The sequence below is a fragment of the Oncorhynchus masou genome, chromosome 22 (genome assembly GCF_036934945.1).
Source record: "Oncorhynchus masou masou isolate Uvic2021 chromosome 22, UVic_Omas_1.1, whole genome shotgun sequence".
In the NCBI taxonomy this organism is placed as follows: domain Eukaryota; kingdom Metazoa; phylum Chordata; class Actinopteri; order Salmoniformes; family Salmonidae; genus Oncorhynchus; species Oncorhynchus masou.
This window is the reverse complement of record NC_088233.1, coordinates 13,240,893-13,312,981: the sequence shown is the minus strand read 5'-3', so window position 1 is coordinate 13,312,981 and position 72,089 is coordinate 13,240,893. Positions and strand designations below refer to the sequence as shown.

General features: G+C 43.5%; 1 long non-coding RNA gene across 1 annotated transcript; it reads left to right on the top strand.

Moving 5' to 3' along the window:
* The first annotated feature begins 33,584 nt into the window (after positions 1-33,584).
* On the top strand, positions 33,585-34,987 carry LOC135508645 (uncharacterized). The gene is made up of 3 exons (XR_010450827.1): positions 33,585-33,738; positions 33,827-33,887; positions 34,007-34,987. It is a non-coding gene; the product is annotated as an uncharacterized LOC135508645 (long non-coding RNA).
* Positions 34,988-72,089: the final 37,102 nt, after the last annotated feature.

The following is a 72,089-nucleotide window of genomic DNA, read 5'->3' as shown; positions in this document are numbered from 1 at the left end:
TTCCTTTATGGCATTACAAACACCTTCCTCTACAGCATTACAAACACCTTCCTCTACAGCATTACAAACACCTTCCTCAACAGCATTACAAACACCTTCCTCTACAGCATTACAAACACCTTCCTCTACGGCATTACAAACACCTTCCTCTACAGCATTACAAACACCTTCCTCAACGGCATTACAAACACCTTCCTCTACAGCATTACAAACACCTTCCTCAACGGCATTACAAACACCTTCCTCTACAGCATTACAAACACCTTCCTCTACAGCATTACAAACACCTTCCTCTACAGCATTTCAAACACCTTCCTCTACAGCATTACAAACACCTTCCTCTACGGCATTACAAACACCTTCCTCTACAGCATTACAAACACCTTCCTCTACAGCATTACAAACACCTTCCTCTACAGCATTACAAACACCTTCCTCTACAGCATTACAAACACCTTCCTCTACAGCATTTCAAACACCTTCCTCTACAGCATTACAAACACCTTCCTCTACAGCATTACAAACACCTTCCTCTACAGCATTACAAACACCTTCCTTTATGGCATTACAAGCACCTTCCTCTACAGCATTACAAACACCTTCCTCTACAGCATTACAAACACCTTCCTCTACAGCATTACAAACACCTTCCTCTACGGCATTACAAACACCTTCCTCTACAGCATTACAAACACCTTCCTCTACAGCATTACAAACACCTTCCTCTACAGCATTACAAACACCTTCCTTTATGGCATTACAAACACCTTCCTTTATGGCATTACAAGCACCTTACTCTACAGCATTACAATCACCTTCCTCTACAGCATTACAAACACCTTCCTCTACAGCATTACAAACACCTTCCTCTACGGCATTACAAACACCTTCCTCTACAGCATAATAAACACCTTCCTCTACAGCATTACAAACACCTTCCTCTACAGCATTACAAACACCTTCCTCTACGGTATTACAAACACCTTCCTCTACAGCATTACAAACACCTTCCTCTACAGCATTACAAACACCTTCCTCTACGGCATTATAAACACCTTCCTTTCCAATTTTCTTGAATGTTTACTTCAGAGCTCAGGTATTTTCTGTATACCAGGGAGCTAGTTTCTTATGAGAAATCTTTTTTGTTTTTAGGCGTGCAACTGAATCTAGGGTATTGCGCAAGGTTAAATTGAGTTCCTCAGTTAGGCGGTTAACTGATTTTTGTCCTCTGGTGTCCTTGGGTAGACAAAGGGTATCTGGAAGAACATCAGGGAATCTTTGTGTTGTTTGTGAATTTATAGCATGACTTTTGATGTTTCTTGGTTGGGGTCTGAGCAGATTATTTGTTGCAATTGCAAACGTAATAAAATGGTGGTCCGATAGTCCAGGATTATGAGGAAAAACATTAAGATCCACAACATTTATCCCATGGGACAAAACTAGGTCCAGAGTATGACTGTGACAGTGAGTAGGTCCGGAGACATTTTGGACAAAACCCACTGAGTCGATGATGGGTACGAAAGCCTTTTGGAGTGGGTCTGTGGACTTTTCCACGTGAATATTAAAGTCACCAAAGATTAGAATATTATCTGCTATGACTACAAGGTCCGATAGGAATTCAGGGAACTCAATGAGGAACGCTGTATATGGCCCAGGAGGCCTGTAAACAGTAGCTATAAAAAGTTATTGAGTAGGCTGCATAGATTCTAGAAGCTCAAAAGACGAAAACTTCATTTTTTTTGTAAATTGAAATTTGCTATCGTAAATGTTAGCAACACCTCCGCCTTTGCGGGATGCACGCGGGATATGGTCACTAGTGTAGCCAGGAGGTGAGGCCTCATTTAACACAGTAAATTCATCCGGCTTAAGTCATGTTTCAGTCAGGCCAATCACATCCAGATTATGATCAGTGATTAGTTCATTGTCCATAATTGCCTTTGAAGTAAGGGATCTGACATTAAGTAGCCCTATTTTGAGATGTGAGGTATCATGATCTCTTTCAATAATGACAGGAATGGAGGAGGTCTTTATCCTAGTGAGATTGCTAATGCGAACACAGCCATGTTTTGTTTTGACCAACCTAGGTCGAGGCACAGACACGGTCTCAATGGGGATAGCTGAGCTGACTACACTGACTGTGCTAGTGACAGACTCCACTATGCTGGCAGGCTGGCTAACAACCTACTGCCTGGCCTGCACCCTATTTCATTGTGGAGCTAGAGGAGTTAGAGCCCTGTCTATGTTGGTAGATAAGATGAGAGCACCCCTCCAACTAGGATGGAGTCCGTCACTCCTCAGTAGGTCAGGTTTGGTATCTGTTTGTGGGTGAGTCCCAGAAAGAGGTCCAATTATCTACAAATTCTATCTGTTGGGAGGGGCAGAAAACAGTTTTCAACCAGCGATTGAGTTGTGAGACTTTGCTGTAGAGCTCATCACTCCCCCTAGCTGAAGAGAGACAGAACACGACATCATCCACATAATCAGATTGGCATTTGTCACCTGTACTCTAATTAGATTTACGTTATCATGAAATGAATACCAAGTTGATATGCATGACTCTGTAAAGAAGTGTAGAATGTCACACAGGTCACGAGATGTGTGGAGAATGGATTTGTGTGGAAAATGGAATTTGTCTCATGCATATGCCCCCTGCCCCAATATGGTCTCTCCAAAGTCCCTGAGTTACGACTTCTTTACACAGACTGCATAAATTGCAATGTCCGTAATGAGAGACCCCTAAGACAGCACTTCAGGGAGACAAGACGGACAGCTGATCGCAGACCACTTGTAGGCCTGTTGTAAGGCAGGTCCTCACCAGACATCACCGGCAACAATGTCGCCTATGGGCACAAACCCACCGATGCTGAACCAGACAGGACTGGCAAAAAGTGCTCTTCACTGACGAGTCACGGTTTTGTCTTACAAGGGGTGATGGTCGTATTCGTGTTTATCATCGAAGGAATGAGCGTTACACCGAGGCCTGTACTCTGGAGCGGGATCAATTTGGAGGTGGAGGGTCCGTCATGGTCTGGGGCGGTGTGTCACAGGATCATCGGACTGAGCTTGTTGTCATTGCAGGCAATCTCAACAACACTGTGTGTTACAGGGAAGACATCCTCCTCCCTCATGTGGCACCCTTCCTGCAGGTTCATCCTGACATGACCCTCCAGCATGACAATGCCACCAGCCATACTGCTCGCTATGTGCGTGATTTCCTGAAAGACAGGAATGTCAGTGTCCTGCCATGGCCAGCGAAGAGCCCGGATCTCAATCCCATTGAGCAAGTCTGGGACCTGTTGGATCGGAGGGTGAGAGCTAGGGCCATTCCCTCCAGAAATGTCCGGGAACTTGCAGGTGCCTTGGTGGAAGAGTGGGGTAATATCTTACAGCAAGAACTGGCAAATCTGGTGCAGTTCATGAGGAGGAGATGCACTGTAGTACTTAATGCAGCTGGTGGCCAAACCGGAAACTGACTGTTACTTTTGATTTTGACCCCCCCCCTTTGTTCAGGGACACGTTATTCCATTTCACATGTCTGTGGAACTTCTCAGATGTTGAATCTTGTTATGTTCAAACAAATAATTACACTTGTTAAGTTTGCTGAAAATTAACACAGTTGACAGTGAGAGGACGTTTCTTTTTTTTTGCTGATGTATTCCCACTTTGTTCCTGGACTATTTCATTTCTTTATGGCCAGCTACACAGGGAGACCAACTGATGTATTCCCACTTTGTTCCTGGACTATTTCATTTCTTTATGGCCAGCTACACAGGGAGACCAACTGATGTATTCCCACTTTGTTCCTGGACTATTTCATTTCTTTATGGCCAGCTACACAGGGAGACCAACTGATGTATTCCCACTTTGTTCCTGGACTATTTCATTTCTTTATGGCCAGCTACACAGGGAGACCAACTGATGTATTCCCACTTTGTTCCTGGACTATTTCATTTCTTTATGGCCAGCTACACAGGGAGACCAACTGATGTATTCCCACTTTGTTCCTGGACTATTTCATTTCTTTATGGCCAGCTACACAGGGAGACCAACTGATGTATTCCCACTTTGTTCCTGGACTATTTCATTTCTTTATGGCCAGCTACACAGGGAGACCAACTGATGTATTCCCACTTTGTTCCTGGACTATTTCATTTCTTTATGGCCAGCTACACAGGGAGACCAACTGATGTATTCCCACTTTGTTCCTGGACTATTTCATTTCTTTATGGCCAGCTACACAGGGAGACCAACTGATGTATTCCCACTTTGTTCCTGGACTATTTCATTTCTTTATGGCCAGCTACACAGGGAGACCAACTGATGTATTCCCACTTTGTTCCTGGACTATTTCATTTCTTTATGGCCAGCTACACAGGGAGACCAACTGATGTATTCCCACTTTGTTCCTGGACTATTTCATTTCTTTATGGCCAGCTACACAGGGAGACCAACTGATGTATTCCCACTTTGTTCCTGGACTATTTCATTTCTTTATGGCCAGCTACACAGGGAGACCAACTGATGTATTCCCACTTTGTTCCTGGACTATATCATTTCTTTATGGCCAGCTACACAGGGAGACCAACTGATGTATTCCCACTTTGTTCCTGGACTATTTCATTTCTTTATGGCCAGCTACACAGGGAGACCAACTGAGGTATTCCCACTTTGTTCCTGGACTATTTCATTTCATTAATTAATTAATTGGAGGTGACTGCCCTTACATCTGCTGCCCCGGCAATTAATGGAATAGATTTCAAGAGCCACTGAGGCAGATCCCCTGATAGAGCCGTCCACTTTATCTTAGCCTACATGGAAACTTTGCAGCCCAGACAGTTATTTAGTGCCTGGGCTCTGTAGAAAGGTCACAGCTCTCTGTATCAGTCTGACTGTGCAGGAGGACTTGGTTCCATTCTAAACAAACATCCAACCCAAAATGCCTGGTTTATTATACTGTACATTTCTTTCTTATTTTGCTACATTACAAAATCCAGTTTCCTCACAGTATGCCTAGTTGTTCTACTACATCCAAGTACTAATGGACTAATGGTTTACATTCAAAGAAACCCCCTAATCTTCTCCACAGTTGGAGTAGTTGCTAGTGAAAGTCTACACACCCCTTGCACAGTCTTCACATTTTGCTGATTTAAAATTAAATCTAAAAAGGGATTACATACAATTGATTTCCTATTTATCTACACTCGACATTTTATATAATGTGAGAAAAAAAATGAGGAGGTATTGATTGCATCTGCAAAACATAAAACTCTTATTGTGGTGGCAGCATCTTGTTATGGGTATGCTTGTGATCAGCAGGGACTGGGTAGTTTGTCAGGATCAAAATAAATATTAAAGGAGCAAAGCCCAGGTAAAAGTTAAAGGAAAACTCTCCTCGGTCTTCTAAAAAACGTACCCTGGAATAGAGTTTTTTTTTTCAGCGTGGCAAAAAAAAAAAAAAAACATGTCGAAGACACCAGAATGTCTTTTATAGAGGTGCTGGGTGTTCCTTAATGGTCTAGTCTCTGACTTAAATGTGTTTGAGAATCAGAGACAAGGTTTGAATATCGCTCTCCATCAATGATTCCCAATCAAATGTACTAATCTTGAGCAATTTTGTCAAAAACAATTGACATAAGTTACCCTAAGAGTTGTACAAAGTTGGTAGAATATTATTCAAAGTGATTCACAGATTTAATTGCTACCAAAGGTTCTTCCACCAAATATTAACTCTGGGGTGTGAAGACTAATGCAATTAAGACATTTTTGTTTTCTTATAATTTATTAATTTGGAACATTTTATCTAACTTTCTTTCTCTATGAAAATGTAGAGTAGGTTGTATAGATCTGTAGGCAAAACAATCTAATGTATTCCTTTTTTAAGGCTGAAAAATGTGCAAGAGGTATGTAGACTTTCACTAGGCCCTGTACATGAACATGACAACTGATAGAGTTGGTATAATAGAGGGATGACCATACCTCTGAATACTGAAGGTAATTACTCTAGATTGCAGGTACGGAACCTTCTAGGTTCTACATTCGGCCCTGATTTAGTTGACTTTGACCTTTCTCTTTTACAGCATTTTTCTTTAATTTCCCTGTTTTGTTCCTTCTCTCATATAGGACCGATAACAGACAGGCCCTGACCCACACTGGGAACCCTCCTCACTAACGATCCCCCATTTCACAAGTGAACAAAAATATATCCAATTTCTGACTTGTAGTCGGATAACGAGGTCTCCACTCTCTCTACAGCCTCGGTGGAAGAAACCCTTCTGAAGCTGAAATGGCCAGATCTCCCACTGTTTCCCCTGGCCAGGGGGCTGGCCTCTGCACTCTGTGACACCGCTGGATCAGTGGCCTAGCAACTGCAGCCAAGGTCTACCATCCAATATCAGTGTTTTGCAGAAATCATTTAAATGTAAAAATCTATTTTGCTGCTTCAAAGCACGGGTACATACAGATGTAGGATCTTAATTTGACCTATATTGTCACAGCAAATTAATCCAAACGAGTGATCAAATTATGATCCTACATGTGTAGGTTATTTTTCACTGTGTGCACTTTTACTAGACTAAAAAATAATGATATAAAAAGAGCATGAGTGTGAGAGAGAGAAACAGAGAATGTTCGGAGGGATGTTAGCGGGTCTTTGAAAACTTCTGCTGCTTTACTTTTCATCCATAGGATATCAATCGATTGGCAGGCGGTGATGAGAGTGAGTACAGTTGGGGTTCAGATAATGGTGGAATTGTGTGGCACTGAATCGCCGTTTAAAGCCTTTTTGCAATTCTGTCGCAAGCTCAAGCAGAGAGTGCTATCAGCTCAAAGCAGACACATTCACATACGGCTTCACACCCACACGTATGCACACACCCACACGTATGCACACACACACACACACACACACACACACACACACACACACACACACACACACACACACACACACACACACACACACACACACACACACACACACACACACACACACACACACACACACACACACACACAGAAATACTGTACATATTCACACACTCACACTGTGGTTGACACTGTAAAAGTGGATATTCCTCAAAATAATTTGAAGACTAAAATCAGGCAAGTATTAGATCCAGTTAGATACTATATATATTTATTCCCTCCCAAATCCTGGTTGTTTTCACTGGTGTTGTATAGAACTTGGTCATCCATGAGAAATGTGTCCTTCAAAGCAGAAATGAAGTGAAACGATGTGAACAGCTTTATTTGCTCCCTCCCTGCTTCTCTTCAACCCAAATGGCACTTTTCCCCTACATAATGCACTACTTTTGACCAGAGTCCTGTGAGTCCTATGAGTCATATGAGCCCTATGAGTCAACTCTCTAGAGACAGCAGGAGCGGTAGAGATACTCTTAATGATCGGCTATGAAAAGCCAACTGACATTTACTCCTGAGGTGCTGACTTGCTGTACCCTTGACAACTACTGTGATTATTATTATTTGACCATGCTGGTCATTTATTAACATTTGAACATCTTGGCCATGTTCTGTTATTATCTCCACCCGGCACAGCCAGAAGAGGACTGGCCACCCCTCATAGCCTGGTTCCTCTCTAGGTTTCTTCCTGGGTTTTGGCCTTTTGAGGGAGTTTTTCCTAGCCACCGTGCTTCTACACCTGCATTGCTTGCTGTTTGGGGTTTTAGGCTGGGTTTCTGTACAGCACTTTGAGATATCAGATGATGTACGAATGGCTATATAAATAAATTTGATTTGATTTGATTTTGATTTGAGTCATATGAGCCCTGTCCCTGTGAGCCCTATGAGCCCTGTGAGTCCTATGAGCCCTGTGAGTCATATGAGCCCTGTCCCTGTGAGTCCTATGAGCCCTGTGAGTCCTATGAACCCTATGAGTCATATGAGCCATGTCCCTGTGAGTCCTATGAGCCCTGTGAGTCATATGAGCCCTGTCCCTGTGAGTCCTATGAGCCCTGTGAGTCCTATGAGCCCTATGAGTCATATGAGCCATGTCCCTGTGAGTCCTATGAGCCCTGTGAGTCATATGAGCCCTGTCCCCGTGAGTCCCATGAGCCCTGTGAGTCATATGAGCCCTGTCCCTGTGAGTCCTATGAGCCCTGTGAGTCATATGAGCCCTGTCCCTGTGAGTCCTATGAGCCCTGTGAGTCATATGAGCCCTGTCCCTGTGAGTCCTATGAACCCTGTGAGTCCTATGAGCCCTATGAGTCATATGAGCCCTGTCCCTGTGAGTCCTATGAGCCCTATGGGCCCTGTGGGTCCTAGTCAATAAAAGTGCAGTACATAGTAAATAGGGTTCCATTTGGAACACTGCCTCCATCTCTGTGGTCAGATCACCCCAGGTCGCAGTCTTGACTGATCCCATTGATCTTAAATCCCATGAAAGGCTCAGAATAAACGTCATCTCTCGCTCATTTAACAGGCGGTCGAATCGATAGAGGATGATCAGAGAGACAAATAAAAATAGAGTGGTCACTCAGAGGGCTGTGACTTTGATGATGACCTTCAAGGTCATCTCATTAAGTAGAGAAATGTCTGTTCATTTCCAGACAGATCTCAACCTTTTCTCCTTCAGCTTCTAAAGTAATACCACATATCTCCTGAACCTGTGTGACAGCTGCTATAGCTAGTTGTGTCTTTCATTACGCCAACATTATTAACAATGCTGTGTCGATTATTTGCCAGGGGTTTTTCCAAGTTATACGACCAGGAAAAACTCATGGGATGAAGCGATTCCAATATCTCATCACTGTGAATTACGAGGTAGCCAGCACCCCTGAATGAAACCTGAACTCCCCTAACCATTCTCCTTTTTGTTTAAAATGCAATTTTGTACTGCTACAGGGGAATAAAATAAAAACTAATTCAAAATTAAACGAACACCCCCAGCTCTGTCATGGATTAAACCATTTATTGGCAGGTCCACAGTGCACTATTTGGATGCTGGAATTATTTAGGAATGGATGGATGTGTGCAGGTAGCCTACGTTTTGAAACAATTTGTTTGACAATCAGATGAAAACACCCCAGCTTGCTCATTTGGTTCATTTGAAAGTTGTTTGATCATATGTTTTTGGTTTCTCAGTAACCAGAGAGAGGGGTCCTCAGTTTACAGATAGGCGTGAGTGGTGTGATGAGCGTGTGGGGAGCTCTATTTCCCCTCTCATTGTCACCAACAAGGCCTCTTTACCTTGTAAGGTTTGAAAGGATGTAGACTGAAAGTCAATGACAATACTGAATTATCACTTAGAGGCTAATGTCTTAGTTTGTCAAAGAGTCATCCACTGGTAGTATAACTACTGCATAGACTACATACTAAGAGCCTTATTAGGAAAATACTGTTGTATCAAAACAGTTAGGTTTAATGGAGGTCTAAATCTTAGCTAATCAAATCATATTTGTCCCATGCGCCCGAAAACAACAGTTCTCAACATCAACAGTGAAGAGGTGACTCCGGGATGCTGGCGTTCTAGGCAGAGTTGCAAAGAAAAAGCAATATCTCAGACTGGCCAATAAAAATAAAATATTAAGACGGGCAAAAGAACACAAGACACTGGACAGAGGAACTCCCAGCGTCCCTGAATCGCCTCTTCACTGTTGACGTTGAGACTGGTGTTTTGCGGGTACTATTTAATGAAGCTGTCAGTTGAGGACTTGTGAGGCGTCCCTTTCTCAAACTAGACACTCTAATGTACCTGTCCTATTGCTCAGTTGTGCACCAGGGCCTCCCACTCCTCTTTCTATTCTGGTTAGGGCCAGTTTGCTCTGTTCAGTGAAGGGAGTTGTAGACACCGTTGTACGAGATCTTCAGTTTCTTGGCAATTTCTCACATGGAAAAGCATTCATTTCTCAGAACAAGAATAAACTGACAACTTTCAGAAGAAAGTACTCTGTTTCTGGACATTTTGAGCTTGTAATCGAACCCACAAATGCTGATGCTCCAGATACTCAACTAGTCTAAAGAAGGCCAGTTTTATTGCTTATTTAATTAGAACAACAGTTTTCAGCTGTGCTGACATAATTGAAAAAGGGGTTTTTAATGATCATTTAGCCTTTTAAAATGATAAACTTGGATTAGCTAACACAACGTGCCATTGGAACACAGGAGTGATGGTTGCTGAAAATGGGCCTATGTTTGCCTATGTAGATATTCCATAAAAAATCTGCCATTTCCACCTACAATAGTCATTTACAACATTATAAATGTCTACACTGTATTTCAGATCAATTTGATGTTATTTTAATGGACAAAAGATGAGCTTTTCTTTCAAAATCAAGGACATTTCTAAGTGACCCCAAACTTTGGAACGGTAGTGTACACGTCAGTAGGGGTAAAGTGACAATGCACAGATGGTAAACAGTGAGTAGCAGCAGCGTAAAAAACATTGTATGTGTGTGTGTGTGGGGGGGTTAATGCAAATAGTCTGGGTAGCCATTTGATTAGCTGTTCAGCAGTCCTATGGCTTGGGGGTAGAAAGCGTTAAGAAACCTTTTGGACCTAGACTTGGCACTCCGGTGCTGCTTGCGATGCGTTTAGTAGAGAGGAAGATCCATGACTAGGTTGGCTGGAGTCTTTGGCAATTTTTAGTGCACCACCTGGTATAGATCTCCTGGAAGGCAGGAAGCTTGGCCCCAGTGATGTACTGAACTGTAAGCACTACCCTTTGTAGCGTCTTGCAGTCGGAGGCCGAGCAGTTGCCATACCAGGCCGTGATGCAACCAGTCAGGATGCTCTCGATGGTGCAGCTGTAGACCTTTTGGAGGAACTGAGGACCCATGCCAAATCTTTTCAGTCTCCTGAGGGGGAATAGGCATTGTCATGCCCTCTTCACGACTGTCTTGGTGTGTTTGGACCACGATAGTTTGTTAGTGATGTGGACACCAAGGAACTTGAGGCTCTCAACCTGCTCCACTAGAGACCTGTCGATGAGATTTGGGGCATGCTCGTGCCTGCTTTTCCTGTAGTCCACAATCATCTACTTTGTCTTGATCACGTTGAGCAAGAGGTCATTGTCCTGGCACCACAATGCCAGGTCTCTGACCTCCTCCCTATAGGCTGTCTCATAGTTGTTGGTGATCAGGCAAACGACCGTTGTGTCATCGGCAAACTTAATGATGGTGTTGGAGTCTTGCTTGGCCACGCAGTCATGGGTGAACAGGGAACAGGGAGTCATGGGCCTGGTCCGGTATCTGCAGTAAATACTTTGCATCTGACTCGTTAAAAAAAAAATCCTTGTCCAGTTCAAGGTGAGTAATCGCTGTTCTGATATCCAGAAGCTCTTTTCAGTCATGAAAGGCAGTGACAGAAACATTATGTACAAAATAAGTTACAAACAATGCAATAAAACACAAATAGCACAATTGGTTGGGAGCCAGTAAAACAGCGGCCGTCACCTCCGACACCATTACAGCAAACAGTAAATGTATGAGATGTTTATGTCGAAAGCAGGGTGAGTAAGGAACTTTGATTGCACTGCTTCTGGGTTTCTTTCTTGTAAATTTAGTTAAGAGCTGAAAAAGTTCAAAGGTTCCAGATTATCAGACTAGCCAACCATTAGCCATGGTCATCTGAAATGATTTAACTAGGGCAGTAGGCCTATGAGTCTGGTAAAGTGTCCTAAACTACTACACATAGACCTTAGCTTCATCTAGCCTAGTAGAAGTAGTTGCTCTCCACCCATACATCCGCAGTACAGAACCTCCTCTCTCATCCTGAGTAATTGTTAAAGTTGCATAGTGTTCTGTACTAAACAAGTTGCTCCTTGGTTCAGAGCTGTAGGAGGAGCAAGGTTTTGGTAACTTACATCATGCAGAGTTGAGTCACACCTCTCACGCTCTCTCTCACTCTCTCTTTCTCAGGTCTCTCTCTCTCTCTCTCTCTCTCTCTCTCTCTCTCTCTCTCTCTCTCTCTCTCTCTCTCCCATGCTCTCTCTCTTTCTCTGGGTCAGAACACATCTGTCACACAATGTACAGTGAGTCAATCAACAAACGTGTTCCTAGGGTGGCTCACTGATAGAAAAACATGCATATCAAAATTACCTAAATGTATTTCATGTGGCTTCACTAGGAATATGGATCCTATTCTCTCTCACTAGGCCTATAGAAAGTGTTCCATTTTGTATTACAAATGGTAGCATGTGAACATTAATTTAAATCGTAGCCCTATATAAAGATTGTATACCTGCACTCCCATTAGTCTGTAGTAGAACCAGGGTGGCAGTTGTAGGGGAGGTCCTGCAGAGTTGGACTGATACAGAGAGCTGTGACCTTTCTACAAAGCCCAGGCACTAAATCACTGTCTGGGCTGCAAAGTTTCCATGTAGGCTAAGATAAAGTGGACGGCTCTATCAGGGGATCTGCCTCAGTGGCTCTTGAAATCTATTCCATTAATTGCCGGGGCAGCAGATGTAAGGGCAGTCACCTCAGGTTAGAATAATCCTGGAATCTAATGAAAATTGTCTGACAACAGATTCAGCCGCAAGGGGGTTACATCACTTTGTCCTCAAGCCTTAGAATTGGGACCTATATTTCAGGTGAAGTGAACAAGCTCCTTTCTCTTGTTTGGCAAATTATTGATCGCCAATACCCTATTAACCAATAATTAACATTTAGCCTATAGAACCAGGGCTGTGATGAGAATAACACAAACTGTAGAGAGTTTATGAATTTATCCTCTTTATATCAAAAGTGGTGCCATCTGTATGAAATGTAAATCCTCAAAAAACATGTATAAGGCTGAATCAGAACTCATACACTGAGTTGGAAAAGAAATACAGCTAATTCCCACAGGACTCATTTACACTTTGTATGTGGATTTCTGTAAATTAAGCCTGGACCAGCATATATATATGGTACATGTATCTCTTAAGACCACAGTCAGTATACATCTTACAAGGCTTGTTTAATATGAAATGTAGAACAACATACAGTAGAAATGAATGGCATAAGCATACAGTCTATTATAGGTCTACTTTGAAGTCGCTTGAGGAAAAGCTGTAAAGAAACGTACCTCTGAAATATTGTCTGCTGACTGCTGCTCTTTCAATTTTAGCAGCGTTCACACGGTACGTCAAGTCAACACACACTCTCCATGCTTTAGTTGTGTCTTGAGGAGTGTGTTCTTAACCCTTCACACGTTTGGGAATTGGCCTAAACGGATAGGGCTAAACGGATAGGGCTAAACGGATAGGGCTAAACGGATAGGGCTAAACGGATAGGGCTAAACGGATAGGGCTAAACGGATAGGGCTAAACGGATAGGGCTAAACGGATAGGGCAGCTGTACAAAGACATTCCTGTTATAACTTTCTCTTACCCTACACACATACATACACACAACATAGGAATTTTCTCATGAGTCTCACCACAGTTTATCCCCACTCAGCTGACAGTTCCAGTCTCCCCCAGATATGAGAGCTCTGGAGGGGCTCTCCCTGTCCTACCTTATCTCCCCAGAGTTACAGCCGGGTCGGTTCAGACATAGGTTAATGCTCCTCTTCCTTCTCTTTCGACACACACATACATTCCTTTCTTATGTTAAACGTATACATCATTTAGTCATTATTCATAAAAATCATTACAGGAATACTGCAGGGTAGCTGCCTTGGGCCACTTCATTACTTAATATATCAACAACCTTCCTTATCTGAAACTCAAGCTACTATATTTGAAAGATGATACCACAATTTATACATCAAGACAATCTGTTCAACAGGTACAGGAAGACAATCTGTTCAACAGGTACAGGAAGACAATCTGTTCAACAGGTCCAGGAAGCTAGTAGTAGATCTGGGAAATACCAGGGAGTGGGTTTGTCGGAGAAAACTGATTAGATCTGTTCCACCAGGAAAAGGTCAAAGAGGGAGTACAAATTGAGCAAGTGTCAGAAATCAAACTACCAAGGGTGCAGCTAGACAACTGCTTATCATGGTCATCTCAAATAACTAATCTATGTGAGAAAATAATTTACGAACTGCATGCATGTTTAGAAGGAAGCTTGTTAAGCAAACAACCCAAGCATTAATTGGGAGTCAGGTGAACTACTGTTCTGTGGTCTGGGAAAATGCATCAGCATGTGAGATTAGGGGACTGCAGATTACACAGAACATGCTTATTTTATTTCACATTGTACACCAATGTGAAACGACCAAACTCCATTCACAACAGGATTCAGTTGGTGAGAGACAGACATTCAGTCAATACGAGGAATAGATTGTCCACCATGTCTTATCCCAGCAGACAAGAGAAATAGACAAAATAACATTTATATTCAGTGCAATAAAGAAATGTAATAATTTATCTGAGCAAACCAGAAACCTTTCAATATATAAATTCAAACAATACATTAGAACCACTTTCAAACATGCTAAATTTGAAGGTTGTGCAGGACTATGGTAGACGAAGGAACCAATCTATCTTTTCAGACTGTCAGAGTATTTATCTGGTCAATATGGCAGTGTATTATGTCTGCTGCTTGTAACTGTATTATATGTGAAAATGTGATTGTATTACAAATTGTATTTTAACTCTTGGAAGATTTATCCGAGACTTAAACCTCTCCAAAGTGTACGTAATTTCAAGGCACTTTTGTGACTCAAAGAATAATTTTCAATTACAAGGTGCTTTTGAGCTCTCCTAGCTATACCGTTTGAGGAACACAGGTTTTGTTTGGAACACAACCCTGCACCCCCCCCCCCCCAATCACACAAATACTGTTGTTGTTTACACAACAGTTTAGGTCAGTGAAATAACAGATACAATTGTATTTGGAGTGAACCATCCCTCTCTAAGGCACCGATAAAGTATATAACGGCTTCAAGATTACTATGGTAACACAGGCAGCCCATGGAGCACCCGGAGGTTACCCAGGATGCAGTGTGCCATCAATACTTTAACAGGATGTTCCATGGTGAGATCCAGCTGGCAGACCTGTGGTGAGATAGATGTCAGATGAAATACTGTATCTGCTATGGCTCTGTGTTTTGCCCAATCATGTGATGTGCCTGGATATGTTTTTTTATTTAAAGCTTTTTCATCAAACTTTCCCCTTTTCTTTTTAAATGAGCACCATCAGACAATTGCTTTCATTTTTGCTGTAATTCTGATTACTGGATAACGCTTAAAATACATGATAAAATCTTACTATGACACATGACTGCGCAAACATAAGGCCCTACAGTACCATTGACTTCAAGCTGATAACAGCACTCCTCCCCAGCATTGGCCCCAGGCTTTTCAAAGTATGTATCTTCAATGATCCTTGTGTTTGTGAGTTTTCCCTCCAGTCCGTGTGTAGTTGCCTGCTGTTAAACTTCAAGTGGTATACTGTTCGCATTGAAAATATATAATGGTAGATTGCTTTTGAAGAGGTAGCAAGGTCCCTTTCCTCTTGTGATGCTGCTGTGAGTAGCAGGTGGAATGGTGCTATAGTCCATGCTGCAGTGAGGGAAACACTGTGGCATTAAAACCACCTGCTGAGTGGGAAAGTGTAGCCATTTCTTGAAACAGACCTGTGGTTTTTCAACTTAATTTGATTCTTGTGCATTTTTTTGTATTGCATAAAATGGCGACAGTGTGAATGCACCCCCTTCTTGTCCTGATTGAGGATTCTGCTCCTCACGTGACCAGCCCTCAGCAGGGTCCTCCTGCCATCTGGCCTCATCTGCATATAGAATCCCTGGCAGCCAATGAGACGCTCCGGAGGAGCTCTCATTTAATGTTTCCGTCTCCAGCGGCCCAGCTCCATAATTTCTCAGGCAAGGTGGCTAGGGGAACGAAAGCGCTTAATTGCTGTCTTGAGATGCTTGGCAGTTCTTAAAAAGCTAACACTAAAATGTTTTCGGAGATCCACGGCCCAGTGAATATTAATTCCTGTCTAATCAACAGGAGAGATAGTGCATATAAGCAGCTTAGTCCGGCCCTATTCATTTTAGGACTTCATAATGGAGCAGATCAATGTTCTCCATTTTGGCTGAGGAGACCACTCGTATGTGACCACTCTTTTCGTAACTCAGAAGACTCTTTAATACCAGCTGTGCTCAAATGCAATGTCTAAGTATATACAGGCCTTGTAGCTTTCAAATAGTTAGTGTGATGATCTTCAATCTCTTAAGTCCTCAAAAGGTTAATTTATTATACACTTATAGAGGCTCAAACAGTCTGAACATAGTCTGGTGAACCGAGAAACTCATCAAATACAACTTGTTATCCGACAACAGTTCCAACGTTTTCATGTCAGTTATCAGGCCCAGTACTATAAATAGGAGAGCAATGCTGTCTTTGCTTCCTCTGACAACATTCCCAGGGTTTTGGAAATTAAAATGCAACTTAAGCATTATTATGGGGTATCCCTCAGAGGGAAAACGTAGGCAGATGAGGTACGGTTTGCAAGAATATGATTAAAATTAAGGCAAGAATCTAGGGTCACAGAAGTCTTTGTCTGGTAACTGAATATTCATAGTTTTCACCCTTTAACCGTACAATGATTAATTGAACCTCCAGTGTGATTAAAATGTGAATGAATTTCTCTCAAAGCCCCTCCGCTCTCTGGGACGACACATCCAAATTGAGCAGCTCATGTTTAATGCATGAAGCACTTATAGGTTTATCTAGGTGAGAGTGTTTCTTCCTGCCAGTATTCTGTCTTTCTTTACTTCAGTCTACTAGCTTAAATGTTCTAACGAGATCACATGAAGTTTGGGTCCTCAAACACTCAGCTGTTTCCAAAAATAAAAGCAAAATGTCAATCATTTATCATTATTATGTTTGGTACTGACCAACTGTGTATTTATCTTTACATTTTGAGGAGAATTTTTTTAAATGTGGAATTTCAATCCTATTTATTTTCCCTTCATATTAGTTCACGTGAGTCACTATCGTTGACAGAGCTGTTGGCCTGGTCTGAACAATGCTAATGAATCAACCTCAGATCAAAAACCCAGAACAATCCAATAATACTGTATCTCAGCTCAGTTGAGCAGCCAACCTGTGGTTCTGACCTACTTTCTGCCCTGATCAACAGTCATGTGGAGAACTGGTGCAGCTCGGATTCATTCCCCGTGGATCACATTTCTTTCTTTCAGAGGTTTATGTCATCGTTACTGAATTACCTGTTCCATTCTTGTGCGCGGCCTGGCACATTTTAATATTTCATTATCAGCATGATAATACCTTAAATATGCCATAGGAGATGATTTATGCAGGTCACAGAAGGAGTTCATACATTTTTCTACCTGAGTTCTATCGCCTCAGGCTGTGATTGGTGACCTGACACAACCATGTGATTCAAGTAATGAATTAAACATCCAGTTAGCGTATGTATCATCTAGACATGGCTGAACAACAGTGATAAACCTGCATTATATACTGTAACAGTGATATACCTTTTCATACCTGTAGGCATTTCCTTTTTTATTGACAAGAAACCGCCAGGAGCTAAAGTGATATATTTTCCTCACGGCTGTGAAAACCACTGTTCATTTCTTCTCCCTCTCCAAATTGATTGGTGGATCAAAAGGCTAATTCAATCCTTGAGGAGCTGTGCTTAGATAAAGATTCCCCCAAGAGCCCCTGGAGAACTCATCCATAAAACACACGTGTCACTCCTGTCATAAGCTCACTCCCCAGAAGCACCCACTGGCTAGCCTGGATACCCCACAATTCCACACACGTCTCCCCTAGCCGGCTGAATTAACACATGCTCTTGGAAATAATTAGATGCAATTTGATGGGTAAGAGAGACGAGAAGGAGAAGAGGAGGGAAAACAAGGTAATGATTCAAAAGCCAATCAGATGTTTTTCTAGGTACTTGTGTTACGAAACCAATAACTAGCCTACGGATTTTGCTGCAGTCGTTGTGTCAGAGTTCTTAGGCCTAGCCACATGGTCTGTAACCTGATTTGATGTGTGCATAAATGTGAGAAGAAAGCGCATGCAACCGGGTGTTGAATACGCATGTGCCCAGGGAGACAGCAACATTACCTTAGGCCCAGGGCCAGCTCTGGCTTGACCTCTTGTTCAGCCAGTCCAAGTGGATTATTACTTGTTCATATGGCATAAAAAAAGGAAAAATACAAAAAGGCATGACCAAAGACTCAAAAACAAACAAAAGGCCTCATAGCAACCAAACAGCTTTTCCAGCTGGGAAAAAAGCCTGGCAGCACCTGCCCTTATCAAAGCCTGGCAGCACCTGCCCTTATTAAGGCTTGGCAGAAACTTCCCTTATCAAGGCCTGGCATCACCTGCCCTTATCAAGGCCTGGCAGCACCTGCCCTTATCAAAGCCTGGCAGCACCTGCCCTTATTAAGGCTTGGCAGCACCTGCCCTTATCAAGGCCTGGCATCACCTGCCCTTATCAAGGCCAGGCAGCACCTGCCCTTGTCAAAGCCTGGCAGTACCTGCCCTTATTAAAGCTTGGCAGAAACTGCCCTTTTCAAGGTTTGGTAGCACCTGCCCTTATCAAGGCCTGGCAGCACCTGCCCTTATCAAAGCCTGGCAGCACCTGCCCTTATTAAGGCCTGGCAGCACCTGCCCTTATTAAGGCCTGGCAGCACCTGCCCTTATTAAGGCCTGGCAGCACCTGCCCTTATCAAAGCCTGGCAGCACCTGCCCTTATTAAGGCCTGGCAGCACCTGCCCTTATCAAAGCCTGGCAGCACCTGCCCTTATTAAGGCCTGGCAGCACCTGCCCTTATCAAAGCCTGGCAGCACCTGCCCTTATTAAGGCCTGGCAGCACCTGCCCTTATTAAGGCCTGGCAGCACCTGCCCTTATTAAGGCCTGGCAGCACCTGCCCTTATCAAAGCCTGGCAGCACCTGCCCTTATTAAGGCCTGGCAGCACCTGCCCTTATCAAAGCCTGGCAGCACCTGCCCTTATTAAGGCCTGGCAGCACCTGCCCTTATTAAGGCCTGGCAGCACCTGCCCTTATTAAGGCCTGGCAGCACCTGCCCTTATCAAAGCCTGGCAGCACCTGCCCTTGTTAAGGCTTGGCAGCACCTGCCCTTTTCAAGGCTTGGCAGCACCTGCTATTATCAAGGCCTGACAGCACAACACTTGAACCTGGTTGCTGGCTGCTGCCCCCTGGGGGATGGAGTGCGGAAGTGTATCCTGGTAGAGTGTGTTGCCTAACTGTGCGCTAAGACTAAACTACCCCCCCCCCTCCCCCATATCATAACACTTGGAAGAAGGATAGATGTCTCTCTGTAGGTATAAACGTTTCTCAGTGCTACTTTTGAACAGATTTCCAATCTTTCATCTGCTTCTAAAAAGACAGAGAAATCGATAAACAGAGTTAAACGAGGGGAGGAGGTCTTGAATAATGGAATATTGGAAGCTTTAAGAGCTTATGGGAGCATGTCCATCTCCATCTCTCTCATAATTCATATTTTCACATTATGGTTGAAACTCTAAAACATTGTGCTGCGACATCGCTGCTAAATCTCCCGGCCTAAACACAGAGTAGATTATGATTGGTGATGAAGACCATGTCAGACTAGAAAGCCCAAGGGACCAATTGACTGTGGAGTTCAATGACATATTCCAAGCGCGCGATTGAATCAGAAGTTAAAATGGTTTCTCACTAAACAACATTATCCAGAGTAAATTGATCACAAACACGGAAGCCTTATCAGTGAAAATGAGAGTTCTTGATCCCTATCAAAATAACAGGTGCCAGAGATGATTAAAAAGAGTAGTAACATCCTATTTCAGCCACTCAGGGACATATTTTGTTTATAACTGTTTTCCAAAGCAGTGGAGTGGCTACAGCAGCCAATGAGAAGGCAAAGCAATTATAAATACAAATTCCCAATAAGTGCCTGGAAGGTATGTTGAAAGGTCCTCCGTAGGAGATAATTACAGCCTGGCTTGATTACATTTAAAAGGAGGCTGAAATATCAAATCCATAAATGATTCAAGCAAACAACAACACCCGGGAAGCAGAGACGTGTCTGTGAGGGATAATGTGGGACCAGCCCGAGGTGATTCTGTCTCTGACTTCAGCCAAGAGATTGAAAACATAACACAGGACTGGATGTACAACTGTCTTTTGAGTTTGTTCGTGTTGGATTCCCTATGGCTTTATATCCAATTCCCTTGAAAAAAACAAGTTATTTTCCACAAACTTAAAGTTTACGAGAGGGAAAGTGATCATTACCGTGAGGCATGGCATCCACAGTATTCATAGGGTGTGAAAGCAATTATATGCCTCTATGTCATTGCCCTGTATTTTTCCCAGTTTAATTTGCTGGTAACATATTTATATGGTGTACACACACTTTTGTACCATTTCTGTACATTTCTGTATACCTGAATACCTTTGACCAAAGTGGGCAAAATGCTTTCAGCGAAGTGACCTGTGAAAAAAGTTTTGGTTCCCTCAGAGTTCTCAGAAAGTTGTGTGAAACAAGGGTAAGCGAGCCTTGGGTTATTTCTAAATCAAGGTCAAAAGATAGCTCAGGGCTAAGAACAACCAGTTTGAAAAGCCCTCGTGTCTAGGGTTCTGATACCAGTCTGTCTTTTTCTCAGAAAAGCCACACCCTGGTCCTCCACATAAGGTTTTCTTTCTCGGTAGGTTTGTCCCATTTATACCAACAAAGAGTTTGATAATTACCCTCTTTGAGTACAAGGATAGCTACTGTATATTACACTGGCCGTTCTCTATGACCCTTCTCGTCTTGACACTATTATTGCTGTTGACAAAGGAATTAAAGCCCTGATGTGAATAAATCTGACAATGTATATAGCTTACTTACTTTTCGTGTTCATCTTTTCATTTATTTTTTTCTACTACATTGATATTGATTAATGCACTGTTGGGTTTAGGGTATTCTATAAAGACATTCCACTTTATGCCTACTTGTGCACATAAAACTTGAAACATGAATAATGTTCGACCACCCCTGAGAAATTCAATTACATAGAAAAAATGTAACATCTTCAAGTAATATTTGAGAGAGGGAGAGATAGTGGCCTTTAATTCTTGCACTTCACTTGTGCCCAACAAAGGAAACCTCAGTCATTGAGAACGAAGTGGAAAGATTAATCTCTCTGACTTAGTAACCCGCTGGAGTAGCATGTATGACTGTAGAAATTTGTGTGACCTTTAGCGTAACCGTGGGAATAAAGATAATGATTCTCGGCAGGGAGCCTGGAGTGTCTCTCACTTTGTTATGGAAGAGAATCAGCCTTCTGCCACAGGATGGAAATCAGCTGGAATAATGCAGCCAACTGTGAAGGACTGAGGGAAGTGACAGGTGCTCTCTCATACAGATAAACTGCAATAGGACACACACACACACACACACACACACACACACACACACTACAACCACAACAATAGCAGCCCTCAGTTCCACGAATACAAAATCGTAACTAACCTGCATCACATTTTGTTTTCTTAAATCAAATATAGATTTTCCACCTTTCTGTGCAGGTTGACGTTTATTGTTATGAGTCTTGTCCTGGAGGCAGAACTGAGAGATTTCCCCTTAGATAGGCAAAGTCGAAATTGGCTATATTGTGTTAAATTCATAAAATGAGTTTTTCGGTCTAAATTTAAGGTTAGGTATTATGGCCAACAGTGTGGTTACGGTTTGGGTTAAGGTTAGGTTTAAAATCAGATTTTATGACGTTGTGGCTATGCCAATGTAACAGTATAGCTTCCGTCCCTCTCCTCGCCCCTACCCGGGCTCGAACCACAGACAACAGTCACCCACAAAGCATCGTTACCCATCACTCCACAAAAGCCGCGGCTCTTGCAGATCAAGGGGAACCACTACTTCAAGGTCTCAGAGCGAGCGACGTCACCGATCGAAACGCCATTTAAAGCGCACCACCGCTAACTAGCTAGCCGTTTCACATCGGTCACTCCAACTAGTGACCACTCTGCAGAGCTGCCTCCAGAACAAGATTCATGCCGACAAACGCTAACTTGCCCCTTCTGTAAGGCCTACCTGGTCAGTCTATCAGGATGTTGGGGTGGCAGGTAGCCTAGTGGTTAGAGTGTTGGACTAGTAACTGAAAGTTTGCAGACTCAAATCCCTGAGCTGACAAGGTACTAATCTGTTGTTCTGCCCCTGAACAAGGCAGTTAACTTGCTGTTCCTAGGCTGTCATTGAAAATAAGAATTTGTTCTTAACTGACTTGCCTAGTTAAATAAAGATTTAAAAAATGTGTATGTGTTTCCATTGTGCAGTGCCGATATCAGACCGGACCACCAGTCCATATCATCAGTAAGGAAAGGCTGTCCCTCATGAAAAAGTACTACGTAATTATTACACAAAAACATATTTTTCGGGTAGTAACTATGTAGAAACTTTCAGGGATCAAATCAAACTTTATTTGTCACCTGTGCCGAATACAACATACAGCATTTCACCTTACTGTGAAATGCTCACTTACAAACTCTTTACCAACAGTGCAGTTCAATAAAGAGTTAAGAAATATTTACTAAATAAACTAAAGTAAAAAAAAAAAAGTAACACAATAAAATAACAATAATGAGGCGACAGGCAGGTGTTTTTTGGGGGAAAAAGTCGCTAATGCATCTTTAAGTCACTAGCTCTTCAGTTACAGGCTATAGACAGGGTGTACCAATACCGAGTCAATGTGCGGCGGTACAGTTTAGTCGAGGTAATTTGTACATGTAGGTAGGGGTGAAGTGACTATGCATAGATAATAAATAGTGAGTATCAGCAGTGTAAAAAACAAATGGAGGGGGGTGTCAATGTAAATAATCCGGTGGCTATTTGGTTAATTTTTCAGCAGTCTTATGGCTTGGGGGTTGAAGCTGTTAAGGAGCTTTTTGGTCTTAGACTTGGCGCACCCATACTGCTTGCCATGCGGTAGCAGAGAAAACAGTCTATGACTTGGGTGACTGGAGATTTTGACAATTTTTTGGTCTTTCCTCTGACACCGCCTAGTATATAGGTCCTGGGTGACAGGAAGCTTGGCCCCATTGATGTACTGGGCTGTACCTACAACCCTCTGTATTGCCTTACGGTCAGATGCCAAGCAGTTGCCAAACCAGGCAGTGATGCAACCGGTCAGGATGCTCTCGATGGTGTAGCTGCAGAACTTTTTGAGGATCTGGGGACCCATGCTAGATCTTTTTAGTCTCCTAAGGGGGAAAAGGTGTTGTCGTGCCCTCTTCACGACTGTCTTGGTGTGGACCGTGATAGTTTGTTGGTGATGTGGACACCAAGGAACTTGAAACTCTCGACCCACTCCACTACTGCCCCGTCGATGTTAATGGGGGCCTGTTCGGCCTGCCTTTTCCTGTAGTCCTGGATGAGCTCTTTTGTCTTGCGCACATTGAAGGTGAGGTTGTTGTCCTGGCACCAGACTGCCAGGTCTCTGACCTACTCCCTATAGGCTGTCTCATCGGTGTCAGTGATTAGGCCTACCACTGTTGTGTTGTCAGCGAACTTAATGATGGTGTTGGAGTTGTGTTTGGCCATGCAGTCGTGCGTGAACAGGGAATACAGGAGGGGACTAAGCACGCACCCCTGAGGGGCCCCAGTGTTGAGGATCAGAGTAGCAGACGTGTTGTTGCCTACCTCTACCACCTGGGGGCGGCCTGTCAGGAAGTCCAGGATCTAGTTTCAGCGAGAGGTGTTTAGTCCCAGGGTCCTTAGCTTAGTCATGAGCTTTGTGTGAACTATGTTGTTGAACGCTGAGCTGTAGTCAATAAACAGCATTCTCACATACAGTAGGTGTTCCTTTATTCCAGGTGTTAAACGGCAGTGTGGAGTGCAATTGAGATTGAGTCATCTGTGGATGTGTTGGGGGCGGTATGCGAATTATAGTGAGTCTAGAGAATCCGGGATAATGCTGTTGATGTGAGCCATGACCAGCCTTTCAAAGCACTTCATGGCTACTGACATGAGTGCTATGGGGCAGTAATCATTTAGGCAGGTTACCTTTGCTTCCTTGGGCACAGGGACTATAGTGGTCTGCTTGAAACATGTAGGTATTACAGACTCGGTCAGGGAGTGGTTGAGAATGTCAGTGAAGACACTTGCCAGTTGGTCCACGCATGCTTTGAGTACACATCCTGGTAATCTGTCTGGCCCGGCGGCTTTGTAAATGTTGACCTGTTTAAAGGTCTTGCTCACATCGGCTACCAAGAGCAATTATCACACAGTCATCCAGAATTGTGTAGTGAATGTGTTGTATATGCACTACTCGAGATACCCAAGTGGAGTTTTGTAGTGTTCAGTAGGAAAACTGTAGTGTTTCCAGTAGTAATCAGTTAGAGATTTGTTATATTTAATGTTGGTAGTAGATAAGTAGTCAAAACACTACAGCTTTACTACACAGGCTTTTCAATAGTAATTAGTTAGAGTTTTTACTACTTGATTTTGATAGTAAATAAGTAGTCACAACACTAGAGCCAGACGACACTGGCTTTTTGTGACTATAGAAGAAGACCAAACAGGAAGTAGTTGGTTGTTGTTAGCTAGCTACTGTTTCTGACAATCCCGAATGTAATCATGTTCCATCCTTTGTCATCCTGTCTTTAATTGCCCTTATACATTGATTTAAGTTTATGTTTTATGAATACTTTCATCTCGTTGTTTAGCCATTTATACACCTTTCTATCACATCAAAAAGATTGCTTGCCAAAAAGGTCTTGTGTTTAGCCTAGCTGTTTGCTAACCCCATTCAAATGTAGCTATGTAGCCTCTGTTTTCGTCATGCTAGCTAATAAGTATGTGTGTTTGTTTGCAAATGTACAGTATGTTCATGTTGGTATACTTGCCCATTCTACTTACCTCTTTTGACCTGTTGCCAAGGAGGCCCTTCGACATAAGGAGACAAAAGGCCGTTTTTGGTAAGATGAACATTCTTTATCAACTGTTTTTATGCGTTGTCTTATGTGAGCTCTGTTAGTAGATGATTGATAATGGCTTATAATTGGTTGTCTCTTGTGTTTCTCTTTTATTTTCGAAAAGAAATGCGTCTGCAATAAAAAAGGAGGATCTGAAGATAGTTAAGTCAAAAAATGATTTCTTGTTTGATGATATAACTACAGTTGAAAACGTGAGAAGATAACATGTGCACTCGTCTGGTAGTGACACAGTAGTGAAACAAGAAGATGTCAATAGTGATTTTGACTTGGTAAACAGTAGGAAATGTGACAGTTTTCAATAGTAATTCAAAAGGGTGTGTGTAGGAAATCAAAAAGGATCAGGAACAATTCAGTAGTGATCAGTTGTGACACGACACTACACACACAAATGGCAGTAGTAATTCACTAGGGATTGAGTAAGCATACAGCAGTAATGTGTAGGAATAACATAGTCATTCAATAGTGAACATGTAGGAGTAACATAGTCATTCAATAGTGAACATGTAGGAATAACATAGTCATTCAATAGTGAACATGTAGGAATAACATAGTCATTCAATAGTGAACATGTAGGAGTAACATAGTCATTCAATAGTGAACATGTAGGAATAACATAGTCATTCAATAGTGAACATGTAGGAATAACATAGTCATTCAATAGTGAACATGTAGGAATAACATAGTCATTCAATAGTGAACATGTAGGAATAATATAGTCATTCAATAGTGAACATGTAGGAATAACATAGTCATTCAATAGTGAACATGTAGGAATAACATAGTCATTCAATAGTGAACATGTAGGAGTAACATAGTCATTCAATAGTGAACATGTAGGAGTAACATAGTCATTCAATAGTGAACATGTAGGAATAACATAGTCATTCAATAGTGAACATGTAGGAATAACAGAGTCATTCAATAGTGAACATGTAGGAGTAACATAGTCATTCAATAGTGAACATGTAGGAATAACATAGTCATTCAATAGTGAACATGTAGGAGTAACATAGTCATTCAATAGTGAACATGTAGGAATAACATAGTCATTCAATAGTGAACATGTAGGAATAACATAGTCATTCAATAGTGAACATGTAGGAGTAACATAGTCATTCAATAGTGAACATGTAGGAATAACATAGTCATTCAATAGTGAACATGTAGGAATAACATAGTCATTCAATAGTGAACATGTAGGAATAACAGAGTCATTCAATAGTGAACATGTAGGAATAACATAGTCATTCAATAGTGAACATGTAGGAATAACATAGTCATTCAATAGTGAACATGTAGGAATAATATAGTCATTCAATAGTGAACATGTAGGAATAACATAGTCATTCAATAGTGAACATGTAGGAGTAACATAGTCATTCAATAGTGAACATGTAGGAATAACATAGTCATTCAATAGTGAACATGTAGGAATAACATAGTCATTCAATAGTGAACATGTAGGAATAATATAGTCATTCAATAGTGAACATGTAGGAATAACATAGTCATTCAATAGTGAACATGTAGGAATAACATAGTCATTCAATAGTGAACATGTAGAAGTAACATAGTCATTCAATAGTGAACATGTAGGAATAACATAGTCATTCAATAGTGAACATGTAGGAATAACATAGTCATTCAATAGTGAACATGTAGGAGTAACATAGTCATTCAATAGTGAACATGTAGGAATAACATAGTCATTCAATAGTGAACATGTAGGAATAACATAGTCATTCAATAGTGAACATGTAGGAGTAACATAGTCATTCAATAGTGAACATGTAGGAATAACATAGTCATTCAATAGTGAACATGTAGGAATAACATAGTCATTCAATAGTGAACATGTAGGAATAACATAGTCATTCAATAGTGAGCATGTAGGAGTAACATAGTCATTCAATAGTGAACATGTAGGAATAACATAGTCATTCAATAGTGAACATGTAGGAATAATATAGTCATTCAATAGTGAACATGTAGGAATAACATAGTCATTCAATAGTGAACATGTAGGAATAACATAGTCATTCAATAGTGTACATGTAGGAATAATATAGTCATTCAATAGTGAACATGTAGGAATAACATAGTCATTCAATAGTGAACATGTCGGAATAACATAGTCATTCAATAGTGAACATGTAGGAATTGTAGGTATGTGTAGGTTTTCAATAGTAGATACCCAAAAGCTTAGTAGTTACACGGTAGCCATTTTAAGGGAGAATTCTGTAGTGATTTGAATAGGAAATATGTAATGTTCACCAGTAGTGAAACATCACAATTTATCACTCATAACTATTTTGTTTTATTTAACCTTAATTCAACTAGGCAAGTCAGTTAAGAACAAATTCTAATTTACAATGACGGCCTATCCCGGCCAAACCCTAACCCGGACCACTCTGGGTCAATTATGCGGACTCCCAATCACGGCCGGTTGTGATACAGCCTGGAATCAAACCAGGGTCTGTAGTGACGCGTCTAGCACTGAGATGCAGTGTTTTACACCGCTGCACCACTTGTGAGCCCCTATTTACATTTTACATTACATTTAAGTCATTTAGCAGACGCTCTTATCCAGAGCGACTTACAAATTGGTGAATTCACCTTCTGACATCCAGTGGAACAGCCACTTTACAATAGTGCATCTAAATCATTTAAGGGGGGGTGAGAAGGATTACTTATCCTATCCTAGGTATTCCTTGAAGAGGTGGGGTTTCAGGTGTCTCCGGAAGGTGGTGATTGACTCCGCTGTCCTGGCGTCGTGAGGGAGTTTGTTCCACCATTGGGGGGCCAGAGCAGCGAACAGTTTTGACTGGGCTGAGCGGGAACTGTACTTCCTCAGTGGTAGGGAGGCGAGCAGGCCAGAGGTGGATGAACGCAGTGCCCTTGTTTGGGTGTAGGGCCTGATCAGAGCCTGGAGGTACTGCGGTGCCGTTCCCCTCACAGCTCCGTAGGCAAGCACCATGGTCTTGTAGCGGATGCGAGCTTCAACTGGAAGCCAGTGGAGAGAGCGGAGGAGCGGGGTGACGTGAGAGAACTTGGGAAGGTTGAACACCAGACGGGCTGCGGCGTTCTGGATGAGTTGTAGGGGTTTAATGGCACCGGCAGGGAGCCCAGCCAACAGTGAGTTGCAGTAATCCAGATGGGAGATGACAAGTGCCTGGATTAGGACCTGCGCCGCTTCCTGTGTGAGGCAGGGTCGTACTCTGCGGATGTTGTAGAGCATGAACCTACAGGAACGGGCCACCGCCATGATGTTAGTTGAGAACGACAGGGTGTTGTCCAGGATCACGCCAAGGTTCTTAGCGCTCTGGGAGGAGGACACAATGGAGTTGTCAACCGTGATGGCGAGATCATGGAACGGGCAGTCCTTCCCCGGGAGGAAGAGCAGCTCCGTCTTGCCGAGGTTCAGCTTGAGGTGGTGATCCGTCATCCACACTGATATGTCTGCCAGACATGCAGAGATGCGATTCGCCACCTGGTCATCAGAAGGGGGAAAGGAGAAGATTAATTGTGTGTCGTCTGCATAGCAATGATAGGAGAGACCATGTGAGGTTATGACAGAGCCAAGTGACTTGGTGTATAGCGAGAATAGGAGAGGGCCTAGAACAGAGCCCTGGGGGACACCAGTGGTGAGAGCGCGTGGCGAGGAGACAGATTCTCGCCACGCCACCTGGTAGGAGCGACCTGTCAGGTAGGACGCAATCCAAGCGTGGGCCGCGCGGAGATGCCCAACTCGGAGAGGGTGGAGAGGAGGATCTGATGGTTCACAGTATCGAAGGCAGCCGATAGGTCTAGAAGGATGAGAGCAGAGGGAGAGAGTTAGCTTTAGCAGTGCGGAGCGCCTCCGTGATACAGAGAAGAGCAGTCTCAGTTGAATGACTAGTCTTGAAATCTGACTGATTTGGATCAAGAAGGTCATTCTGAGAGAGATAGCGGGAGAGCTGGCCAAGGACGGCACGTTCAAGAGTTTTGGAGAGAAAAGAAAGAAGGGATACTGGTCTGTAGTTGTTGACATCGGAGGGGTCGAGTGTAGGTTTTTTCAGAAGGGGTGCAACTCTCGCTCTCTTGAAGACGGAAGGGACGTAGCCAGCGGTCAGGGATGAGTTGATGAGCGAGGTGAGGTAAGGGAGAAGGTCTCCGGAAATGGTCTGGAGAAGAGAGGAGGGGATAGGGTCAAGCGGGCAGGTTGTTGGGCGGCCGGCCGTCACAAGAAGCGAGATTTCATCTGGAGAGAGAGGGGAGAAAGAGGTCAGAGCACAGGGTAGGGCAGTGTGAGCAGAACCAGCGTGTGTCGTTTGACTTAGCAAACGAGGATCGGATGTCGTCGACCTTCTTTTCAAAATGGTTGACGAAGTCATCTGCAGAGAGGGAGGAGGGGGGAGGGGAGGAGGATTCAGGAGGGAGGAGAAGGTGGCAAAGAGCTTCCTAGGGTTAGAGGCAGATGCTTGGAATTTAGAGTGGTAGAAAGTGGCTTTAGCAGCAGAGACAGAGGAGGAAAATGTAGAGAGGAGGGAGTGAAAGGATGCCAGGTCCGCAGGGAGGCGAGTTTTCCTCCATTTCCGCTCGGCTGCCCGGAGCACTGTTCTGTGAGCTCGCAATGAGTCGTCGAGCCACGGAGCGTGAAGGGAGGACGGAGCCGGCCTGGAGGATAGGGGACATAGAGAGTCAAAGGATGCAGAAAGGGAAGAGAGGAGGGTTGAGGAGGCAGAATCAGGAGATAGGTTGGAGAAGGTATGAGCAGAGGGAAGAGATGATAGGATGGAAGAGGAGAGAGTAGCGGGGGAGAGAGAGCGAAGGTTGGGACGGCGCGATACCATCCGAGTAGGGGCAGTGTGGGAAGTGTTGGATGAGAGCGAGAGGGAACAGGATACAAGGTAGTGGTCGGAGACTTGGAGGGGAGTTGCAATGAGGTTAGTGGAAGAACAGCATCTAGTAAAGATGAGGTCGAGCGTATTGCCTGCCTTGTGAGTAGGGGGAAGGTGAGAGGGTGAGGTCAAAAGAGGAGAGGAGTGGAAAGAAGGAGGCAGAGAGGAATGAGTCAAAGGTAGACGTGGGGAGGTTAAAGTCGCCCAGGACTGTGAGAGGTGAGCCGTCCTCAGGAAAGGAGCTTATCAAGGCATCAAGCTCATTGATGAACTCTCCGAGGGAACCTGGAGGGCGATAAATGATAAGGATGTTAAGCTTGAAAGGGCTGGTAACTGTGACAGCATGGAATTCAAAGGAGGCGATAGACAGATGGGTAAGGGGAGAAAGAGAGAATGACCACTTGGGAGAGATGAGGATCCCGGTGCCACCACCCCGCTGACCAGAAGCTCTCGGGGTGTGCAAGAACACGTGGGCGGACGAAGAGAGAGCAGTGGGAGTAGCAGTGTTATCTGTGGTGATCCATGTTTCCGTCAGTGCCAAGAAGTCGAGGGACTGGAGGGAGGCATAGGCTGAGATGAACTCTGCCTTGTTGGCCGCAGATCGGCAGTTCCAGAGGCTACCGGAGACCTGGAACTCCACGTAGGTCGTGCGCGCTGGGACCACCAGATTAGGGTGGCCGCGGCCACGCGGTGTGGAGCGTTTGTATGGTCTGTGCAGAGAGGAGAGAACAGGGATAGATAGACACATAGTTGACAGGCTACAGAAGAGGCTACGCTAATGCAAAGGAGATTGGAATGACAAGTGGACTACACGTCTCGAATGTTCAGAAAGTTAAGCTTACGTAGCAAGAATCTTATTGACTAAAATGATTGAAATGATACAGTACTGCTGGAGTAGGCTAGCTGGCAGTGGCTGCGTTGTTGACACTACACTAATCAAGTCGTTCCGTCGAGTGTAATAGTTTCTACAGTGCTGCTATTCGGGGGCTAGCTGGCTAGCTAGCAGTGTTGATTACGTTACGTTACGTTAAAAGAACGACAATAGCTGGCTAGCTAACCTAGAAAATCGCTCTAGACTACACAATTGTCTTAGAACAAAGACGGCTATGTAGCTAGCTAGCTACGATCAAACAAATCAAACCGTTGTACTGTAATGAAGTGAAATGAAAATGTGATACTACCTGTGGAGCGAAGCGGAATGTTGACCGGGTTGTTGAAATTAATTCAGTAGACGTTGGCTAGCTGTTGGCTAGCTAGCTAGCAGTATCTCTTACGTTAAGGACGACAAATAGCTGGCTAGCTAACCTCGGTAAATTAAGATAATCACTCTAAGTCTACACACTCTAAACTACACAATTATCTTGGATCCGAAGACAGCAAAGACAACTATGTAGCTAGCTAACACTACACTAATCGAGTCGTTCAGTTGAGTGTAATAGTTTCTACAGTGCTAGTAGACGGTAGACGTTAGCTAGCTGCTGGGCAGATAGCAGTGTAGACTACGTTAGGACGACGAATTACGATAATTACGCAATTATCTTTGATACAAAGACGGCTATGTAGCTAGCTAAGAAGAAATTGCTAAGATTAGACAAATCAAACCGTTGTACTATAATGAAATGTAATAGAAATGTAATGAAAAGTTATACTACCTGCGGACCGAAGTGTAGATGCGACCGCTCGCTCCAACCGCTCGCTTTAAATTACTATGTAAATCTCTACTGGTTTACTCCATATCCCAATAGTAATCAAGTAGTAAAACAAGTAGGTTTTATGTAGATCTTGTGTAGAAGGGATGAGTGGTTAAATCAGTAGTAGTTTTTCATGAGGGACCCCACCTGGATCCACTAGACCAGTCTCACACCATCACTAAGTGCTTCTTGGCTGCTCCCTATCCAGATATGTTATTTTCCTCATCCAGCCCACTGGTAACTGAGGCTGAAACAATCCCAGCTCCAGGCACACTGTCCATCTGCGCCCCTTCACAGCCAGTTCACAGAAGGGCCTCTGTGTGTATACTGTAATGCTATAACTACAGCCATTGTCAGGGCAGACAGCTATGGAGCTATGGAGACCAGGCAAAGCACTGCAAACCCCCTGCCCATCCCCACTCTGTAATTGTGGATGGCGTAGTAATCCATTGAAAGTAATGCGTCCATTCAGACTAATTGTTGAGCAGATTGAATGCACACATGACTTGACAAACAGTGGAAGTGACCAGTCTAACAACTACACAATATTTCATTTGAATTAAGGCTTTTGTGCAACTTTTAATGAGTTGACCTTGAGACAGGAGGAAGAAAGGGAAGAACTCTGATGACTGTGGAAATCTTCTACACTACAATTTCGCTGTTTTCTCTATTATTTAGCTCTTCTTTAGTTGAGCCTTCCTGACCAGATATCAAATCAGCGAATGGTCTGGATTTGGGGTTTTGATGTGTAACATCCCTTACACTCCGTTCCTCTCATATCGCAGAACCATGTACAGTATAACACCTAAGGCCCTGTCATCTGTTGTACAGCAGCTTAGATTCTGCTTTAAAACCAAAGATGATAGCAGTGTGTGTGTGTGTTGGGGTCAGTACGTCTGTGACGGAATTTGCCTTGACAGCTTTGGAGCTGTGCCCGGCAAAGAGGCGTGCTAACTGATGTGTCAGGTGTTTGCATTCTATCCACCAGCTCGTGTTGGTTCCGGCCCACGGCCCCTGAGCGATGCTAGTCAGTAGAGACAGCCCCCCACCCTGCTGCTTTTAGCACATTAGACGCTGCACCGGCCCTCTGTCAGACCACTGCTTGTCTCCCACCACCGGCTTTTGTGATGCCAGAAGACAGGGACTTGACAGAATAAACATGATGAGATTAGTTTGAGGACTGGAGCCTTTTGATTTGAAGTGTGTGTGTGTCCTAAGTTTTTTATTTTACCTAGGCAAGTCAGTAAAGAACAAATTCTTATTTTCAATGATGGCCTAGGAATGGTGGGCTAACTGCCTGTTCAGGGGCAGAATGACAGCTTGGGAGTTTGAACTTGCAACCTTCTGGTTACTAGTCCAACGCTCTAACCACTAGGCTACCCTGCCACCCCGGTGGTGTAGTGTGCTGTACTAAACAAGTTGCTCCTTGGTTACAGCGTTGATTATTGAGCAAGGTTTTTGTAACTCCCACTGAGCAAAAACTGGTTGAATCAACAATGTTTCCACGTCATTTCAACCCAAAAAATGAATGTCATGACGTTGAATTAATGTGGAAACTCATCGAATTTGCAAAAAGTAATCAACCTAACTGCATTTCCTGTTTTTGTCACCGAAATTTGAACCTTTTTCCAATGACATGGTGATGTTTTGCTGATTTCAAGTTGGATTCACAATAGTAGACAACTCAACCAAATGTAAATAAAAACTAGATGTTGAACTGACGCCTGTGCCAAGTGGGTTACATCATGCAGAGTTGAGTCACCGAGGAGAGTTTTTGTCACAGAATATTGCTCTGCCAGTGGGGCTGCAAGCTCTCTCTCTCTCTCTCTCTCTCTCTCTCTCTCTCTCTCTCTCTCTCTCTCTCCAACTCTCTCTCTCTCTCCAACTCTCTCTCTCTCTCTCTCTTTCTCTCTCTCACTCTCTCTCACTCAGTAAGTAAGTCATCATCTGCCAAAGCAGGAGGCCCTCGTGGGCTCCCTTCCTGCACACACACACACACACACACACACACACACACACACACACACACACACACACACACACACACACACACACACACACACACACACACACACACACACACACACACACACACACACCCTTACACACACACACACCCTTATTTGCAGTCCCATCATTCCCTTAAATGTTGTTCTCAGAGCACACCGTCAGACTTAATTTGAATAGGGCAGAAAAGGTGAATAATGATGCTGTTCAAAACAATACATTCTGGCCTTCGCAAGGGACATCTAGAGGAATAGCACCAAACATGACTGAAAACAACAGATAATAGATCAAGCATAGGTAACTTACATTATTTTCAGTTCACTTTATGGATCACTATGGACCAAATATATAACAAATTTTTAAAAACAACAATCCATTCATACAGCTCCATAGACCTCAGCTTCTGCCTGGCTTATTGTATAGCCAAGGCTGAAACTTCAATAGTGGTAAGTCTGTTATCTTCTCTCCCACCATTTCCCCACCCCCACACTTCTCCCTACTTTGAGGCCTTGGCTTGGTGGGAGAGACATCCAGTTTGTGTTTTCTTATTTGTGTTTGGAGTCAGGTCCCTGCTCAGATCACTGGAGGGCTGCTGTGTTGTGTCGGGACACAGCAGGGCGTAGAACGAACCAGCAGAGAGACGGGGGAGCAGAAAACGAGGACATGAAAATCAGGCGTCGACACAGGATGTCAAGGGCAATCATCGCCACAGCAATGTCACCATGGTGCATATTAAGTGAAACGTTGAGCGTGTAAAACTCCCGGAATTATGCTCCGCTGTTCCATCTCACGGCACATCAAATGGCAGTTGGTAGTTGAAACACGATGTACCCTCTCAAGTGCATTCATTTTTAGTCAGTTTTAAATGCGCTGCTGCTGTGCTGAGACAACACCCCCTGTGTGTGTGTGTGTGTGTGTGTGTGTGTGTGTGTGTGTGTGTGTGTGTGTGTGTGTGTGTGTGTGTGTGTGTGTGTGTGTGTGTGTGTGTGTGTGTGTGTGTGTGTGTGTGTGTGTGTGTGTGTGTGCGTGCGTTCAATTGCAAAATAAAAAATAAAGTAGAATTTCTCTTTAGGATCACTTAGGTTCTTTATCACAGGGAGGAGAGATAGGGGAACAGTGTTGGCCACTGAGTGTTCTTCCTCGGAGAGGTAAGAGGCAAAGTCATGTAGCATCCCTTTAAACAGGCTCCAGGGAGGTTACGGTGGAAGAAATGGCTTGTCTTCACCAGTGAGACAAACAACAAATGGATAATGGGGTTTGGTAGAGGAAGATAGGGCCCTGCACCCTACGGACAAATTAGAAAGTAGGCTATGATTTTGGACATTTTCATGTAATGTGCAATTGAAAATCACTTCAAATGCATCTGGTTCTTGTTGCGTTGTTCGCATTGAGAAGTATTTTGGGGGGAGAAATAAGCAGCTGTCTTTTGGTTGGAGAAGTTAAATTGGCCACAGGTTACAATACAAAAACTTTGTTTGAAAAATGCATTCATATCGAATTGTTATTCCTTTAGATGAAACGTTATCCTCTTCTCAGAACATATGTATGTTGTATTGTTCACGGTTTCAATCAGAATTTGTCCATGAAAAGCTGTTTATGAATAAAGCATCGCCAATACGATCAGGCACTTCAAAAGGGACTTTGAAAGTGGAATATAAATATTTCTCACCATATTTCTCGCGGCACGGCTCACTGAAACACACAATCTGCCCACGGCTGATAGTGGCACTTTTTAATTGCTTTTCTCCTTGTTTAATTAACACTATGGATCCACTGCATTTTGTGCTGAGAAGAAGAAAAAACTAAAATTACTCCACAATCAATCAGACAGACGTGATGAGTGCAGTTTTGTTGCGACAAAAATAGCCCAAATAACTAGATTTTAATAGCTGTTTCACAGAAATCCCAGTTTGGACAAAAGAGCATCAAAAACGTCTTACCTCACCTATCAAGCATCATCAACTGGATCGAGTCCCCAAGCTGACAAGGTAAAAATACGTCTTGCTGCCCCTGAACAAGGCAGTTAACCCACTGTTCCCCGGTAGGCCGTCATTGTAAATAAGAATGTGTTCTCAACTGGCTTGCCTAGTTAATTAAAGGAAAAAAATAAACAAAAAAACACCTACCTCTTTCAATGTCCATCTGGGCCCGCATTTTCAAAGAGTCTCAGATTAGGAGTGCTGATCTAGGATCGTTTTGCCTTACAGAACATAATGAAAAACATTATATGATCAGGGGTTGACCTGATAAAATTTCACCAGACCAGATCCTAGATCAGCCCTCCTACTCTGAGAAGCTTTTTGAATACGGGGCCTGGCCTCCAAGGACATACTGTAGCTACAGATGCTCTCTTGAGAGGTTGCTCAGAGGGTTCAATGTCTTGCTAACCCATTCTGAATGTTTATGTAACAAAATGTCTGCCAGGTCGCATGAAGGGCATTTGGATCTGGTTTAATGTCTCGGTAACTCATTCTGCATGGTTATGAAACAAAATGTCTGCCAGGTTGCATGAAGGGCATTTGGATCTGGTTTAATGTCTCGGTAACTCATTCTGCATGGTTATGAAACAAAATGTCTGCCAGGTTGCATGAAGGGCATTTGGATCTAGTTCAATGTCTTAGTAATCCATTCTGCATGGTTATGAAACAAAATGTCTGCCAGGTTGCATGAAGGGCATTTGGATCTAGTTCAATGTCTTAGTAATCCATTCTGCATGGTTATGTAACAAAATGTCTGCCAGGTCGCATGAAGGGCATTTGGATCTGGTTCAATGTCTTAGTAATCCATTCTGCATGGTTATGAAACAAAATGTCTGCCAGGTTGCATGAAGGGCATTTGGATCTGGTTTAATGTCTCGGTAACTCATTCTGCATGGTTATGAAACAAAATGTCTTCCAAGTTGCATGATGGGCATTTGGATGTTGTTCAATGTCTTAATAACCCATTCTGCATTATATTGTACATCTGAAACAAAATGTCTGCCAGGCCATCCATCATCTCTCTACTGAGCCCCATCCATCATCTCAGAGCCGGGCTGACACCCACTCTGCTCCTGTTCCTCTCGGCTCGGTCGTGATTGGTCGATTTCAGGGAACTGCACAGAGGCGCAGCGTAACATTCCAAACTGTACAACTTGACAGAAACTCATTGATTTAGAAATCTACTGAGATGGGATTCATCAACCTTGGGGTCTGGACTGTGTGGTGTGGTCTTTGTGAAGGTTTTTGGAGGGAGACCTACTGTAGACACATCCACTTTGTGTAGGCAAGGAAGAAGGAGGTATATTGTGAACAGGTCGTTTACACTGGCATGATGTGGTGTGGATTGGGCTGGGCCAGAAGCATGCATGTACTGTAGTGGGTAGGTGACAGGTAGCCTAGAGAAGTGGGCCAAGTAGGATGTAAACACAGACAGACAGACAGACAGACAGACAGACAGACAGACAGACAGACAGACAGACAGAATCAAATAGAGACCTGACATGAGGGCTGCGGGCCACTTCCTGTGTCTGAGATGTGAGATGTGCCTGCTGGTCATCTAATAACCCCTTAGCTTGCAAAATTTACAAGACACACGACGATCTCAAATTCATATTCCTTTCAACTTCAAAATGGTCTGCCTTCTTTAAAGATAAAAGCAACCCAATAGCACTAGGATTCATCTTTGAGATATAAAGATAAGATTCAGTCACTCTGAATGTTAGGAAAGCCTTCATGTGGAGGATGCAGAGAGGGGAAAATATCTGCTTTGAGAAAAAATACAATGATCCATACAATACCAAATGTCAATCTTAATTGCATTGCAAGAGTAGCTTTCTTGCTTGTGGAAATACAGTAATCACAATCTGTATATGAACCCACATGGAACAATATAGTTTATGCCATTTAAACCGCTGAAGAGAAATCCCTCAAAGATAACATTTGAAAGGATTGTGTTTGTAATTCTGCTGCAAATCAATGAAGTGGAAAAAAGGCAAATGATTAGTCTTATGGAGTGGCAATTTAATGACAAAGTAGATTTCTTGCAATTAAGATAAATTACTTCATTCTATTTACAATGCTGAGTTGCATACAGTGGATAATACCCCGGGTAACACACAGGGACGGTGTACTGGCAGAAAACAAGAACGTTGAATTAGGAAATCATGGCAAAATCCTGACTGTTTCTGGCATGAGAAAAAGTCAGTTGACAGTCAAGGAGACCCAAACATGAAGCAGTAACACTACTGTATTGAGTTTAGGATTTTGCTGGTCAGTTTGTGTGATATTCAAACGCCCCCCAGTTATTAGATCTATGCCATTATATGTAGCGATATCCCAATCACAGTGGCAGGTATAAACATTTTGGGGACTGATTGGATCTAGTGAAGTCACTTCCCGAGGTGGACATATTGTTTTAGCTGTTATGCAGCCATCTGTAATCACGTCGGGGACACTGGCTAAAACTTCACAGTATCCTGCACCACTCTATCTCAACTGGATTAACACAAAACAGTGGCTGGCAGTAGCATTAGTGGAATAAACATTCAAATGAAATCAGATCAAATTGCAGCCACAAGAGGATAAGTAACATGTGAGTTACCATGATTGGATTTGGATTGTTATTTAGGCATGCTGGTTTAAAGGAGGCAAGGAAAAAAATGTTGGTGTTTTCATTATTCCTCTGTATTATTATTATTATTTTTGTACTTTTACCCCTTTTTCTCCCCAATTTCGTTGTATCCAATTGGTACAGTCTTGTCCCATCATTGCAACCTCCGTACAGACTTGGTAGAGGCGATGGTCGAGAGCCACGCATCCTCCCAAAAAAAAAAACATGCCATGCCGCACTGCCCGGAAGCCAACCGCTTCAATGTGTCGGAGAAAACGTCATACAACTGGCGACAGATGTCAGTTTGTAGGAGCCCGGCACTCCACAAGGAGAGCACGATAGGACAAGGACATCGGTACTGGCCAAAACCTCCCCTATCCTGGACGACGCTGGGCCAATTGTGCGCCGCCTCATTGGTCTCCTGGTCACAGCCAGCTGTGACACAGCCTGGGATCGAACCCGGGGCTGTAATGATTCAGTGCCTTAGACCACTGCGCCACTCGGGAGGCCTTATTTCTCTATATTTCAACTACAGTATTTTTATGGTAATACCAAGAAGCTAAAGGCTTTTTAAGCTCAAACGTTACCTATTTTAAGCAAGAGAGGGAACCTTTAACATTCTGGAGAAGTCATTCCTGCACCTGAACTATACAGAAGTAGACTAGTAGACCTTTAATCTACACAGGGCTTTCATCTAGACGTACTCTACGGCATCTTGAAAGGAAAATCTCTCAGTATCCATCAGAGCATCAGTGTCAAGACGATTATTATCATCATCATTATTGTACAAAACCCCTCTCCAGCTTTCTTCCTAACTTCTGCAGTAAGCACTGGTCCTTTAAGATGGATTTATTGTTAATAATACGCTATCATCATCACTTCTTGCCAGTGAGAAGTTAAGTTCAGGCACTCAAACATGCATAGACCTATAGAGCTTAATTTGTAAATTGGGATACCCTGAACAAAAAGTGAGCCGGGGGGGGGGGGGGGGGGTGCTCTGAGATACCGGAACGCATGAAGAAAAATCACCTTTATAATAAAGCATTGCATGTTAGAGTCGAGGTGTTTGCAGAAGTTGCACATGTGAAAAACAAAATGGAGCCTTGAAGTCAGGGACATTTTTTGCCTTTTATAAATGCACCTCATGCAATTCTGCATTATTTTAGATGGCTGGAGACTTTAGCAGAATCATTTTTAATACCTCACACATGATCAGATTGACAGGCTACTTTGACACTGACAAACTGAGAATCTGAGATCAATAAAACCGACCTTGTCTTGCATCCATCAATAACCTGGGCCTAGGTGTGTGGAGACATATGGTACAATATGAGGATTCAATTATAGTCCTTAAAAGCTTTACTGTTTCACTGACTCACCCAATGATGTGCAGCTCACTCACCCCCGTTGGCCGGTGTGCTCGTGCCAAAAGCCTATCCCTCTCTTGTTTAATTTTCTAAAACAATGCTCATCCCTAAATAGGCCTATTTGGAAGTTGAAAACATATTTGGTAGCCTACAGACAGATTCTCTTTTCAGCCATTTGCTTTCCAACCTGTGTTTTCCCGCGATTGTACTTGAAATATTGTTTCGGCTGACAGATTTGCTGCACGTTCCTGACTGTAGGAATACCTTGTGATTGGGCTACACACAATCCACAAGGCTTTTTTTTAAAAAAGCTATTGATCCTCTGCGGCTAAAATATAGGCTTACAATTGGTGTAGTATTCTGGATTATTTCATTTATTTCTGACAGCAATAATTCTATAATTTTGGCAGATGAATTTCAATTCTTAGAATATCAGGCACGTTTCCATATTTTACAGGGGGCAGGAGAATTACAGAGGACGCAACTTGAAATAGCTTTGATTGCTTTAATTAGAATCTTTACAATTGCAAACAGTGAAAAAAAAATCATGTCATGAGAGGTACCGGATCCTTGCAAATGGGTTCCCAGAACGAAACAGTCCAAAGCTGCCGATCCCGCTAAAATTGTCATTATCAAACTTGGCATCGAATAATTTCCGTGAAAGCTCCTCTGTCCTTCGGAATTGCTTATTTGTGAATGATTGTGACTGACAGAATTGGGATTGAGCCACCTGAATCTGGTGTAGTCAGTGGACTTTAACACAGAGCCCCAGGCCCACGTAGCTCCTGAGACAATGTAATGCAAATGCATGTTGACACTGTGTCAACCTAGTGGACAAGCGTAAACACTTTAAGTAGGTATTGATCTCTTAGTGACACTGGATTTAACAAGCTTTGCGGTTGTCAACAGAGCCACTCTGGCTTCTTCTCTCCAAGCTCACTCTCTAACTAAGATTTGATGAAAGCTTGGCTCAGTCCTAAATCTCTGCTACAGTTGGCTGTGAGTAAAAGCTAAATCTTTCTAAGGATTTTCAAGGATTCTCTTTCTTCGGAATCTTTCTTTACTTGCAGTTCCACTTTTTTCCATCAGGGGGCTACAGGTGTGCTGCCTGTGTGTCTTTGCATCAGCAGCCAGGACATTCAGCAGCCAGCCAAATGGACCACAGCGGGGGCATAGAGACTGAAATACTGATGCAACGGTGCTCCTTACATCAGCAGCCAGTCATAGCGGTGGACATCAGCAGCCAGCCGGTGCTCCTGCTATAGCATCAGCAGCCAGCCAAATGGACCACAGCGGTGCTCCTGCTATAGCATCAGCAGCCAGCCAAATGGACCCAGCGGTGCTCCCATAGCATCAGCAGCCAGCCATATGGACTACAGCGGTGCTCCTGCTATAGCATCAGCAGCCAGTCATATGGACCACAGCGGTGCTCCTGCTATAGCATCAGCAGCCAGCCATATGGACCACAGCGGTGCTCCTGCTATAGCATCAGCAGCCAGTCATATGGACTACAGCGGTGCTCCTGCTATAGCATCATCAAATGGACCACAGCGGTGCTCCTGCTATAGCATCAGCAGCCAGCCAAATGGACCACAGCGGTGCTCCTGCTATAGCATCAGCAGCCAGTCATATGGACCACAGCGGTGCTCCTGCTATAGCATCAGCAGCCAGCCAAATGGACCACAGCGGTGCTCCTGCTATGCATCAGCAGCCACATATGGACCACAGCGGTGCTCCTGCTATAGCATCAGCAGCCAAATGGACCATATGCATCAGCAGCCACAAATACAGCGGTGCTCTATAGCATGCAGCCATATGGCATCAGCAGCCAGCCAAATGGAGCGGTGCTCCTGCTATAGCATCAGCAGCCAGCGGTGCTCCTGCTATAGCATCAGCAGCCAGCCAAATGGCAGCGGTGCTCCTGCTATAGCATCAGCAGCCAGCCAAATGGACCACAGCGGTGCTCCTGCTATAGCATCAGCAGCCAGTCATATGGACCACAGCGGTGCTCCTGCTATAGCATCAGCAGCCAGCCAAATGGACCACAGCGGTGCTCCTGCTATAGCATCAGCAGCCAGCCAGACCAAGCGGTGCTCCTGCTATGGACCAAATGGACCACAGCGGTGCTCCTGCTATAGCATCAGCAGCCAGCCAAATGGACCACAGCGGTGCTCCTGCTATAGCATCAGCAGCCAGCCAAATGGACCACAGCGGTGCTCCTGCTATAGCATCAGCAGCCAGCCAAATGGACCACAGCGGTGCTCCTGCTATAGCATCAGCAGCCAGCCATGGACCACGGTGCTCCTGCTATAGCATCAGCAGCCAGTCATATGGACCACAGCGGTGCTCCTGCTATAGCATCAGCAGCCAGTCATATGGACCACAGCGGTGCTCCTATAGCATCAGCAGCCAGCCATCAGCAGCAGCAGCCAAATGGACCACAGCGGTGCTCCTGCTATAGCATCAGCAGCCAGCCAAATGGACCACAGCGGTGCTCCTGCATAGCATCAGCAGCCAGCCAAATGGACCACAGCGGTGCTCCTGCTATAGCATCAGCAGCCAGCCAAATGGACCACAGCGGTGCTCCTGCTATAGCATCAGCAGCCAGCCAAATGGACCACAGCGGTGCTCCTGCTATAGCATCAGCAGCCAGCCAAATGGACCACAGCGGTGCTCCTGCTATAGCATCAGCAGCCAGCCATATGGACCACAGCGGTGCTCCTGCTATAGCATCAGCAGCCAGTCATATGGACCACAGCGGTGCTCCTGTGCATCAGCAGCCAGCCAAATGGACCACAGTGCTCCTGCTATAGCATTCATATGGCACTGCTAGCATCAGCAGCCAGCCAAATGGACCACAGCGGTGCTCCTGCTATAGCATCAGCAGCCAGCCAAATGGACCACAGCGGTGCTCCCCATTCTGGAGCGGTGCTCCTGCTATAGCATCAGCAGCCAGCCAAATGGACCACAGCGGTGCTCCTGCTTAGCATCAGCAGCCAGCATGTGGCATTCAGCTCCTGCTATAGCATCAGCAGCCAGCCAAATGGAACAGCGGTGCTCCTGCTATAGCATCCTCCTCTCTGTATTTGTTTGTCTCTCTTTTCTTCTCAACTCTTACTTTCCCTGGACATAGCATTTTATTTCTTTAGCCAGCCAAATGATTAGCATCTGCGTATTTCAGCCATTGCGTAGCATTAATGTGCAGCCAGTGTTGCTGCATTCTGTTGGGGCCATAGCATCAGCAGCCAGTCATATGGACCCTGCGTCTCCTGGGCTATAGCATCAGTTAATGTGCCAGCCAAATTGTGCATTATATATCCCCCTGCTTAATGAACAGCCCCCACGGTGCTCCTGCTATAGCATCAGGCCACATGGAATATTACATGTCCCAAAGTGTCATAGCATCAGCACCAGGATTGTTGGAATAATTAGCCATTATGTAATGTGCATAGCCACTGCCTCAGCCAGTCATATTGTTCAATAAAACCTCATAGCATCAGCAGCCAGTCATATGGACCACAGCGGTGCTCCTGCTATAGCATTCGGTGCTCCTGCTATAGCATCAGCAGCCAGTCATATGGCCATTATAGCATCAGCAGCCAGCCATAGAACAGCGGTGCTCCTGCATGCATGTATGTATGCATGGCTTAATATGCCCCTTCTGAGAACTGCAAAGCAGCATTCAGTCACACCTCTCTCCTCCTCCTCTCACTTTTCTTCTCATGCAGTGCACGCACATTGCGTATTAATGTGCAGCCAGTGTTGCTGTTCTGTTGGGGTCTGGGCTAAGAGTTAATGTGGTTGTGCATTATATATCCCCCATGAACAGCCCCCACTTCCAACAGGCACATGAATATTACATGTCCCAAAGTGTCAACACGACCAGGATTGTTGGAATAATTACATTATGTAATGTGATACACTGCCTCAGCTTTTTCAATAAAATAATATCACGGGAGTGCCATTATATGCACACATGAAAGCATGCATGAATCACAGGCAAACACACACCTTCATGCACACGCACACACACACACACCACACATGCTGTACGCACGCACACACACACACGTGGAATCAACACACACACACACACACACACACACACACACACACACACACACACACACACACACACACACACACACACACACACACACACACTCACACACACACACATGCCACACATGCCTTACACACGCCTTACACACGCATGCACATACACACACACACCTTCAATATCTTATGAACCCCCCTGTGGAATCAACTGATCCTCATCTGAAGGCCTTGCTAGAGGACTGCTATCTTCAATACAGCTATATATGCTCACAAAATCATCCAGGCACAGTGAGTTGTGGGTGATTGTGGCATGCTGCATAGCCAATCAATCACCAAGTCTCAAATGACTCCCTATTCCCTATGTAGTACACTACTTTTGACCAGGACCCAACCTTTGGTAGTATTACAGCTGTGAATCTTTCTGGGAACGTCTCTAAGAGCTCTGCACACCTGGATTGTTATTCAATAAAAAATTCTTCAAGCTCTGTCAAGTTGGTTGTTGATCCAGGCTGTATCACATCCGGCCGTGATTGGGAGGCGATGTACAATTGGCTCAGCCTCGTCCAGGTTTCAAATTCTTATTTACAGGCGTCATTGTAAATAACAATTTGTTCTTAATTGACTTGCCTAGTTAAATAAAGGTAAAAATAAATAAATAAATAAAATAATAGAATCATTGCTGGACAGCAATTTTCAAGTTTTGCTATAGATTTAAGCCAATTTAAGTCAAAACTGTAACTGGGCCACTCAGGAACATTCAATGTCATCTTGGTAAGCAATTTCAGTGTATATTTGGACATGTGTTTTAGGTTATTGTCCTGCTGAAAGGTGAATTTATCTGCCAGTGTGTCACACCCTGACCTTAGTGATCTTTGTTTTCTTAATTATTTTGGTTAGGTCAGGGTGTGACAAGGGTGGTTGGTTTAGTTTTGTATTGTCTAGGTGTTTTTGACCTGTCAAGGGTTTTTGTATATCTATGGGGCTTTAGTATGTCTAGGTATATGTAGGTCTATGGTGGCCTGAATTGGTTCCCAATCAGAGACAGCAGTTTATCGTTGTCTCTGATTGGAGATCCTATTTAGGTTGCCATTTTGGTTTTGTGGGTTATTGTCTATGTGTAGTTACATGTCAGCACTCGTGTTTATAGCTTCACGTTAGTTTTGTTATTTTGTTTAGAGTTCTTTGTTTAAATAAAGAAGAATGTATTCATCTCACGCTGCACCTTGGTCTCCTCGTTATGACGAACGTGACTGAATAACCCACCAAACCAGAACCAAGCAGCGTGAAAAGGAGGAACAGCTCTCAACGGGGAAATGGACCTGGGAGGAGATATTAGATGGAGCAGGACCCTGGACACAGCCTGGGGAGGATAAGTACCGGAGAATAGAGGAACAGCGACGATATGAAGGTACACGGCTAGCACGGAAGCCCGAGAGGCAGCCCCCCCAAAAAATGTTGGGGGGGGGGGCACACGAGGATATTGCATGAGTCAGGTAGGAGACCTGAGCCAACTCCTCGTGCTTACCGTTGGGAGTGTGTAACTGGTCAGGCACCACGTTATGCATAGATGCGCACGGTGTCTCCAGTGCACTATTCTAGCCCAGTGCGCTCTATTCCAGCTCCTCGCATTTGCCAGGCTAGAATGGGCATTCAGCCAGGACATATTGAGCCAGCTATGTTCTGGAACTCCAATGCGTCTCCATGGTCCAGTATACCCTGTGCCTCCTCCCGCACTCGCCCTGAGGTGCGTGTCACCAGCCCAGTACCACCAGTACACCACACACCAGGCCTACAGTGCGCCTCGGCAGTCCAGAGCGTCTGGCGACGGTCCCCAGTCCGGGGTCTCCAGCGACGGGCCCCAGTCCGGGTTCTCCGGCGACGATCCACGCAGCGTGGGTCCCCAGGCCGGGGCCTACGGCGAGGATCCGCAGTCCAGAGCCTCCAACGATGATCCACGGGTCAGTGATACAAGAGCGGACTCAGTGTAAAGAAGGGGGGCGGCGTCCAGAACCAGAGCCGCCACCGAGGTTAGATGCCCACCCAGATCCTCCCATATAGGTTTATATGGGGAGGGTCACGCCCTGACCTTATCTTTGTTTTTTCTTTATTATTTTGGTTAGGTCAGGGTGTGACAAGGATGGTTGGTTTAGTTTTAGTATGTTTAGGTAGGTCTATGGTGGCCTGAATTGGTTCCCAATCAGAGATAGCTGTTTATCTTTGTCTCTGATTGGGGATCCTATTTAGGTTGCTATTTTTGGTTTTGTGGGTTATTGTCTACCTGTAGTTGCATGTCAGCACACGTGTTTATAGCTTCACGTTAATTTTGTTAGTTTAAGTGTTCTTTGTTTTAATAAAAGAAGAATGTATTCAACTCACGCTGCGCCTTGGTCTCATCGTTATGACGAACGTGACACTGTCTGTTTTTTGCCTGTGCTTAGCTCTATTCCGTTTTTATTTTTATCCCCAAAAAATCCCTAGTCCTTGTTGATGACAAGCATACCCATGACAGGATGTAGCCACCACCATGATTTAAAATATAAAGAGTGGTACACAGTAATGCGTTGTTGGATTTGTCCCAAACATACAAACATAAAGCTTTGTATTCAGGACATAAAGTTTATTTGTTTACAACATTTTTGCAGTTGTACTTTAGTGCATTATTGCAAACAGGATGCATGTTTTGGAATATTTTTATTCTGTACTTACCAACTGGTCCAATTTAAGGTGTCTAACTGTAGCGACCTTGTGTTTATTAACGTGGCTATTGTAAAGTGGCTGTTCCACTGGATGTCAGAAGGTGAATTCACCAATTTGTAAGTCGCTCTGGATAAGAGCGTCTGCTAAATGACTTAAATGTAAATGATGTAAATGTGGCTATCGACTTTGCCACTTCTGCATGCTTATGTGGCACAGTTGATGCCACGCAGGGTTACGAGCAACTACCAACGACGATCTCACTCACTCTCCCTGCGTGTTTCATTACACTATGATCAGAGCTGGCTGCAGACAATCAGCTAGGGGGAATTTCATTTTCCACATTTTTATGCCACATTGATAATTATATAAAATATATGCAACAAATTTTAGACCAACAGGTTTCTGTGCCAATGCAACACAAGGAATTAACAAAGCATACCAAATTTGGGCACATCAATATCATGGTTTGCCATTTCAACACCACAATACAAAGACTATTTCAATCTCGACAAACAACATCCCTCTCTACCTTGTAGACATACCCAGTATCAAAGGCTTGGCTTGAACTTCTCTGGATGTAATACACTTTTTGGTGTTTAGTAACAGATGACTCTTTCCATTCATGAATTGGCCGCTGCACAGTTTGGATTGATTAATTGACTGATTTTATTTTTATCAGTAGAAAAAATACATACTGTTAATAAAATATTTTAAATTGACTGGGATTGCACAATAAAGTGGGCCTTATTTTCATTGTGTTCCCTATTTTTATTTTTTTATTTTTTTACAACATAATACATATACAATTACATAGACACAGACACATTACATAGACACATTACATAGACACAGACACATTACAGAGATACATATAGACACATTACAGAGATACATATAGACACATTACAGAGATACATATAGACACATTACAGAGATACATATAGACACATTACAGAGATACATATAGACACATTACAGAGATACATATAGACACATTAAAGAGATACATATAGACACAGACACATTACAGAGATACAGACAAAAAAATGCTTAACTTCCAGATGAGTTTGACGGGGGAGTTTAAGAACAGTGCTCCGGGCAGCCGAGCGGAAATGGAGGAAAACTCGCCTCCCTGCGTCCTTTCACTCCCTCCTCTCTACATTTTCCTCCTCTGTCTCTGCTGCTAAAGCCACTTTCTTCCACTCTAAATTCCAAGCATCTGCCTCTAACCCTAGGAAGCTCTTTGCCACCTTCTCCTCCCTCCTGAATCCTCCTCCCCTCCCCCCTCCTCCCTCTCTGCAGATGACTTCGTCAACCATTTTGAAAAGAAGGTCGACGACATCCGATCCTCGTTTGCTAAGTCAAACGACACCGCTGGTTCTGCTCACACTGCCCTACCCTGTGCTCTGACCTCTTTCTCAGATGAAATCTCGCTTCTTGTGACGGCCGGCCGCCCAACAACCTGCCCGCTTGACCCTATCCCCTCCTCTCTTCTCCAGACCATTTCCGGAGACCTTCTCCCTTACCTCACCTCGCTCATCAACTCATCCCTGACCGCTGGCTACGTCCCTTCCGTCTTCAAGAGAGCGAGAGTTGCACCCCTTCTGAAAAAACCTACACTCGATCCCTCCGATGTCAACAACTACAGACCAGTATCCCTTCTTTCTTTTCTCTCCAAAACTCTTGAACGTGCCGTCCTTGGCCAGCTCTCCCGCTATCTCTCTCAGAATGACCTTCTTGATCCAAATCAGTCAGGTTTCAAGACTAGTCATTCAACTGAGACTGCTCTTCTCTGTATCACGGAGGCGCTCCGCACTGCTAAAGCTAACTCTCTCTCCTCTGCTCTCATCCTTCTAGACCTATCGGCTGCCTTCGATACTGTGAACCATCAGATCCTCCTCTCCACCCTCTCCGAGTTGGGCATCTCCGGTGCGGCCCACGCTTGGATTGCGTCCTACCTGACAGGTCGCTCCTACCAGGTGGCGTGGCGAGAATCTGTCTCCTCGCCACGCGCTCTCACCACTGGTGTCCCCCAGGGCTCTGTTCTAGGCCCTCTCCTATTCTCGCTATACACCAAGTCACTTGGCTCTGTCATAACCTCACATGGTCTCTCCTATCATTGCTATGCAGACGACACACAATTAATCTTCTCCTTTCCCCTTCTGATGACCAGGTGGCGAATCGCATCTCTGCATGTCTGGCAGACATATCAGTGTGGATGACGGATCACCACCTCAAGCTGAACTCGGCAAGACGGAGCTGCTCTTCCTCCCGGGGAAGGACTGCCCGTTCCATGATCTCGCCATCACGGTTGACAACTCCATTGTGTCCTCCTCCCAGAGCGCTAAGAACCTTGGCGTGATCCTGGACAACACCCTGTCGTTCTCAACCAACATCATGGCGGTGGCCCGTTCCTGTAGGTTCATGCTCTACAACATCCGCAGAGTACGACCCTGCCTCACACAGGAAGCGGCGCAGGTCCTAATCCAGGCACTTGTCATCTCCCGTCTGGATTACTGCAACTCGCTGTTGGCTGGGCTCCTGCCTGTGCCATTAAACCCCTACAACTCATCCAGAACGCCGCAGCCCGTCTGGTGTTCAACCTTCCCAAGTTCTCTCACGTCACCCCGCTCCTCCGCTCTCTCCACTGGCTTCCAGTTGAAGCTCGCATCCGCTACAAGACCATGGTGCTTGCCTACGGAGCTGTGAGGGGAACGGCACCGCAGTACCTCCAGGCTCTGATCAGGCCCTACACCCAAACAAGGGCACTGCGTTCATCCACCTCTGGCCTGCTCGCCTCCCTACCACTGAGGAAGTACAGTTCCCGCTCAGCCCAGTCAAAACTGTTCGCTGCTCTGCCCCCCAATGGTGGAACAAACTCCCTCACGACGCCAGGACAGCGGAGTCAATCACCACCTTCCGGAGACACCTGAAACCCCACCTTTTCAAGGAATACCTAGGATAGGATAAAGCAATCCTTCTCACCCCCCCCCCCCTTAAATGATTTAGATGCACTATTGTAAAGTGGCTGTTCCACTGATGTCAGAAGGTGAATTCACCAATTTGTAAGTCGCTCTGGATAAGAGCGTCTGCTAAATGACTTAAATGTAAATGTAAATGTAAGTACAAATCTTACAAGCTTTTTTGGCTGCTGGTGAACCATGATGTGCATAATCAAAGTGACACTGGACTAGCACACTTGCCAGTATTTAGTGTCTGTAGCTAGGTTTCCATCCAATTGGCGACAGATTTTCATGTGAATATTTAAAAAATCTTCATTAAAAACAATATGTCATTTTCGAGTTTCCTTTTGTAAATTTGACAACAGGACAACATGACAGGGAAGATTTTAACTTACCGGGCATTTCATAAATGTAATGGACATCGATATGCATTCAGATCCAACCATGCTCAGCATCAATAAACAAAGGATAATGGCAAAATGAGGCACATTTACGTGTCCTTAAACAGCCTATAACAAATTACTAAAACACTATTCCTTGTGTTACGATGTGTAGCATATGCAAAACTTTTATAGCGTACTTTCCTAAAACAACATTTACGGTTCATCTGTCAGATTTGAGTACTAAATGTATCAGGGCATTGCATGCAAAGAGCTATTGGCTTAGGTGTCCACTATGATATTAATATTTTAATATATATCGCTTCCTTTATGTATATATATATATATATATATATATATACTACTGGTCAAAGGTTTGTACACACCTAGTCATTCAAGTTAAAAAAAAAAGTTTTTTTATAATTCTCTACATTGTAGAATAATAGTAAAGACATCAAAACTATGAAATAACACATGGAGTCATGTAACAAAAAAGTGTTAAACAAATCAAAATATATTTTCGATTTTTCAAAGTAGCCACCCTTTGCATTGATGACAGCTTTACACACTCTTGGCATTCTCTCAACCAGCTTCAAGGGGTAGTCACGTAGAATTTATTTCAATTAACAGGTGTTCCTTGTTAAAAAGTTAATTTGTGGAATTTTTTTCCTTCTTAATGCGTTTGAGCCAATCAGTTGTGTTGTGACAAGTAAGGGGGTAGAAGATAGCCCTATTTAGTAAAAGACCAAGTCCATATTATGGAAAGAACAGCTCAAATAAGCAAAGAGAAATGACAGTCCATCATTACTTGAAGACGTGAAGGTCAGTCAATGCAGAACATTTCAAGAACTTTGAAAGTTTCTTCAAGTGCAGTCACAAAAACCATCAAGCGCTATGATGAAACTGTCTCTCATGAGGACGGCCACAGGAAAGGAAGTCCCAGAGTTACAAGCCTCAAAAATTGCAGCCCGAATAAACGCATCACAGAGTTCAAGTAACAGACACATCTCAACATCAACTGTTCAGAGGAGACTGCATGAATCAGGACTTTATGATTGAATTGCTACAAAGAAACCACTACTAAAGGACACTAATAATAAGAAGAGACTTGCTTGGGCCAAGAAACACGAGCAATGGACATTAGACCGGTGGAAATCGGTCCTTTGGTCTGATGAGTCCAAATTGGAGAGTTTTGTTTGCAACCGCTGTGTCTTCGTGAGATGCAGAGTAGATTAATGGATGATCTCCTCGTGTGTGGTTCCCACTGGGAAGCTTGGAGGAGGAGGTGTGATGGTGTGGGGGTGCTTTGCTGGTGACACTCTCTGTAATTTATTTTGAATTCAAGGCACACTGAACCAGCATGATTACCACAGCATTCTGCAGCGATATAACACCCCACAGGACAATAACCCAACACACCTTCAAGCTGTGTAAGGACTATATGACCAAGAAGGAGAGTGATGGAGTGCTGCATCAGGTGACTTGGCCAACACAATCACCCGACCTCAACCCAATTGAGTTGATTTGGGATGAGTTGGACCGCAGAGTGAAGGAAAATCAGCCAACAAGTGCTCAGCATTGGGGTGGCAGGTAGCCTAGTGGTTAGAGCATTGGGCCAGTAACCGGAAGGTTGCTAGATTGAATCCCTGAGCTGACAAGGTACAAATCTGTCATTCTGCCTCTGCACAAGGCAGTTAACCCACTGTTCCTGGGCCATCATTGTAAATAAGATTTGGTTCATAACTGATTTGCCTAGTTAAATAAAAAATGTGGGATCTCCTAGACTGTTGGAAAAGCATTCCAGGTGAAGCTGGTTCAGAGAATGCCAAGAATGTGTAAATCTGCCATCAAGGAAAGGGGTGGCTACTTTGAAGAATATAAAATATATTTTGATTTGTTTAACACTTTTTTGGTTAGTACCTGATTCCTTATGTGTTATTTCATAGTTCTGATGTATTCACCATTATTCTACAATGTAGAAAATAGTAAAAACTAAGAAAACCCCTTGAATGAGTAGATTTGCCCAAACTTTTGGCTGGTACTGTATATATAGTCTATATAAGGAAGATAAGCTTAGGCCTAACCCCAGAGAGATAGAGATATGCCAGTGGCATGTCACGACACCAACCTGCACTTCTTAATGTCAGATGGCTACTATGCAGATATAGACGTACAGGAGGGTAATTTGTAAATGTTCTATCTGAGTATTTTGTACAAAGATAAGCATTATATTGCCAGATTATAGGAGTAACTCAGGTAAGCCTGAAACATTCTTCCTCACCTGAAGTTCAACTGTCTGAGTCCGTTGTAGCGCCGGGGCGCACTGCCTTCATATCATAGGCCTGCAGTAGCTAAAGCTTAATAATAGCCACACCATACCAAACCTTCACAAACATTTTCTTAACTTTATTAGGGTAATATAAAAAGTAAGTCAAGCCATTGTTTATAGGGAAAATATTAGCAGAAGAGCAAATGCATACCTACCATCCTCCCCTGTGCCCAATAAAAACCGACACAAACCTCCCTAAAAAAAAAAAAAAAAAAAAAAACGTTTAACAACCTTCCCGTTTTGGACCACCCCTCCCCCCAGTAAACTTAGATCTGTCCCTAACTATTATAAAGTAACCATTTGCTTCATGATGAAATCCCTGAGCAGTTTCCTTCCTCTCCAGCAACTGAGTTAGGAAGGACGCCTGTATCTTTGTAGTGACTGGTTGTATTGATACACTATCCAAAGTGTAGTTAATAACTTCACCATGCTCAAAGGGATATTCATTGCCTGCTTTATTTTCTTCTTAAAAAGAAAATAGATTCCATTCTTTGCGAGGTATTGGAAAACCTTCCTGTTCTTTGTGGTTGAATTTGATTTTATTTTGAATCTGTGTTTGAAATTCACTGCTCGATTGAGGGACCTTACAGATGTGTGGGATACAGAGAAGTGTGTGTGGGATACCAAATGGCACCCTATTCCTTAGTGCCTTAACATTTTCAACATTTTGTTGTGTTACAGAATTTATAAAGGATTACATTTAGATTAATGTGAAGGTATGTGATGAGGTCATTGTGTAGGTAGCTAGGTACTCTGTGCTATTGTGCAGGGGCTCAGTGGGATGATAAATGTTTACAGCACTACATTAAGAAGAAATCTCCTATTTTTGCTGGAGGCCGGATCATTCATTCATTGTGAGGGACTGCCCATCGCCTCTCCTGTCTTAAATTAGTCGGCACCTTTCACTTGCAGAGGGTGTTAGGGGGTGAAGGGGGATTAGGGAGATACATCTTTTGGACGGACAGTTAAAATCATTATTTGGCATCCTGTGGGACACATGGTTGTGCTAAGGGTTTACAAATCAGCTCATTCCTCTTATAAACATCCATAATGCATGCTGTGGAGAGGCGGGAGGGTTCATGTGTTCAAATGCAGTATGAGAACAAACTGACAGCTGAGAGAGAGAGAGAGAGAGAGAGAGAGAGAGAGAGAGAGAGAGGGGAGAGAGAGAGAGAGAGAGAGAGAGAGAGAGAGAGAGAGAGAGATATATATATATATATATATATATATAGAGAGAGAGAGAGAGAGAGAGAGAGAGAGAAAGATATATATATATATATATATATAGAGAGAGAGAGAGAGAGAGAGAGAGAGATTATTATTATATACCTTACTTGCTTTGGCAATGTTAACACATGTTTCCCATGCCAATAAAGCCCCTTGAATTGAATTGAATTGAGAGAGAGCAAGCATCCCTAATGGCACCCAATTCCCTATTTGGTGCACTATGTAGGGAATAGGGTGCCATTAGGATGCAGACAGAGATAGAGGAGGAAGTGAGTTAGTGAAGATATGGTATTAAAGGCTGTAGGATATCAACAGTTTTTCATGAGGAGCAAACATAACAAGCCCTCGTGGCTTCCCTACTCTTCCGCCAAAGATGTACGGTGCTCCACGCTATTCAACAATTTCCCCCTGGAATCCATTATTTTGCCTTCTTCCGTCAAGGTTGTGGGTGTTGTCAAGTTGAAAGGGCCTCTCAACCCTGACAAATGGTTAATTTTAGCAACTCGTTGAAATCCCTCCTCTCTCAGCCCTCAGCGTGGGATTCTTATAGAGTATATGTACAGCAGATTTATACTTATTTTCAAAAGCAATATCTGGAGAACATGAGACTAGAGAGGTTGTAATAATACATTATGGATATGTTGTTGTGAGATATCATTTATATGCTGAGTGACATTGCCTATGTTAATGTTTTAAAGATAAGCAGAGATTTGCATATTTAACAAAGCATCTTACAAAAAAGGGCCAATCGAATTTTGCGAACAGTTCTCACCATCAGAGTATAATTCAGACCCACAACAAGTCACTGTTTCCTTACTGTGTGTGTGTGTGTGTGTGTGTGTGTGTGTGTGTGTGTGTGTTCGCGAGCGCATCCTCATCCGGTAGTAATCCTGTTAATCTGTTCACCGGCCACAGCTCCAGTATTGATGTTTTCCTGTTGTTTTAGGAGAATGATTAAGCATTGTGGAATTAACAATGGCTTAACCTCCTCACAAGATTCCTTTATAACCCCCTTTCTCACAGAAAGCCTTGAGAAAATGTCTTGTCTCTCCTATTGCTCTCTACTCATCTCAATATACTCGATGCTCACACAAACTATCACAAACTATGAAACTATCACAAACTTTCTAAATATCTAGTAGTTAAAGTGAGAACATAAAGAAAGAGTTTATTTTTGTGAAATACTTGGATTTTTTTGCATCCTCTAATGTGCAGGTTGCATTAGGCCTATCTTTCCTGAAGCTTCTAAAGCGCTACAAAGGAATTTGTATTATCCTTTGTATTATAAAGTAAGAACTATGTATGATCCTTTATTGAGAATAGTCGGCCGGGCCTAACCTCTTACTGACACTTCAGCGTTGTTCTTTCTCTTTCTTTCCAGAGCAGATAACATTTGCCAGTGAGGTTGAGGTTTTAACGAGGCAGAAGGTCGCATTGTTCTTTCTCTTTCTTTCCAGAGCAGATAACATTTCCAGGCCAGGTTGAGGTTTTAACGAGGCAGAAGATCGCATTGTTCTTTCCCATTCGTCCCAGAGCAGATAACATTTCCAGGCCAGGCTGAGGTTTTAACGAGGCAGAAGATCGCATTGTTCTTTCTCATTCGTCCCAGAGCAGATAACATTTCCAGGCCAGGCTGAGGTTTTAACGAGGCAGAAGATCGCATTGTTCTTTCTCTTTCTTTCCAGAGCAGATAACATTTCCAGGCCAGGTTGAGGTTTTAACGAGGCAGAAGATCGCATTGTTCTTTCTCATTCGTCCCAGAGCAGATAACATTTCCAGGCCAGGTTGAGGTTTTAACGAGGCAGAAGATCGCATTGTTCTTTCTCATTCGTCCCAGAGCAGATAACATTTCCAGGCCAGGCTGAGGTTTTAACGAGGCAGAAGATCGCATTGTTCTTTCTCATTCTTCCCAGAGTAGATAACATTTCCAGGCCAGGTTGAGGTTTTAACGAGGCAGAAGATCGCATTGTTCTTTCTCATTCTTCCCAGAGCAGATAACATTTCCAGGCCAGGTTGAGGTTTTAACGAGGCAGAAGATCGCATTGTTCTTTCTCATTCTTCCCAGAGCAGATAACATTTCCAGGCCAGGTTGAGGTTTTAACGAGGCAGAAGATCGCATTGTTCTTTCCCATTCGTCCCAGAGCAGATAACATTTCCAGGCCAGGCTGAGGTTTTAACGAGGCAGAAGATCGCATTGTTCTTTCTCATTCTTCCCAGAGCAGATAACATTTCCAGGTCAGGTTGAGGTTTTAACGAGGCAGAAGATCGCATTGTTCTTTCTCATTCGTCCCAGAGCAGATAACATTTCCAGGCCAGGCTGAGGTTTTAACGAGGCAGAAGATCGCATTGTTCTTTCTCATTCTTCCCAGAGCAGATAACATTTCCAGGTCAGGTTGAGGTTTTAACGAGGCAGAAGATCGCATTGTTCTTTCTCATTCTTCCCAGAGCAGATAACATTTCCAGGCCAGGTTGAGGTTTTAACGAGGCAGAAGATCGCATTGTTCTTTCTCATTCTTCCCAGAGCAGATAACATTTCCAGGCCAGGTTGAGGTTTTAACGAGGCAGAAGATCGCATTGTTCTTTCTCATTCGTCCCAGAGCAGATAACATTTCCAGGCCAGGCTGAGGTTTTAACGAGGCAGAAGATCGGAAGCTCCACTTTCCCCGTCAGCAGTTGTCCAGTCAAATAATGGTGAGGTCATAATATATATCATTTAAAGATGATCTCTAAAGTGCTAGACATTATGCTACTGCAAGAGAGGAAATAGTCAACAGAACATTGTGTCTGCAACATTGATCAAAATGGGAAGGGGAGAGGAGCCAGGTTCTCAGACCCTGAACTGTGGTGGCTACTACATTAAAGAATACCTCTGAATCTCAACAAGAGATACATTAATGTCATTCATTTGAAATAAAGATCACCTCCACGGGGTTGCCAGGTGTGAACATGAGGTGCTGATTCGACGACACCTGGGAAATTGGGTGAGAAAACTCACCTTTAATTTCACAGTGCAACATAAAGGTGATTAGTTGTGATACAAACTGCCACACAGCTATGCAAAGTCTGGATAAATTCACTCCCTTTTCCAATTCACAACTATTATTTCAGCACAGCACTGAAAAGATCCTGCATGCATTTTGTCTTCATCAATGTTTAAAGGAGATGTTTGAATTTCGTGCATGGAATACAACTTTTTTTCATCGCCTCATTGCAAACATTTTGTATATAGGCCTTCAGTCACTGGTAATCATGCCTCTGAGGCAGGGTATACAAGTATGATGTGACTCTGGCAATGAATTAATATGCAGTAAATAATCAACATTGATATTGGCATGAATAATCAATGAACTGGTGTCATATTTATGTCATAGTGTTGTGATGTGTTGTAATAGGCCTACTGCTCCCGAGGGGTGCAGCGGTCTAAGGCACTATATCTCAGTACAAGAGGTGTCATTATAGTCCCTGGTTTGAATCCAGGCTGTATCACATCCAACCGTGATTTGGAGTTCCATAGGGTGGCGTACAATTGGCCCAGCCTCGTCCGGGTTTGGCCGGGGTAGGCTGTCATTGTCAATAAGATTTTCTTATTAACTGACTTGTCTAGTTAAATAAAGGTTAAATATAGAATAATAAAAAAACACATTCAGTTCTAGAATAAAGATCCAAATCTGTTACGAAGTAATTTAGAAAAAGACAAAAAGTGTGTTCAGACCATAACATATTAAAAAGCACTCTGCCCTAGGATTGAACCGTTTGATGACTGGATGAAACATTATTAGGCCATCATCCCCTTTGTGTCTTACTGCGATGAAGACTCCAAACATGATCTACTGATTTAAATCAAAATACTGTTTCCCATGTTTGTCTCCAGTGACGTAGGCCTAGGTCTCCAAATACTCATTGTCCAAATGGTACCCTTTTTCCTAGCTGTCTAAACTCAACTCCATTGTGAAGGAAGTTTCTGATGAACTCCACCATTGGAGTTGAGCAGAGACCAGGCTTTTTGGAATTCAGCTCCGACTACATAGATTCGCCCAAGGTCAATACTTTAAAAAATGCTAATAATGAAAGGTTTACCTTGTACCTATGACCTTGGGAGAATCAATGTAGTCGGAGCTGAATTCCTCAAAGCCTGGTCTCTGCTCAACGTTGTTGGTGGAGTTCATCATAAACTTCTTTCACCATGGAGTTGAGTTTAGTCAGCTACCCTTTCCCTATGTAGTGTACTACTTTTGACCAAAGAAGTATGGGCCCTGGTCAAAAGTAGTACACTATAAAGGCAATAGGGTGCCATTTAAATCTCACACTATGATGGCCACCTACTGAATCATTCCTTTAAAAAAATTCTTGTCCTTTTCCCCCCAACAGTTTTATACTTGAAGGGAGATGTTTTAAATTATTTTCCAGGAAAAATAAGCATTCACAGAAAATAGACTGACTGACAAACAAATAAATAATAAATATAGTTGCAAACAGCAATGAATGGGGTTCACAGGATGACAGAAAGGACACGGTCAGTTGGATTAAAAAGCAAGCACTATCATATAGGAACTTTCTTCCTTTATGTACAATCAGTGAAAACATTACCATGTTGATTTAATACAACAGGAGTAGACCTTACCATAAAATGCTTACTAACAAGCCCTTAAATCTCTGTTGGTACACTCCACATTAGTGGTCCAAAATAGAAACCTGTTGAAACTCTAGGGGCGCAATTTCATTTTTGGATGAAAAACGTTCCCATTTTAAACAAGATATTTTGTCACAAAAGATGCTCGACTATGCATATAATTGATAGCTTTCGAAAGAAAACACTCTGACGTGTCCAGAACTACCAAGATATTTTCTGTGCGTGCCCTAGAACGTGAGCTTCAAGGCAAAACCAAGATGAGACGGCATCCAGGAAATGAGCAGGATTTTTGAGGCTCTGTTTTCCATTGTCTCCTTATATGGCTGTGAATGCGAGAGGAGTAAGTCTGCCCTTTCTGTCGTTTCCCCAAGGTGTCTGCAGCATTGTGACGTATTTGTAGGCATATCATTGGAAGATTGACCATAAGAGACCACATTTACCAGGTGTCCGCCCGGTGTCCTGCGCCGAAATTGGTGCGCAAAAAGTCAGCTGCAAGTATTTTTCCATGGAATTTAGAGAAGAATGCAAGCTTCCACGAACGATATATCAATGAAGAGATATGTGAAAAAACACCTTGAGGATTGATTCCAAACAACGTTTGCCATGCTTCGGTCGATATTATGGAGTTAATTCGGAAAAAGTTTGACGTTGTAGGTGACTGAATTTTCGGTTGTTTCGGTAGCCAAATGTGATGTACAAAACGGAGCGATTTCTCCTACACACAGACGCTTTCAGGAAAAACTGCGCATTTGGTATGTAACTGAGAGTCTCCTCATTAAAAACATCCGAAGCTCTTCAAAGGTAAATGATTTTATTTATTTGGTTATCTGGTTTTTGTGAAAATGTTGCGTGCTAAATGCTACTCAAAATGCTAAGCTAGCTTAGCATACTCTTACACAAATTAGTCAATTGCTATGGTTCAAAAGCATATTTTGAAAATCTGAGATGACAGTGTTGTTAAGACAAGGCTAAGCTTGAGAGCAGGCGCATTATTTTCATTTTATTTGCGATTTTCAGAAATCGTTAACGTTGCGTTATGCTAATGAGCCTGAGGCTTTAGTCACGATCCCGGATCCGGGATGGGGAGATTCAAGAGGTTAACTCTTGCGACGAGCAATCCCGGGATCGTAATCATAGCCTCAAAAACGAATTAGCATAACGCAGCGGACATAAATACCCCTAGAAACTTTTCCTATTCATGAAAATCGCAAATGAAATGAAATAAATATATTCAAACACAAGCTTAGCCTTTTGTTAACAACACTGTCATCTCAGATTTTCAAAATATGCGTTACATCCAACGCTAGACAAGCATTTGTGTAAGTTTATCATGGCATAATGCTATGCTAGGCTCTGCTGGCAGCAGGCAACATTTTCACGAAAATAAGAAAAGCAAACCAAATTAAATCATTTACCTTTGAAGAACTTCGGAAGGTGAATTCACCAATTTGTAAGTCGCTCTGGATAAGAGCGTCTGCTAAATGACTTAAATGTAATGTAAATGTAAATGCTTTCACTCAGGAGACTCCCAGTTAGATAGCAAATGTTCCTTTTTTCCCAAAAATATTATTTTTGTAGGCGAAATAGCTCCCGTTTGTTCATCATGCTTGGTTGAGAATTCGACCAGAAAATGCTACCTATACAACGCCAAACTTTTTTCAAAATTAATTCCATAATATCAACAGAAACACGGCAAACCTTGTTTAGGATCCATCCTCAAGGTGTTTTTAACATATATATTCGATAATATATCCGTCGAGGCAATTGGTTTCTCATAAGAAGCGATTGGAAAAATGGCTACCTCAGTATTTTACGCAAGATTTTCTGCGGGAGACACCATGTGACCACTTGCTATATATGGTCCTTACGGCTATTCTTCAATGAAGGCGTAAAAAGAAGTCACAATGCTGTAGACACCTTGGGGAATAAATGTAAGCTCATTCGTAGTTCATTCACAGCCATATAAGGAGTCATTAGCATGAGGCGGTTTTAAAAAATGCGGCACTTCCTGGTTGGATATTTATCTGGGTTTCGCCTGTAACATCAGTTCTGTGGCACTCACAGACAATATCTTTGCAGTTTTGGAAACGTCAGAGTGTTTTCTTTCCAAAGCTGTCAATTATATGCATAGTCGAGTATCTTTTCGTGACAGAATATCTTGTTTAAAACGGGAACATTTTTCATCCCAAAATGTTAATAGCGCCCCCTAATGCATAACTGGGTATTACTCTCACAGCTGTAATACGCTCAAGCGGCAGGACTTAATAATGTATTTGGACAACTGACTAGGTACCCCCCTTCCCTTTCCTTTCTTTTCCGGTATCTCATTTTACAGAATAAAATATCCACTTTTCACTACGTTCAGACAACAGTATGTGATTATACAGATATACTAATCATGATATTTCAAGTTGTTCTTCTGCATAATTTAAATTGAACATTCATTTGCATGAGACAAAGTCCACTTGATCAATAGTTATTGCTCTGGTATCCTATGGTGCCACTGGTCCCAATGATGTCTGTAGTGCCACCAACTGGTCTGGTGCAGCCATCTAAGGTTGCAGTGACTTTATTTTTACGCAGCTTCTAAGGACATATATGTGACTCATTTCAGGAAACTAGGCGTATGTCGCGCGTCACTACTTCACAGTGTCAGGATTTGGCCAGGGTTGTTCCGGGTTTTGGTCACTAGATGCCCCCATTGTAAGTTCCCATTATTATTTGCACCTGTGCCTCGTTTCCCCTGATTGTATTTAAACCCTTAGTTTCCCTCAGTTCTGTGCTCTGTGTTTGTATGTTAGCACCCAGCCCTAGTGTTCTGTGTATTCTTGTCGATTCCGGTGGATGCTCTTGTGGAATTTTTTTGTTTTTGAGTATCTCTTGAGGCTTTTTGTGCTATTCCTACCACCTTTTGGAATTTAAGGACTTCTCCTTTTTACTTTATTAAATACACCGTCTTAAGTACTGCTGTGTCTGCCTCATCTTCTGGGTTCTGCTGACTATTCGTGGCTCAGTTGGTTAAGTGACTGTTTCTCACTCCGGAGACCCAGTAACCGGGTCCTGACAGAAACACAGAGCCAAAAATGAACCCAGAGGCAGCCAGTTCCCAGGACCTTTTTGCCATGCTGTCCCACCACCAGGAGACTGTCCAACGCCAAAGCCGCCCTGGTTTTAATGGCTAACATTGTCATCTTCTGTCGGAGATGCTGATCCATTAAGCAAAATCTGATCGTCTTACCCCGGCAACAGTTCCCGTCCCAGTACCTCAGAACGTACCCATGGCAGTTAACCCCCTGGCTGAACCTCGTCACTTCCACCTCCCCAACGGTTCTCAGGTGATCCAATTGCTTGTAAAGGGTTTCTCACCCAATGTTCTCTCTCCTTTGAGCTACAACCCTCGTCGCTTCCCACCGACCGGTCTAAATCGCTTATATCATCACCCTGCTGTCGGAAAAAGCCCTGGCCTGGGCTACTGCTGTGTGGGATGCCCATAGTTCCTGCTGTGCCAGCTACTCTGCCTTTGCTGAGGAATTCAAACGAGTGTTTCAAGGCCCAAGCAGTGGTTCTGACTCAGCCAAACAGCTCCTGACTCTCCACCAAGGTTGCGTGACGGACTATGCCATCCAGTTCCGCACGGTGGCAGCAGCAAAGGCGCTCACGGTGTGCTTTTGGAAAGGCCTTTCCGACACTATCCAAGATGAACTGGCCACTCGGGAACCACTGGACAATCTCGAGTCCCTGATCAACATTGACCAGCGTCTGAGAGAGAGAACTCAACCGTAGACCTCTAGCCCCTATCAGTCCCAGCTCCGAGTCCCCACCTTAGCCTCGCTTTCGGAAATGCAGATTGGAATCTCCAGGCTGAGAGAGAATGAGGGAGCGACGCTGTCTATATTGCGGCAAACCGGGCCATTTCCGTTCCACGTGTCCCGGGCTCCAGGGAAACGCTCTGTCCCGTACAGACCGGGGGAACTGTAACGGAAACATAACCTCCTCCCATCCGTCCAACTCCCGTCTGCTCATTCCAGTCACCCTCTCCTGGGACAACCACAAGCTTCACCTTCAAGCCTTGGTAGAACAGGTAATCATGGATGGTGTCTGGGCGAAGGAGAATGGCGTTCCTCTGAACCTCTAAGTGAACCCATGAGGGTCACTACATTGATGGAAGCCCTTTGGGATCTGGACTTGTCACTCATGTCACTATTTTTCAGTTTTGATTGATGAACTTTCATTTGCATGAGTTGGAAAAATACCCCTGGCTTCACAGCCATAACCCTCACATCGACTGGTCTGTGGGCACTATCAAGCAGTTTACGTCAAGCTACTTGTATTTTTTTCTGAGTCTTTAGAATCCATCGACACCAGTGTTCAAACTGGTGTTTAGCAAACAGAGGGCCACCATGCTACCACCCCATAGACCTTACGATTATTGCCCCCAGGGGTCGGATCTTTCCCTATCTCCACCCGAACGAGCTGCTATGGATACCTACATTCTGGAAGCAGGCCTTGCGTCCATCCACCTCAGGGTTTTTCTTTGTGGCCAAGAAAACGGTGGATTATTGCATCGACTACCGGGGATTGCCATAACCACCTGTAACCGTTACCCACTACCCCATATGGCCACAGCCTTCGAGCTGCTCCAGGAAGCAGTTGTTTTCACTAAGCTTGACCTGCGGAACGCATACCATCTTGTGCGGATCAGACCTGGTGACGAGTGGAAGACCGCTTTCAACACGACTGGTCACTATGAATACTTGGTGATGTAGCGGTGTTCCAAGCGCTCATAAACGTAACATATTTGTGTTCGTTTACTTGGATGACATCCTCATCTTTTGAGGCTCCTTCAAGAACACACTAAGCATGTCAGACAAGTACTCAAACGCCTCCTGGACAGCCATCTGTACGTTAAGCCGGAAAAATGTGAATTCCATTCATCCCTAGTACAATTCCTGGGATTTGTAGTGGAACCCAGTCCAAATGGACCCCAGGAAGGTAGGGGCAGTAGCGGATTGGCCCACCCCCAATTCCGTTAAGGAAGTTCAGCGTTTCCTGGGCATCACAAACTCTACCGCAAGTTCATCAAGAACTTCAGCTTGGTGGCAGCCCCTTCTCAGCTTTAACCAAGGGTGGCAATGCAAGGTTTTTGTGGGGAAGAGAAGCTGAGACGGCCTTCCAAGGACTGTTTCTGCTCCCATCCTGATACTACCGACTACGGATGAACCATTTGTGGTTTCAGAGGTTGGTGTTGGAGCTGTCCTGTCTCAGAGGGTGAAGACAAGAAGCTTCATCCGTGCGCTTTCTTCACACTTACCCCCGACTGAGAGGAACTGATGTGGGGGATCGTGAACTCCTAGCAGGGGCTTCTTCAAGTGCTTACGGACCACAAAAATCTGGAGTATATTTAAGCGGTTGAACTCTAGACAAGCTAGATGGTCTCTTTTCTTATCGATTCCAGTTTATCCTCACCTATCGGCCCGGGTCGAAGAATCTCAAACCGGATGCCCTGTTCCGAGTCTACGCTCCTGCCATTCGAGATGACACGGACATGCCTGTCCTTCCTGCTGCTAAGATTGTGGCTCCGATCTCGTGGCAAGTTGAGGATACCGTTAGATTCAAGCTAGCGAACCGGACCCGAAAGGAGGTCCTGCCAATCGGTTGTTTGTCCCCAAGGCAGTGAGGACTCAGGTCCTTCTGTGGGGGCACTCCTCTCGCCTCACCTGTCATCCGGGCGTAGGTCGCACCTTGGAGTTCATCCAGCGTAAGTTCTGGTGGCCTACCATAAGAGAAGACGTTGCCACTTTCCAATGCCTGTCCCGTGTGCTGCCAGGGCAAATCTTCTCACCTCCGCCCTCAAGGACTCCTTCACCCTTTACCTGTTCCCCACAGACCCTGGTCCCATATCTCATTGGACTTTATTACTGGACTTCCTCCATCCCATGGCAATACTACTATCCTAGTCATAATCGACAGGTTTTCAAAGGCGGCCAGGTTCGTCCCTCTGACTAAGTCACCTTCTGCCAAGGAAACGGCTGAGTTGGTAATTAATCATGTGTTCCGGCATTCCTCAAGATATAGTTTCTGACAGAGTTGCCTCAAGGTTTTAGGCCTTCTGCCAACTCATGGGGGCTTCTGCCAGTCTATCTTCAGGGTTCCAGTCCAACGGCCAAACAGAGAGGATGAATCAAGAGCTGGAAACCACCCTCCGATGTATGACTGTGACCCGTCCACATCATCCTTTATTGTTTGGGCGAATACGCGCACAACACCTTGCGTTCCTCCTCCACTGGTATGTCCCCGCACGAGTGTCAGTTTGGCTATGCTCCTCCATTGTTGAAGTCAGAGTGCCTTCAGCCTTGAATTCAGACGCTGTCGGCTTATGTGGAGGAAGACCCGTCTTAATCTTATGCGTTCCTCACAGAGGTACCAACAACAAGCCAACAGACGTCGCCCCGTCCCGGGCCTACCCTGCGCCCCGGCCAGAGAGTCTGGCTCTCCACAAGAGACTTACCTCTACGGGTGGAGTCTCGCAAAGCTGTCCCAAAATACATCGGTCCCTTCAAGGTTGCCAGGAGAGTTAACCCAGTTTCTTATCGCCTACACTTACCCAGATCCCTTAAGATTAATCCCACATTTCACATTTCATTGTTAAAACCTGTTGTTTTTTCTCCCCTTGTCCCGGCAGACAGACCTCCCCTCCGCCTCTGTCATTGGAGGCCAGCCGGCTTATACCGTCCATCGGATACTGGATTCCCACCGGGTGCAGCGGTCCTGGCAGTATCTGGTGGACTGGGAAGGCTACGGTCCCGAAGCACTCCTGGGTTCCTGCCAAAGACATCCTGGACCCTGACCTCATTGTCAGTTCAGGGCCCTCCACCCTGAGAGAGCTGGTAGGAACGTGAGCCTGTTCCGGGGGGGATTCTGTCAGGATTTGGCCAGGGTTGTTCCGGGTTTTGGTCACTAGATGCCCCCATTGTGCTTTTTGACCTTATGTTTTTTCCCTTGTTCCCCATTATTATTTGCACTGATTGTATTTAAACCCTTAGTTTCCTCAGTTCTGTGCTCTGTGTTTGTATGTTAGCACCCAGCCCTAGTGTTCTGTGTATTCTTGTGATTCCGGTGGATGCTCTTGTGGAATTCTGTTTTTGTTTTTGAGTATCTCTTGAGGCTTTTTTGTGCTATTCCTACCACCTTTTGGATTTGCCATTTTTGTATTTAAGGACTTCTCCTTTTTACTTTATTAAATACACCGTCTTAAGTACTGCTGTGTCTGCCTCATCTTCTGGGTTCTGCTGACTATTCGTGGCTCAGTTGGTTAAGTGACTGTTTCTCACTCCGGAGACCCAGGTTCGTAACCGGGTCCTGACACACAGGACAGCCATTTGAACATAAACGTTAAAAAAATCTACATGTTTTTCTTTGCAGACATGCCTTCTGGAACGGGAACTTTTATGTCCAATTTTTCTGTTTTTGATTTGTTAAAAATGTTTGAAATATCCAATAAATGTCGTTCCACTTCATGATTGTGTCCCACTTGTTGTTGATTCTTCACAAAAAAAATACAGTTTTATATCTTTGTTTGAAGCCTGAAATGTGGCAAAAGGTCGCAAAGTTCAAGGGGGCCGAATACTTTTGCAAGGCACTGTATGCAGATAGTCAAAAAGAGAACACACAGAAGGCTGTGTTGTATAAAACACCTGTCTCCGGATTACATCTTCAAACTAAGGCAACCCTGGCATCTGACAGAGAGGGAGAAGTGTCCATCTATGTATACGTGTAAGATAGTCTAGCTAGTTACATTTTTAGATATTACATGTTCTAATTTTGTCAGAAAGTCATTTTCATTTCAAGTTAAAGCGTACTGTTAGCTAGCTAGCTGACATTAGCTGGCTGGCTCGCTAGCTAACGTATGTGTAGTAATATTATTTGTATCTCAAAGCCATTTACATTACTAGTTAAAATCTACTATTAGCTAGCTAGCTAACATTGAACCTGGTTGGTTAGCTACCTGCAGATTCATGCAGGGTAGTAACATTATGAGTTGGGATTATGGTTCATTGTTCAGATAGCTAGCTAGCTACATGCCTAAACAAAAGACTCCACTATGCAAGTAACCATTTCAATAGAATGTTCATGATGTCATCGCGCCAACTGTCGATAGACATAGCAGGTAAATTTGCTATGGATATCTACTCCGAGTTCAGAGCACTCGTCTGAGTGTGCCAGAGCACAGGATAACTGTTAAACGAACACACAACACCCAATGAATATGGCTGGTGTCAGTAAACATTGGCAAAAAAGTGTAATTCATTTGTCTCCAATGCTCTGGATAACATAAAAACAGCCTAACCAGCTCTGGTAGGGCGAGTAAAATGGCCAGAGTGAGCTGTTCCCTCATTTGTGTCTGGAAGTAGCTAGAAAGCTAGCCAACGTTGGCCAGGTAACTTGGGTGTGTTACGACTTCTATGAATGGTGAGTGGAGGAGTCAAGCGCAGAGAGCAGGTCATTCCGTACCTGGATATTTTATTCCAAAGACAGTGGAGACACGGAAATGCAAAACACAAGGGCGCATGAAACAACCCGTCCAAAATACAAAGGACTAAAACTGTCCGGAAAAATATAGATCACACTAATACACCAAAACCAAATAACAGAGAACAAGCCCGCACAAATACCCGGCGGGCCTAGTGCCCTTAAATAGCCTACAAACAAACACTAACTCAAAACAGGTGTACCCAATTAAACCCAAATAACAGAAACAAACGGAAAGGGAATCGATGGCAGCTAATAGGCCGGCGACTACGACCGCCGAGCACCGCCCAACAGGAAGAGGCACCATCTTCGGCGAGATTCGTGACAGGGTGCTTGACTGCTGTTGTTTGGTCAGAACACTTGGATCAACCCTACTCCTTGGCCAGAGCATTCATTGTGCACTCTGTATGCTCCGAGAGCAGAATTTACAAATGGACAATCTGACAATGCTCTGAGTTTACAAACACACAGAGCGCACTCTGAGCACACTCTGGCACTCCAGAATGAATTTATGAACACACCCATAGTATAACCAGCCTTTAGTCTTGAGATCTTTGGTTCAGTACACAGCCTCACATATGAATCCTTAAAGAGCTGGGTGTGGCTAAAGCTTAAGAGTGTGTGGACGATGCTGAATTAGTACAGACAAAGAAGAGCTCTCCCGTAGGTGTACCAAAACATTCAAGGGACATGTTGTCAAAAGTAAGGTTACAAGTTTTTCAACTTTCAAAGCATAATTATATTCCCATTGTTCCTCAAATGTAGTGTATGATATACAATTTTCTAGCTCTGAGTCTCCACTTTTATCCAATGTAAAAAACACCATTTAAAATGTTGCTACATCAGAACCGAATTGAGCCGGTCGGTCACATATACTGAACAAAAATATAAACGAAACATGCAACAATTTCAACGATTTTACTGAGTAACAGTCCATATGAGGAAATCAGTCAATTTAAACAAATTCATCAGGCCCTAATCTATGGATTTCATATGACTGGGCAGGAGCACCCACTCGTGCGCCAAGACCAGCCAATCAGAATTAGTTTTTCCCAACAAAAGGGCTTTATTACAGACAGAAATACACCTCAGTTTCATCAGCTGTCTGGGTGGCTATTCTCGGACGATCCCAAAGGTGAAGAAGCCGGATGTGGAGGTCCTGGGCTGACGTGGTTACACGTGGTCTGCGGTTCTGAGGCCAGTTGGACATACTGCCAAATTCTCTGGATTGACGTAAGAGGTGGCTTATGGTAGAGAAATTAACATTCAATTCTCTAGCAACAGCTCTGGTGGACATTCCTGCAGTCATCATGCCAATTGCACGTGGTATTGTGTTGTGTGACAAAACTGCACATTTTAGAGTGGCCTTTTATTGTCCCGAGTACAATCTTGATATGCCACACCTGTCAGGTGGATGGATTACCTTGGAAAGGGAGAAATGCTCACTAACAGAGATGTAAACAAATCTGTGCCAAACATTTTAGAGAAATAATATTTTTGTCCGTATGAAACATTTTTGGGATCTTTTATTTCAGCTCATGAAACATGGGACCAGCACTTTACGTGTTGAGTTTATATTTTTGTTCCATATACATAAGATTTACTACTTACCAAATGTCAGTCGGTGTCCATCGGTTAAGTTCTAGTAGCCAGTTGTTGTTGACAATGGCTGAATCATCTACAGGGCTTCACGTTACTTTTTTTGCCACGTGTAACTTATTCAGCCACTTGTCCTTCAGACTGATTTTTTACTTGTATACTGTCCAAAAGCTCAAGTCACTTGTCCAAAATTACAAACAATGGTCTGTAACACCATGTGGCGACAGATATTCATGCAAATATTCAACAATCTGCATAAAAACAATTGGTGTATTTTCCCACCAGAGATGTGTTTCCATCACATTGACTTGTTGCGGATAAAAGGCTGTGCGTGATGACGTAGTGCACAAAAAAATAACTGTTGCGGTTCAATTCCCATGTACCAAAAAATAAAAAATTGCATTATGGAGCAAATGTGGCCACTCTGGTACTGGTACTGGTACTTGCGCTCTAGACAACAGCTTACAGATGCAGTGCAGGTATTGCCTACATGAGACTGTTATGGACAGAAGAGCAAGATTATTTTTATTTGTCAAATGGCAGCCAAGCATCGATCATTAAGTCACCATAATAACACCGTCAATATTTATTGGAAAGGAGCATCAAGCTCATCACCTTGCACTTTCACCACCCTGTGAAGTTCATCATAACTTATTTCATCTGTAGCCTAATGAACTGCATAGTTTCCCGAGTCGTAGTAGGAGGACCAAACATGTCATTGCAAGACTCCAAGTTCACTTCAATATGATGGATATTATATCAATATTTGCGCATAAAAGCGTTTCCACCGATATTTCTTACATAATTAATTTTACAGACACAAAATGATCCCACCTTGTCTACCGTATTTTGTTTTGTCGACAGGCAACCAGGATGTAGGATGTGAAAGTGGTCCATAAACTGGATGACACATGGTTTGTGTGCTAAATGGCCCCATTTCCCTATATAAGGGCCCTGGTCAAAACTCGTGCACTATAAAGAGAATTTGGGAGGCATAAGGCATTCCATGATGCCGGCTGTTGCGATGGCTTTAGTGGCTATTTTTGGTCAGGCCCCTGTGATTCATCAGGGGGTGTTTGCGGTCTGATGTGGCAGGATGTGTCACACCACTAATTGTCTGACTGGCTCATGGTGATTTCTCACCGACCTCTGTGCTCTTGGACAGACCTGTCCTGAGACTGAGAGCACCGTGGCTGACACAGGAACAAACTGAGCCCACAGGGGCAAATCTGTTTCATATCTGACTCAGCTGAGGAGAATAGAGGTGTAGTTCATCCTCCCATGGCTCATACAATGTGCAATAAATAGCATTCTTTATAAGGTACAGTGTTTTGGGTGTGATGAAGAAGCAGTGAAATGTTCAACATGTATTGATCACATCTTTACTAATGCTGCAGAAATGTGCTTTAAAGCAGTATCCAAATCCATAGGATGTAGTGATCACAATATAGTATCCATATCTAGGAAAACTAAAGTTCCAAAGGCTGGGCCTCATAAGAGCGTAAGAATCCTTCCCTGTTCCTCTGGCCTCCCTGAAACATGACAGTCAGTCCAGCATTTTGTTTGAGTCAGAGTAGAATCTCCTGTTGTAGTAATTCTTATGTTGACGAGCAACCAGATGCTGCACTTGCAATATTTATGAAATTGCTAATTCCAGTTACTAATAAGCATGCACCCATTCAGAAAATAACTGTAAAAACTGTTAAATCCCCTTCGGATTAATGAGGAATTGAAAAAGGATGTGGTTGAGAGGGTTGAGGCAAAAGGTATGGCAGCACAACTGATTGGCAAACATACTGCAAATTGAGAAATCATGTGAGTAAACTAAATAGAAAGAAGAAGAAGCTACATTTTGAAACAAAAATAAATTCTATAAAGGATGTCAGTAAAACGCTTTGGAGCACCTTAAATTACATTTTGGCCAAAAAGGCAAACTCGGTTCCATCATTCATTGAATCAGATGACTCATTCATCACAAAACCCACCAATAACTACTTTAATTATTTTTTCTTTGGCAAGATTAGCAAACTTAGGCATTACATGCCAGCAACAAACGCTGACACTACACATCCAATTATATCTGACCAAATTATGAACGGCAAGCATTGTACTTTTGAATTCCATAAAGTGAGTGTGGAAGACGTGAAAATTGATTGTTGTCTATCAACAATGACAAGCCACCAGGGTCTGACAACTTGGATGGAAAATTACTGAGGATAATAGCTGATGATTTTGCCACTGTTACTTGTCATGTCTTGAATTTAAGTCCACTAGAAAATGTGTGCCCTCAGGCCTGGAGGGAAGCAAAAGTCATTCCGATATTGTTGATGACAAAAATATTGTGGGGCTGTTTGCTAGATTTTGGTGTGGCTTTTGACATTATCGATCATAGTGGCGCAGGTAGCGTAGTGGTTAGAGCATTGGACTAGTAACTGAAAGGTTGCAAGATTTAATCCCTGAGTTGACAAGGTAAAAATCTGTCATTCCGCCCCTGAACAAGGCAGTTAACCCACTGTTCCTAGGCCGTCATTGAAAATAAGAATTTGTTCTTAGCTGACTTGCCTAGTTAAATAAAGGTATATATATATATATATATATATATATATATATATATATATATATATATATTTGATGTGTGCATAAATATGAGAAGAAAGCGCATGCAACCGGGTGTTGAATACACATGTGCCCAGGGAGACAGCAACCTTACCTTAGACCCAGGGCCAGCTCTGGCTTGACCTCTTGTCTGCTGCTAGAAAAACACATGTGTTATGGCTTTAGATAAAGAGTTACCTGTCTAACAGAACACAGAGTGTGTGCTTTAATGGAAGCCTTTCCAACATAATCAAGGTTAGAATCAGGAATTCCCCAGGGCAGCTGTCTAGGCCCCTTACTTTTTTCAATCTTTACTAATGACATGCAACTGGCTTTGAGTAAAGCTAGTGTGTCTATGTATGCGGATGACTCAACACTATCCATGTCAGCAACCCTTAACAAAGAGCTGCAGTTAGTTTCAGAGTTGCAGAGTGGGTGGCAAGAAATAAGTTAGACCTAAATATTTCTAAAACTAAAAGCATTACATTTGGGACAAATCATTCACTAAACACTCAAGTAAATATTTTAATGAATAATGTTGAAATTGAGCCAGTTGAGGTGACTGAACTGCTTGGAGTAACCACTATGGTCAAAACATATTGATACAACAGTAGCTAAGTCTATCCATAATAAAGTGCTGCTCTGCCTTCTTAACAACACTATCAACAATGCAGGTCCTACAGGCCCTAGTTTTGTCGCACCTGGACTACTGTTCAGTCGTGTGGTCAGGTGCCACAAAGAGGGACTTAGGAAAACAATACAACAATTACAATAGGCTCGGAACAGGGCAGCACGGCTGGCCCTTAAAAGTACACGGGGAGCTAACATTAATGATATGCATGTCAATCTCTCCTGGCTCAAAGTTTTTGTACGAAGTTTTGACAAGCTGAGTTTTTTATTTAAAAAAAAATATATATTTTACCTTTATTTAACTAGGCAAGTCAGCTAAGAACAAATTCTTACAGACAGCTGTGAATGCCGAGCTGTCTCTTTAAACTACTAGCACATAGCTCGGACACCAATGCATACCCCACAAGACATGTCACCAGAGGTCTCTTCACAATCCCCTGGTCCAGAACAAACCTTGGGTGGCGCACAGTACTACATAGAGCCATGACGAGATGGAATTCTATTCCACATCAGGTAACTGATGCAAGCAGTAGAGTCAGATTTAAAAAACTGGTAAAAATACACCTTATAGAACAGCAGGGACTGTGAAGCAACATAAATATAGGCACAGACAACATGCATACACACACACATGATAACACACTATACACACACTTACATTGTAATATTGTTGTATGGTGGTATTATACATTTTGTATTGTAGATATGTAGTGGTGTAATAATGTTATATGATGTACTGTTTTATATGTCATGTGTCTTAATGTGTTTGGACCCCAGGAAGAGTAGCTGCTGCTAATAGGGATCCCTAATAAATACAAATTCAAATACAAATGTCTGGAATTAAATCATTAATGCATGTTTTCCATTATAATTAAAGTCCCCAAGCCTCTCATCATGCAACAAGGTTTACAATGTTGGAATGCAAAATGACTCATTGTTGGCACACCGTATTAAAAATGTTTTGAAATTAATAGGCCTACATTTATTAATTATTTAATACATAATTTATCAATTATTTATCAATGAAAATGTTTTTTGAAAAAGATCATTAAA